This window comes from Plectropomus leopardus, chromosome 21 (assembly GCF_026936395.1).
Source record: "Plectropomus leopardus strain MGB_pleo_1.0 chromosome 21, ASM2693639v1, whole genome shotgun sequence".
NCBI classification, from domain to species: Eukaryota; Metazoa; Chordata; class Actinopteri; order Perciformes; family Serranidae; genus Plectropomus; species Plectropomus leopardus.
Window position 1 is genome coordinate 23,222,693 of NC_142196.1, and position 63,494 is coordinate 23,286,186.

General features: G+C 37.8%; 1 protein-coding gene across 2 annotated transcripts; it reads left to right on the forward strand.

Annotated features, from left to right (window-relative positions):
* Positions 1–6,783: 6,783 nt before the first annotated feature.
* On the forward strand, positions 6,784–30,382 carry adgrg2a (adhesion G protein-coupled receptor G2a). Of its 2 annotated transcripts, none has more exons than XM_088072185.1 (37): positions 6,784–7,103; positions 9,634–9,731; positions 10,369–10,694; positions 12,171–12,429; positions 13,553–13,603; positions 13,981–14,022; positions 14,134–14,217; positions 14,654–14,983; positions 15,082–15,129; positions 15,212–15,285; positions 17,387–17,482; positions 17,578–17,615; positions 17,706–17,845; positions 18,656–18,767; positions 18,844–18,902; positions 18,991–19,038; positions 19,882–19,949; positions 20,032–20,075; positions 20,214–20,247; positions 20,356–20,390; positions 20,563–20,690; positions 20,790–20,907; positions 21,145–24,122; positions 24,348–24,457; positions 24,553–24,689; positions 24,772–24,928; positions 25,286–25,441; positions 25,567–25,689; positions 26,075–26,114; positions 26,205–26,308; positions 26,574–26,698; positions 26,858–27,126; positions 27,206–27,305; positions 27,679–27,965; positions 28,093–28,194; positions 29,031–29,150; positions 29,413–30,382. In XM_088072185.1, coding segments are annotated over exons 1-37 (7,143 nt in total). In that variant the 5' UTR covers positions 6,784–7,101; the 3' UTR covers positions 29,514–30,382. The 2 variants fall into 2 exon arrangements, with proteins under 2 accessions (XP_087928311.1, XP_087928310.1); XM_088072184.1 differs by having other exon boundaries at positions 6,784–7,094.
* The last annotated feature ends 33,112 nt before the right edge of the window (positions 30,383–63,494 follow it).

Genomic DNA, 63,494 nt, shown 5'->3' on the forward strand with positions numbered 1-63,494 from the left:
GCCATATCAAGTTGCACAAATACAGCTACAATGACATGAGGCAATCATCTGTATGACTTGAGTATTTCTACTTTAATGCTGGAAAAATAAAGTCAAATCAAGAAAATATGCATTGTAAGTGGTTTTGGCTTTAATGCAGGTTATAATCATTTTAGTGTAGTAATGGAGGAATATACAAACGTGCACTGATGTATTTAGATTGAACAGTTAACAGCAACACTTGAGTATGTTACTTATATATCCTGAGTCATAAATTGAATTTTAACTGTTTAAAGGTCTCTCATGTAGGATTTAGTGGAATGTAGTGGTGAGATTGCCGAACTAAAACACCTCCTATGTGTTAAGCGTGAAGGAGAGAAACCATGAAAAATGTCCCACTGGAACAGAAGCATCTGTCTCCAACAGTCCGTTATCTCAAAAACAAACTCCCTGCAGTTAGTTTCAGCATCCCAGGGGTGTTCATACCGACCCTTTGCAGAGTTTCCCAGTTCTGAGCCACCAAACCTTGTATTTCTATCAACTCTTTGTGTGGTTTTCTAGCAGTGTTTGAGCCACTGATCCCAGGTGCCATAACCGACCTTTGGTGGTGTTTTCCAGAAGAGTTTGAACCACTGATGTCTTGTGTTTTTTACAGACCCTTTGCCCCATTTGCCATCAGCGACTGAGTGACTGATCCTGGGTGTTTTTTTACCAACCCATCCCCACTCTTCCTGTGCCATAAACATGATCTTTTTTCAACCACAGGTCAGTAGTTTTTGTGCCATTTTTTTGGCAAATGAGTTGTCTAACTGCAAGGAGTTTGTATTTTTGGAGAAACTGGACTTTAGAGTAATGGACATTTGTTTTTGGAGATAACAGACTGTTGCAGAAATGTTCTTTCAGTCCAGTGGGACATTTTTTGGATATTGAAATTTTGGGCCAGTGGAACAATGGCAAGCTCCCTATGGATCAGTATGCTTGCATTTTCTTTCATTAATTTTGAAAATGTTAAAAAGTTAATCATAAGTCACAATTCTCGCTGTAAACATTAAAGGGTCAGTTCATTTAAATTTTAAAAAATAAATATTTCATAACTTGCCTCTGGTATCGAGCCATGCAGATAGTTGTGGTTGTTATCTGCTGAGGTTCTGAGGTTTATGAGGTTTTTTGTGAAAGTGAATGGGATTATGTTTGTGGTGGCTTTCCTGAAATCATGTCCCAGATGCTCATGGTAATCCACAGAACATGATGTCAGCAGTTTTAATTTCAGCTACTTTCTACAGAGAGGAGAGTCCCTGTGGAAGCTCCTGACAGTGAGTTCTGGTTCTTTAAGTACAGTAGGCCTTCCCATCATGATTAAACAGTAAACAATAAGACAAACTTTGTACAAAATGGTCAGCTTACCACCACGTATGCACAGAAAATAAAAATCCTTAAGCTTTTGCCCACACAACCTAAAAAAACTGCAGGAATCACAAAAGTGACTTAACGTGAGATAACAATAATATAAAGCACATTTCTTGAAAAAAAAAGAAAGCATACTTATGCACAGTTTGGATACAGACGCGAGTTTTATTCACTGTAAATGTCTGAATAGTCGGAGCTGATGAACAGTATGTCCCGGGAGCTCATTTGTCTATCGGGAAATGTTGTCAGCACCTGTTTGTTTCTTTTCCCTGTCCGTCTCCTGTCTGTAAATCAGTTTGAATGAAAGTATTGTTCTCTTTCAACCTCCTGCGATTCCCCCCTGAAGGATAAGGAGCTTGTTTCCTTTTCTTCTTTTATTCCTGAATTCATCTCAGTGGTTGAAGGTCTGTGTGTGGGAGTGCTTCCTATTGTTAATCCATGCTCCTCTCTGACACTTGGCTCAATGAAAGTATTGTGCCAGCACCACGACCATCAGTAAGACAAGGGCATGATCCTCACCGACTTCCCGCCCATGCACATTGCCAATTGTTATTTTTCAAAGGGCACATGTTCTACCTCTAGGCTGGAGGTACCACCAGCCATGGGCTGTGTTATCTTTATTACTTGGTTGTTACACAATTACAGTTCTTTCTAAATATAATCTGCACACAAAGGGCACTGCTCTGCTGGATTCTCTGTAGAAATCCTACATTGTAGGTAGGAAAACGTCCTGGAAAACTGCTAGGGACGCTATGAAGTCCCTCTGTTATATCGACTCGGCGGCAACATCGTGAGTGATTTTAGAAAGCATGCCTTCATTGCAGAATCAAACAACATGTGATGGGTGCAACATTTAACACAACAGTGATGGCCTCTGGTGTGACATATAACTTACAAGTTGGCAGCACTTTGTAAACAATAGCAAAGGCATAACATTGCGATACAATCATTGACCATCTCTGTTAAATCACGGCTGATATTGTCCTTCGCTCAAAGGGTTGTCACCCCTGCATACATTTTTTTTCTAATTTGCAGACATTTTCAGCTGCTGTCCCTTTTCTTTTAGTTACCCGCTAACTACCAACAGATGTAATAGGGGCTTTTGAAAACTCATGCAAAAAACTCACTTAACACCAACTAACATCTGGCTTTTGTATGTAATTGAAAAGGTTACAATCAGCATTCACACCTGAGTCAAATGACACTTAAGTGGTTATCAGTATTTAATTATAGACTCAAATCCGATTGGCAATGATGGAAGTACAACACCCGGATAAACGTGAAATTTTAGCCCCACAAATTACTGTCTGTCTCCACCAAAGCTGCGCTTACATATCAGTCCTAATAAGTCAGCACCGAGTTTGAAAAAGTGACTAAATAAGTAAGAGATATAAAAAAGAAGTAACCACCTTAACATTTTCACTGGCCTCCATGCTGCTTTCTACTAATTACTTACCTGTTTGTCAGACTGTCTGTGACAGAAAGGTATGCTGAGCCAGGTACATAGCTCTAGTCTAGTGGCAATGGAAAAGGAGCCTATATTTTTGGTATAAAAAATGTAAATTAAAAAACGCATCAACAGTCCCATTTTACAAAATAAAACTGATTTTCTCTCCATAACAAACAGCCCATTGGTTCACACTTCACATTGATCCCTCACAGTGCAAACACACAGGACGTGGCGAGCCAGCCAAAAAACCTCCAACACACCTCCCACGCTTCATCTTGCTGTCAATCCAAATGCAGCTTCCTGCTGCTTCGTCTGTTGTTGCTGGTTCACAAGTATAGTAGAGCAATGTAGCTGTGGGGCTGCATGTCATGTAAAAAAAAAAGAGCTACAATTGACATTTACAACGTGTACATTATATCTACAAGGTTTACTATGTGGTGCCTCTGCAAATGTATTGGGTCTTGATGAGAAACTGTGGAGAAATGTGAGGGAGACGATTGCAGGCCTTATGTTAACTGAAAAATATTAATCTAATTTTATACAATGTGTTACTTCATTATGTTTGGCTTTGGGAATATTTTGGTTACGAGCATAGACTGTATAATATAATGTATGTAGCCACCCTGACGTCCCGTGTGGGCTCCCGTTTCGGGCGCCCGTTTTGAAAAAGCCCCAAAGAAAAGGATCGAGCTTTCAATCCTTTTTGACTTTGTGGCCAAACATGAAATTACAACTTCATGTGATGCCATGCAGCCCAAAATGACTCTTCCAAATTGACTTAGATTGTGAGGGAGATGTCTGTAAATCACTGGATACAATTTGTTGAACATCAAAACTCTTGTTAAATGCCTTGTTTCGCAAATCGGAATTTGATCTATTTAGTCTGATAACAGTTCGAGAGTTTAACATGGCCACATTATCCACATTGAAGTTAGCAGAGGATGAACTGGAAGTTAGCTGTTGAAACAGAAGTTGCTGAGCTGCTTTGCGTCTCCATAATGCATAACCTTCAGGTAATTTCATTTCCCTGATATCAAGCTTTTTTGGCTTCATGCGCCTCTTAGCAATTTTCATCGGAATAAATGGGGCGCTACCTCCAACGTTGTATCTAGTTCTCCTTATACATCCATAGTTTTGAAGCTACGAGTTTGGCATTTTGGCTGTCGCATTCTTGGTTTTTTGGCACCGCAAGTGACTATGTTTGGAATAGAGGAGGGAGCAGTGGAGGAGTAAGGGGTGGATCTGACTCATAGGCTGTAGTAACACCTCTGCAGACAGCCTGATACTCAAAGCAGCCACAACCAAAATTAGGCGTAACTTTAACCCAAATAACATTTATCCCTCATATAGTTGCCAAGGAAATTAGCTATAGTAACAAATTATTTTTTGTACCAGGCTGTAAACATGTTTATTTCTGCTGTAAAGTTGGGAATTTTAACATGGGGGTCTATGGTGGTTGACTGGCTTTGGAGCCAGCCCCTAGTGGCCATACGAGGAACTGCAGGAACAGTTTTTGGTATTTCCGCATTGGCTTCTTTTTTTAAGACCCAAGGATTGTGATCTGGTCACCACCATAGTTTAGCATGTTAGCTTGCTAATATTTGCTGAGTGTTTTCACCAATTTCATCAACTGACAATTTTCAGTTTTTTCGCATTAAATTTTATTATCATGTTTTGGCCTTTTTTTGTTTAGTTAAGTTTTTTAGATGAAACACACATTTATTTAATTGTATATCATCAGCAGTTAAGTTCTGTTATTCTTTCATTTAATTTTCTTTCTTTCAAGTTACTCTGAGTGCCGCTGGTCTTCTCTCAATCAGGTAAAAGATGTGACAAATGCTCCTTCTTTGGGGTTTTATGTTATTACTGTCTCCTTTTTTCAGCCCTCATAAATGCTTTGTATATGTTTTCCTTTTCCCCTTCCCTCTACCTCCTCACGCTAAATTACTTTGCATACTGAAGACTGATAATCCTAATCTCCTTAATCCCATAACAATTTTCAATCTCAAAGACTGATGCATTGAGGCTTGTTAGGTTAAATGCCTGCACCTGGGCCCTGGACTGTACCAAACACCTGCCACAGCACAGGGGAGATTTGGGGAGAGATCCTTTGTAGTAATTGTGTTTGTCCAGTTTCTTTTGTTTAATTGTTTGTGGCCAGCCAGTATGTGTGCTCCCCTTGTTTGTCTGTAGGGAGGTCATTTTATTTCTGTCGGTCTCTGAAAGGTCACCTTTGCTGTTGTACCTCAGTTTGCTATATTAAGAGTTCACTTTTTGTTGACCTGATTTAAGCAGCAGTTTAGTTAATAATCAGTTCAATCCTAAGAGCCACGCAGGTAAGAGTAGCCAAAAAACATTGCCAAATTCATGGTGAAAGCAGCATAGTACTACATTGTCAGTCAGTGAATTTACTTGTTGACCTTGTTTAAAGAAAGTTTAAATTTAACAAATTTCTTGAATAGCTCTAAATAGTTCCTGGATGATCTAAAAGTAGCAGAAACTTTTTGTTAAGAATAAGAACTGAATGTATTCACTGTTTTCTCTGGTTGAAATGCAGGTGGGAAAGGTGGGAAAATTCTTTCTTTTGGTATTTACTTTCTCATGACCTGCTGCTGCAGAGTGATTTACTGTAATTCATGTGAGCAGGTAAGCAGATCTCACTCAGGGAGATTTTGGCAGGACGCTCAGGTCATACTGAAACTCAGTACCCAAAAGGTGACCTTTATGCCCAGTCTTATTACTAATCCCCTGCTTATTCCTATAGACAGGTAAAAGAGATTATATTGTCTTTTGGACATATTCATATTATATTAAGAAAAGACAGTCCAGATGCTGTAAACTCCACTGAGGAGGAGAAAGCTCCATTTGTGCCAAGCTGTGAAGCCTTTTTTAGTTTGAATAATTTCAGAAAAGAGAGGGGAAAGCTTGCCATTGGGATTTTTTGATTCACTTAAGCTTGAGCTAAACACACACACACACACACACACACACACACACACACTGACAGCTAACTCACCTAAAAAGTGCTGTGTCACTGAAGAAGAGCAGTAACGTGCTGCAGTTCTGCTCTGCTCCACTGATCTGATACTGTATTGTTACCCCTCAGTAAAAATGAACAAAGGATGACACTTGATCTGTAGTGGCGGAAAAACATCGCTGTAGTCTTTATTGCCCCCTTGTGGCAGACGGTCGAATACTTAATTATCTGTATCACCATAAACACACACACACACACACACACAGACAGACAAGTAAAGACACACTGAGATTTGCAGAGCCGTGTCGCCCTGAGGCGGCTCCTGTCTTGTTTGGATTCATTTTACGTCTGACGTCAGATGCCATTCCTCAGATTCACAGCCCAGTCGTCAGTGTGTGTGTGTGTGTGTGTGTGTGTGTGTGTGTGTGTGTGTGTGTGTGTGTGTGTGTGTGTTTGAGAGAGCGAGGGAAGATGTCTGACTGGTTTGTCCACCTGAATCTAACATTTCATACTTAGCCTACTGTGTAATTTTTTTGCCTGTTTTTGCAATTTGCTGCAACACGCACACCTTTTTTGTGGACACACACACACACACACACACACACACACACACACACACACACACACACACACACACACACTCATGCATGCACACAGACAGACACACAAAATACACACACCACATAAAGGTTAATACCCTGTCCAGGAACTGTCTGGTCCTGCATCCTGTAATACCAGCTGCTGCCCTCCAGTCACACTGAGATAGAAAACAACACAGATAGATAGATAGATAGATAGATAGATAGATAGATAGATAGATAGACTGTTCAACACTTAATTATCTCCGTCTCTTCCTCTCTCCTCCTCCTCGGTGTGGGTGTGTCATCATTTCGTCTACTGTCTACTCACATTTCAAAAATACTGATTTGCTGAATGCACCTCGACACACACACTCTCTCTCTCTCTCTCTCTCTCTCTCTCTCTCTCTCTCTCTCTCTCACACACACACACACACACACACACACACACACACAAACACCTGATGCTTCAGATGATGCTCTTTTGTAAGAGACAGGTGGCTACTGGAGATACAGGGGAGAGCGGCTGAGGACAGAGACGGGAGGAGGGAGCAACAGACGAGAGAAGTTGTGAGAGATACTTTGGACTCATGATGGACAGATGAACCGTAACACGGGCAAGATGAAGAAACGTGTGCGTATGCACACACGTTCACACACATAAACCCACACAGACTCTGCAGATGCTTTTGAAAAGCATCAGGTAAGAAATGTAAGACTTTTTACACTTTTCAGATTGTTATTTCAGCTAAATTTAAACCAACAGAAAGAAAATAACTTGATAATATTCATACTTTGACTGTCAAATGTGATGTATGACAGTCTGTGGATGATGCATATTAAAAAGGTCAAGATTAGGATTAATAAAGAGTCCCAAACAATCTTGAAATGTCTTCACACTCATCTAAGTTTAAATATAGAAAGCCAGACTATGGGAACTTGAGATTGGCTATGAAAACAACAGTTCGGCTCCTGTGTAGCCTCCAGGCTTGAACAGTTACTGTTTCCTTTCCTGACATCACATCCATGCAGATACATGCAGTTTTACATGTATGATTCCCTTAAACAGCTTTATGCAATTTGAATTTTTGAATCACAATTAAACTTGTTTTTCCCAGAAAATAGCCAAAGAACATGTGTTATTATATTTGCTTGTGTGAAAGTAAACAAATGTCCACACTAAAAGCTTTAATCTCTTGATCCATCCTGTATTAAAGGTTTCAGATAAGTGTAGATACATCTGGAAACAAAAGAATGATATAGATCAACATTAATAGACAACTAAACTTACAAAAAGTAATGATTGTTTGTTTTATTTGTGCGTATTATTTGACGTAGTGGTGCTTGCGCCTCACAAGGCAAACCTTGTAGATCAACATTTTTTAATAAGGTCCTGTGTAATTGCAGGCACTCCCTGTTATTACAGCACAATCAGTCACACTCTGCAACACTTACGTGTATAGATGTATGTGTACAGATGTGATAACTTCCATTAATTGGTGTGCGGGTTAAAAATAGGACTTGACAAAAAAGGAGCAGTATGTTAGGAAAAAGGAAGCATCTAATCATCATCATCAGCTGAGCCAAATAGCCTAGTTTTACTTCTGAAAGGCTATTAAAGGATAATTGATACTGTGAGTGCACAAGAGTCACAGATGCTTGGTTTTCACCACTATTGCTTATGAAAAAAACAGAAGAGAAAGTAGAAAATTTAAAAGGAAAGAATAAAGGACTGGAATATGTGCATTAATGTAATTTGAAAAAAATGTATACAAATTTTTAAATTGTTAAAAAGTCTAAATTATTAATCACTATTCAACATGTTCTTATAGGAAAGGGAATTCTATTTAGATAGCGCATTTAATTGCAGGTAAACTCAATGTCCTAAATGTTAAAATACATACAGCAACGAGTGACAAATACAAAATAAATAGATAGATAAAATAGGCCTACAGGAGTGCAACACAACTTTAAAAATAACTTTACCAAAGTGTTTTACACAATAAAAAGAAGATAAATGACTTGAAAACAATGTGGTAAACAATATGGTAAATTATGAAGTGAAATCTCATCATCTGGGCTTTGTTTTTGTCTTCCCCAGAAAACTGCCTATCCCAGCTTTAATATATCAGAATCAGAAATACTTTATTGATCCCTGGGGGGAAATTGTGGTTTGTTACAGTCGCTCTGCTGCCAAGCATAGAGAATCATAGTAAGTAAAAGGATAAGTACCTGTACTAAGTGTCGACAGTATAAAATAATTTAAAAAAAAATACAGTGACAGTAAAAAACCTACCACTAGTATGCAAATATTTAAAAATGTATGTGCTTGTATAATATGCTGAGTATGTAAAGTTTAAAAAAGGAAACGAAATAAATTAATAAACAATTAGCACAATATGAACATTTTAATATTATAAATATGTACAATGCTCGAGTATGTCAAGTGCATTAAATTATTATTATTATTATATTATAAATATGTTTAATGTTCTGAGTATTTAAAGTGTTTATAAATATAAAATAAAAAAGAAATACAGTAATAAACAATCATTACTTGAAGGTGAATATTTAAAATTATAAATATGTATAATGTGCTTAGTATGTAAAGTGTGTGAAATATAATGTACCTTGTACAACAATGCAATGTATAAAACTTGCATTTACATTAAAAATACAAAATTTATGTGTGATGTTACAATGTGCAACAGATATATATGCATAATTAGTGTTGTATCAATTTTGTATTTTTAGTTTGCCAGTGGCTAAAAAAATTAAATAATGCTGCTTTATTAAGGAGGACGGGGGATTAACCAACATAAATGTCTTCCTTCTTCTTTATAACACTTGATACTGCATATTTATTTCACAAAATGGATCATCCAGTGTGGGATACGTTATTATCAACATTTTACAAGCATAGACTGAGCTGTATCAACAACAGACAGGCGCCACAGGCAACAATAACCTGTAGCTTAATTTATGAAGGTGTGAATGCAGTGACGCGTAACCCCATCTGCTGTGTCCACCCCTGCCCTGCAGTCAATCTGTGAATGGAGACAAAGACACGAATAATATCACAGCGTTTTAGTTTACTGGCTGTAAAGGAGAATTTCTGTGTAATCCTACAGCTGAACAATGATACACTGTGATCATATCTACATCCAGAAACACAGGTTGCATGCGAGGAAGGATGAGAAATGTTCTCAATTACAAAGCTTGTAATGAAATTGTGTTTCCAGGAGGATGCATGGCTTTTACTTTGGAGGACGGTGGAGATGGACACATTGTTTCCTCCTTGTTGTCTGGCTCACATTGACGACAGCCTCTCCACCTGAAGGTAACTCACAGGACTGCAAGCTTGTTTATCACTGAATCAGTCAAAAAATAAATGGTGTCAATGTACCATATACAGTAGCCCATTCTAGTTTTCTTTAACGATTAGTAATCCCTGTTTTTATGCTACTTAAAAAGAATTGTATTTTTGCAAATCGGTCTTATTAAAATGAGTCTGTTAAAATGGACTGCTTGTGCTTATTATTGGCTTCTCATTGTGCGTTTGCTGTATAGACCTTTTTTGATATATTTTAGGTGAACAGATTTGGCACCTTTTTATTTTGTGATACTGCATTAGCAAACATTGCAACATTTTGTTTTGTCAAATTCGATAAGCACAGATTCCCTAGTGTTCAGTAAGGAGATATTTTTTACATGTCGAGCACACCAGTTATTTCATGGTGTGCAAAAAATAATTTTCTTTGTTCCCACAACTTCCCATAACTTGTGTCTACAAAAAAATAATAAAAAATAGTTTTACACATTTTTTTTAAACAAATCAAACCAATTTGCTCCAGTTTCAGAAGGTTAAATAGCTTGTGAAAGGCCTCTATTCAAATGAGCACAAGAAAACTGAGATCATCAGCTTCCAGTTCAGCTCTGTGATGCATTAAAACTCTCAATCTGCATTTCTTTTCCAGAACTTGGCCATTTCATGGGAGACACTAAGGCAGTGTTGAATGGCTGTGAAGACCACTGGACCCTGCAGGACACGGCCACCATGCCCCCGCTCACTCAGATGACTTTGTGTGTTGACATCCGTGTGGTGGTCCCTGGAGCCTGGGTGGCCTTCTCTTACAAGTTGGGCCACGCACCCAGACCTGTCCTGGCTCTGGAGGGGGATGAGGAGGTGCTGTATGTGTGGCTGCTAAAGGTCCGTCACAGATTTCCTGTACGGCTGTCCCCAACACACTGGCACAGGGTGTGTCTGAGGAGAGACATGTGGCAAAACTCTTTCAGCCTGGAGGTAAGACTTTGTGTGCTTATATACCCAGTGATAGCAGAAGTGTTTACATTAGTTACATCGGTAAAACACTCCATTACAAGTAAAAGTACTGCATCTGCCCTTTGAAACCTGGATTTACATCAGTTTCTTGCATTCGGATGCCTTTCAGAAAAAAGAAACAAGCAACTTGATCCCGCAAATTGCAAGAAATTATTATTATTTTTTTTAAAAGGGGAAAAATATTAGAAAATAATTAGTAAAATAAATTTGTATTTATTATATATTCAATTACATTTATATTTTAGGCCATTTCATTTTTTCTTTTTTTAAAAACCATTTTCAGTGAATTTTCTTGTATTATTTGTTAATTTAGGAATACCATTGGATTACTATGTAAATCAAGCAAAACATACAATATTTACTCTCTGAGATGTTGAGGAGTAAAAGTATAAAGTAGCATCAGATTTGAATACTCAATTAAAGTACCTCAAATTTGTACATAAGTTAAGCACTTGAGTCAATGTGCTTTGACCTCTGAGTGTGCCGTGAGGTCCACACACAAAAAAACAGATTATTTACACGCCTCAATAAGTTGCTCAAATGCCAAATATTGTGGGTGAGGTTTGGAATGAAAGACAAAACAATGCATTGTAATAGAAACTGTTTAGACAGGCAGGCACGCAGAAGTATGTGCAGTGAAGCTGTGTAGACTTTCACAGTGGAGTACCATAAATAAAAAAAGATACTGCACTGCTCAGATAAAATGAATTCCTATTCAAATTTTAGCAAGTCAGATGCTAATGCTGGAGTTGACAGCTTCCCCTGGCTTTGTCCAGTAGTTTGCAAATGGTTTGCTTTCTGGCGTTATGCTGGCAAAGCTAATCACAACAATTTAATAGAAACACCATTTTTATTTAAACTTTAAACCTTAAACCTGCAAATGAGGTATCATTTTAGCATCCTGGTTCCCTCGTCTTGAAGTCAATATTTTTTTAAATGTTTTTGTTAAGATGCCTGAAATTAGGTCTTTGGTCAACACAAGCTTCAGAGACTTTCACAGTTTGTTCTATGACATAAAATACATCAGTAAATATCCCACTTGCAAACTTTAAAGCTCTACTGCTGCTAACAAGTGGCTAAATGAGAATACAGAAAGTCATTTCACTGAGCCACGCTGAATATGGCTGTAAAGCCTCATTGTGGTCCAGTAAAGTCATGCGACTGTAGTGTTGTTTGTTTAGAGCCTAGCATTACTTCAAAAATCCTGAAAGTGGTGTTAATTTGTAAGATAATCATGCCGAGAAAAACGTTTCACAAACCTTTTTTTCCAATAATCCAAAATCCAGTGGAAAAACCCCATAGGCTTTTTGCCGAGGGAACCACCGTCAAGCTAACTTCTTCATCGGCCTACAGAGAAGCGCCATCCCTGGAGCATGCTATTCATATTCTGCCAATTCAGAAAATGCTACTGCTAATATTGACAGCTTCCACTCTCAGGTTGATGGGGAAATGGTGGCAGAGAGGATCGTCATCGCTAACGCCATCCCCAACAAGGGTTCCCTCTGGCTGGGCTGCCGTCCCAGACACCAGCCGGCAGGTGCCGTGACCGCGGAGGTGGAGCTGTACCTGTTCCGCATGTGGGCAGATGTGCGCGACCATGGGCCCTGTGAGGATGGCACTGTGATTGGCTGGAACTCTCAGTATTGGGGCGTGACCAGTCCCAGGGCCAGTCAGAGAGACCCCAGCCTTCTGTGTGGTGAGACATGCATGAGCTCGTTTTTACATGACTGATCTCGGTTGTAGATGTTCAAACTGAGATCTTTTGCATGAACTACTTTCCTGACTTGTTGCATTCAAGCTAAAATGTAGCATGGCATGTTTGCAGTTTGTGTGTTTTATTAGATCAGTGATACTCAACTGGCTTTGATTTGGGGCCACTTTTGCAAAATAGCAGAAGGCCAGGGGCCAATGGCAGCAACCACATACATAATTCTAAGATTTTGGTAGAATTAGTTTCAAGGATTTTGGGACATTTCTAGAGCTTTGGGATGATTCTAGGATTTTAGCAAATACTGGGGATTTTAGGAAATTTCTAGAATTTTTTCAAGTTCCTAGGATTTTAGGATTTTTCTAGGATTTCAGAACATCAACATTTGAGATTTTAAGACTTTTCTTGGATTTTAGGAAATTTCTTGTACTTTAGGATGATTCTAGAACTTAAGGACATTTCTAGGACTTAGGGCATTTCTAGGATTTTAGGATACTTTCTTGAATTTTAGAACAATTCTAGGATTTCAGGACATTTTGGGGATTTTAGGACATTTCTAGGATTTTAGGACATTTCTGGATTTTAAAATGTTTCTATGATTTTGGACATTTCTAAAATTTTAGGACATTTCTGGGATTTCAAGACATTTCTGGGATTTCAGGACAATTCAAGGATTTAGTACATTTCTAGGATTTTAGGACATTAGGGGCCTAGGTAGGACCTCTGTCAGGGGGTGTGAGTGATCCCACCGGCACTTTTTTGAATAAGCAAGCTCTATCTTAATGCTGTTTTATGCACTATGACACCTAATTTATACTGAAAGTACATAACAAAAGAACAAAACAATTTCCAGTGATGGGGGGCCTAGCACTGTATTGGGGGCCAGATTTGGCCCGCTGGCCATAAATTGAGTATCACTGTACTAGAATAATCTCTCCAGCTTGTTTTTAAACATAAAATGTCCCTTTTGCAATAACAATTTAAAGCAAAAATAGTGCATGCAGAACGCATAACATAATAGTGGCACTTCAGTGGTGTCTTCTTCTCTTAGTTGTGCATGTTTCAGAGCATGTTGGATGTTGAATGTTGCATGTTTTTATGTTACTTGTAGACCACAGACGGTTGAGACGTGGAGCACGTACTCACAGAAGCATAACTGATGGTGTGTATTCACGTGACTTACACAGTCACATGCATGTTATGTGTATCTTTCTGAATGTGAAGTTAAATTTGTATGTGCCTGTATGTCGAGAGGACAAAGAAGGAGATAGGAGACATTCTGTTAAATTGAATATTAAAATTGGGTTTTTTTTGGTTTTTTTTAGCTTCTTGACACCTAAATTTGCTTTTTAAGAAATCCAAAGTTAAAGAGAGTTAGGAAGAAAAAAATTTGAAAACTTGACATGATTTTAAGCTACTACTGTTAAGATATTTTTTTGATAGAAATAACAAGAAAGACAGATTGAATTTAAAATAGAAGTAAACACTGCTGAACAGCAGAGAAAAATAGTAAAACTTAATTTACATTCACTGTTTCAGTGTTCAGACCTGGATTTGGACGGTCATTCACGCCTCCGCCTGGTAAGCAGCTGTTTGACACAGTCATAATTCATGATGTACCGCCTCTAATTATCTCAATTACAGCGCTTCCTTCCAATTCTAACTTAACATCCTTCTTCTTTCTCTTCCAAGAAATGCCTTCAAACACAACTACCTCAAGTCCTGTCATGGTAACGCCTGTCACTTACATGAGCAACCAGACGCCAACAGTCAGAGGTGAGTCATGAGGGCTGAATCACATCATGTCAGTAAATGGTCTAAAGTATTCCTTTTGCAGTTTTGGCCATCGTTTCTGACAAAAATGATCAAAATGTAATGTAATTTAATGTATAAAGTAACAGCAATTTAAGGTTATTTTCATTTTAGCCCTGCTTCTTGTAGTACTGGCAATCATTTGGCCCTGCTTTTGTAGTTTTGTTGTTGTATCAGTTATAATAAACAAGGTATCTGCAATCTAAGGATAATTTCAGAGATTTTGAGACTATTTTTACGGTCCATACTTACAGTTAATTATAATAACGTTATGATGCCAGTGATGACATAAAGCAACAGAAATTCAGTTTAAAACCCGATTTATCCTTAAAATGTCTTGTAAACTATTTTACCCGAATACAAGTTAATATGTGGCTAATGTGTGTATTTTATTTTTTAGTTTCAACAACCACTGGTGGCACCACAGTCAACAGCTACCAAACAGAGCCTCCATCAGCGACACCGTCAGTTAATCACATCACAGAAAAAATTCCATCCGCCATCGAGAAATCATCCTCAACAAATGTGAACCCACTGACGACACTAATCCCAGTCAACCCAACCACAGCTTCCAGTACAAATTTGCCAACAAATGACTGGACGCACACCACAGTCCTGCCCTTCACTGCTGCGTCTGATCCCAGCTCGGCCTATCAGGTGTCAGCCAGTACCCACACTTCTCCAATTATAACTCTGCTCGCTGACCAAACCAAGCCTAGAAAAACATCAGGTTAGTCTGATATTTTTGTGTATTTTTGTGTGGGTGGATAATTAGAGACTTTATATGACTGATGTTTAAAAAGAAACACGTTGCCTCTTTTCTTTTAGGGTCACCATTAGTAAATTGTGACATCAGCCAACTCTGTTCCAATAACAGTAAGAAACACCCATCTTTTGTCAACTCAGTGTTTTATTTTGGCATATTTGCAGCCTTATACAACTTCATTTCTTTCTGCAGATGCTTACTTCTGGATGCTGATAAGTGTGGAGACCCAAGGCGTCAGTAAGACTGAACAAGATGTTCACAACTTGGTGAGAGTGACAATATTTTTTCATCCACTTTGTCGGGATTCTCATGTACCTTTCAGTCTCCACTCCTTCCGCGTGTCATGCACCTAATAGCTTTAAATGCCACCTTGTCACAAACAAGTCTTGCCAGCACAAGATTAGCTGTAGGAACGGTGCATTCCAACCCTGTGAGGCACCTGAAATTAATTTTGATTTGGACTGTCAAGTATCTGTTGCTGTGTGATCCTGGATGATGTGTCAACATGTCAACTCACTGACCTTTTACAGTCAGTCCCTCCCTCTCACTTTCCAGTATTTTAATGTGCATTATGTCTTTTCCATATTATGTGTTATGTTTATATTTCAAGCTACAAATGACTGTCTGTATATCAGTTGCTCACCTCGTGTTACATACAAGTCAAGTCAATTTTATTTATAAAGCCCATCATCACAAATTACAATTTGCCTCTGAGTGCTTTACAGCATACGACATCCCTCAGAATGACTGAGGAAAAACTCCCCCAAAAAATCCCTATAACGGGGAAAATAAATTGTAGAAACTTCAGGAAAAGCAACTGAGGAGGGATCCCTATTCCAGCACGGACAGACGGGTTAGGGAGAGTTTGGCCCAACCTAACAAGATAATGGTACCATAATTTTAACTTCCCAAGTCATATACCTTAACTTGGACATTTTGAATTTTTATCATGACTTTATCTGTTGTTTTATTTTTCTAGTCTAGGCCTACAAAATTACTTTTTAAGGTTAATACAGGTTGTACCTTTTTAGCAACCACCTTACAGTTTATGATTTATTATTTATTTATTTCTGTGTTTTCAGCTGTCTCTGTTCTCAAAGAAGTAGCATACTTTGTACCACAACTGAGCTGACAGTGACTTTCATTCATGCAGTTCTGTTTGTTTAAGAACCGCATCACAACAATGACATAAGTGCATGCATGCACAGTTAAGTTGAGGCTTGTCTCAAAGGTTATGTAACAATGTTTCCTGCAATGACAAGCTGTAAATCTATTTCCTTTATGCTGAACTACACCTACCAACCATGTCACAGTGCAAAAAGAAGTGTTTATCTACTAGTGGATGATATGGTCGTGCTCATGTGTGAGATGTAAAAATTAAGTGCGTCCTCCTTGGCTGGGCCAACACATTCTCATACCAAGTCATCACATATTGCCACTTTGCAATGGATTCTGCGTTGACATATCACGCTCCAGGTGTGTTCAGTACTAATGCTTCCAGGATCCGTTACCATGATGACAACACAAGCACATGGTGGGATTACGCTGCACGTGGTTATGTTTACACAACACAAGCACATGGCAATAGCTGTCGAGACGTCAACAAAAACACATGCTGGCACAGATGATTATGATTTGAGGAAGGAGGCACATGGTTAGATGTAGAAAAAAACTATCACATTCAGGTGGGAAGCAAACACCGGTTTCCCACAGTGACCGCAGAGCTGTCATGTTAGCTGTCATGTTAGCTAGCTCAGTGGTGCTAGATGTGACTGGTGGAGTTCAGTAAAAAGAAAATCGTTCCTACACTAAACTGCTTACAATGAGGTCTGTAGGTTATCTTGAGTAACTGGGTCATGATTTTTGTAAAGAGGCATTGCTGTTTAGTTTTTAAAATTTATTCTTTTGGCTCTTTGAGCACTACAAGCTGAGTGCCATCTAATTCCATTATATTGGAGAGAAGGCAGACATCTCTACCGCCAATATCTGCAACAGTTGGCACCCCACACTAAATCAAGATAGACTGATGAATAGTACTTCAAGTAAGAGGAAAAATAAATATTTTTAATATTTTGAGGTGAACTACTCCTTTAAGCCATCAGTAAGATACTATAATTGCATCAAAACTCAGCACATAGTAGCTTTAACTTATTTTCATTTCTCCTGTACGTCCTGGTCTCCTAAAATTTGGGAACTGTGTATAAAAAGGGCGACACTTTCTGCAAAGTTCATCTGATGTGGATGTACTCTAGTGCACAACAAAATATTTGTCACTGTCCTCATATTTGAACTGTATATGTTCAGCTCTCATCACCTCCCACGCAGTATCAGCATGTGTCTGCCTCTGTCTCTCCATCTTTCACTCAGGTGTCAAGTGCGTTTGGTTGTCACAGTGACGGAGGTGATGCTGCGCAAAGTGTAACAGGCTTTATAGATTTCTGTCAGGATGACAGACGACTTCAGGTCAGTCTGTCCCAAAAACACCCTTTCACTTTTCAGAATGAAATTTCTCCTACAAGGCAAGCAAACAACTAGAACTTTTCTCTCTCTCTTTATAGGCAGTCCAGGTGAACTGCAGTGCGAAAAGTAATATAAGGTAACAGCATGTCAGTGAGTATTTTGTGTTCACTCCTACATATATATTAGATTGCACCTCCTCACAGTGGTGTGAATACTTTGTTTCCAGACAAACAACCTGCGCTGTGCTGTTGCAGCTCAGCCACGCTGTCTCAGCGTGTGAACTGCAGCGGGCTGGAGTCTCTGCACTGCAGCAAGCTGGAGACGAACAAATACAAGCCAGAATCACAGGAGAGGTGGAGAGAGTCGGTGAGCATTTTTCAATCACACAGTTGACCTTCATACGTGCACAAAAACACACACATACCACTGCTTAATTGACTAATCATTGCAGCACTAGTTAAAATTGCACCAACAGTTTCACTCAGTAAATGTTTGTGTGTCTATGTACAATATGTGAGTGCATATTTTTGTTGGTGTTTTAGACATTTGCACAAGCACTTCTGTATTTGTGTGTGTGTTCAAGATCCAAGATACAAGATCCAGACGTCAGCTCATGAATGAACTTAAAATGTGGCATCACTTCAAACTGACAGCTTTCAACATAATTTTATATTGTAGTTGTTTTTTTTGTTGTTTTTTTTACATCACAAATATTTATAAACAAAGGCATACCTTTGTAATTATGAACAGTTAAGAAACACACAAAATGTTAGATGATATATCAAATTATCAATGACATTTGCTGATTTCATCTTTTTTAAATATGAAAATTTGATTATTTTCTTTGACATAAATGACAGTAAATTTAATAGCTTTAGATTTTTGGACTGTTGTTTGTATAAAATCTACCATCTGAAGATGTCACCTTGGGCTTTTGCAGCCTTAATCTTAACTTAAATCTAAATAATATCCCCACTTTCAAGGCCTAAATAAACTGTACCTTACAAAGAAAGAAGTACAATCACATAAAAACACACACCCACACACACACACACACACACACACGTTTGTATTTCTTTACATGTGAGGAACCTTGCTGTCATAACTCATGACTCACACCAACATGCCTAACCTTAACACAAATTAGCTTACTCATGTTGATTTTGTTCCCCACAGGTCGGGATGTTTGTGAAGATGTGGAGTCCTCCAGTGGCGGCTTTGTGAGGTGCACGTCCACATCCTCCCTGGATGAAATCTGTCGGGCAAACAAACACTCAGAGCTTACATGGTGAGTCAGTTTTTCTATGAGAATATATCTGTACATGTGTTCACGCTCTGTATCTTATCAGTGTTTATTTACTCAGCTCCCTCATAGAGCCCGACTCCAACCCAGCTCCACAGGCTAAGACAGACTCCTGCAGCAGTGAGTATCAAAAACACAGACACCCTTTATCTTTAACCTGAATTCACTGCTGCCTCTGCTGCTGTAACCGTGTTTGTCTTTGCCTCAGGTGAAGCGCCTCGCTTTTGTGACTGCACCGCTTTCTGTAACTCTGCAAGTAAGAAAACACCCAGATCACTGTCTTTCTGCCCATCTGCATATGTTTGTATTGCACAGTCAATTATTTACGTATATACTGTAAATATCGGGCTCATATCCTCTACTGTATGAGATACAGTACAAACTGTGAAGAAATTGTTCAATCTATCTATCTATCTATCTATCTATCTATCTATTCCCCATTCCACCAAGCAGTGGGTTGTCATGCAATGTCTATGGAAAGCTGCACCAGCCACTTTGAGCGATTCTGATTTTGCGGCAAAGTAAGGCCAAACTGAAAGTTGGGGCTAATATGACCTTGAGTGGCAAATTTCTTTAGTGGCAATTTGTGAAATGGTCCGGGTGGTCACAGTTGCACTAAAACTATGTGGTTAGCTTTATGCAACAAAAAACAATTGTGGTTTGGTTTAGAACAAGTATGCTTGATTCTAACTTAACATGATGTAATGTAGCTCACGTGACATGCACCAATTACATCATGACATACTGCATTATGTTCTTAAAGTCACCCAGTGAAGACTTTTGCTTTTACACTAGACAAGAACACCACTCTCATGTGTGAAAGTCCAGTGTTTGTTTGACCAATCCACCTAGCCTTAGCAGAGTTTTGTATACTTTTGCCTGACTTCCCTCTTTGCTCCTATTGTAAATACTACGGCCACTAGAGGTCGCTTCATAGCAATAAACCTAAAGACTTATAATTGTTGCTTGAACAAAAGACCTATGTGGTCGAATTTGGAGGAGTATCAATTGAGAGCCATCGGAGAACTATTCCTTTAAATGAAATGTACACATCTCAGAAGGTGACTTCTCCAGTCAGCTTGTCCTTTTTTCTCTTCAGGCCAGTTTTTTGCCCTTAGAATCAACATTAACAGTGCCTCTGTTAATGTTAACCTTCTACAAGAATTGGTATGTAGCACGCAATATAATTTAACAATACTTCCTATTGTATATACGTGCTATACACTGACTTTCTAACCTCATGTGACAGTTGTCTGGACTCAGTATAGCTCACACATGTGCCACAATGTCAGGGTAAGTGTCTTTCCACCTCTAATCACTTACATTTCATGCATGTAAGCTTTGTGAAGTTATTAAGCTGTTAACTTAAAAAATGAACGTGAAAAAGTTTGGTGTTGATGATTAATTTCTGTGGACATTCTTTGTTGACAGGTCAGTGTGTCAGGGTATTTTAAGGCGATACCAGGTAAATATTACTGCTGATAACATTTTGGCACCAACCCCCAAACCTTCTTTTTTCTCACACTGATGTAAAGCTATAAATCATGCTTCATCAATTATTTTCTTTATCCAGCGTGTGCATCTGGAATGCCATGGGACACAACAGAGGTAAGCACATGTCTCCTTGTTGTCCATTATTAAAAGAGACAATTACTTTTCTTGTAATCCTGTGTCCATCAATAATACATATTATATATTATATAATATACAAATAATCATTTTGGAATTAAAGTATTCCTTTTAGGTACATTGTTTTAACCCCTTTGCTGCTGCTCTCTAGGTTATACAGCTGCATGGTGATACTGGAAATGTCTGGACCTGTTGATGGTTGCTCCCTGAATAAACTTTTGCAACAAATTATTGACAGTAACAGTGACATAACCAACGAAAGGCCACTTACACGCATGGGTGAGTCTGTGGGTTTATGTCTTTTTTCTTTTATGTCCTATTTTATATAAACGTTTATTATGTACATGTACTATTGATGGTACTGGTATTTGTCCTCAGTGGTTTGTGGTGCGCCCGGTTTGGCTCTCCGTACTCTGTTGGCGTCCAACCTAACCTGGGTTGCCAGTGACCTGCTTACTTCTGATGTGTGCCAGCCTGATCCCACTCTGCTAAAATGGTGAATGAATGAAACATTCCAGTGTTTTTTGGGGTTTGCAGACATGCATGTTTGGCACAAGAAAAACAAAGGATGTCTCTGATGATGTTTATAGTCACAGGCAGGAAAAATGATACTTCGTAGTTTTTACTAGTTGAAGAATAAAACTATTTTATCCTAAAAATACTTGAGAAAAATTGATTTTCAGTTAAAAGTATTGAACTGTGTTCAATATTTTGCTATGTGTTCGCTTTTTAGTGAGGTAAATGAGAGCCTGGCTGTACTTCTGACTGACAGCTGCCCTCCGGAGCCTTCCACAACCACGAAAAGCATTACGCAGCCTTCCACTCCGACCACTAGCAAAGTCACTACAACACCTGAATCCTTATCACCATCTTCGACCAACACAATTGAGCAACCTTCCACAACATCTGAAAATACTGCAACAGTTCATCTGACAAATGCATTACAGGATACAGCTCAGCCCAACATGACAACTTCGCTCTCAACAGTTGACAGTACACAGTCTTCAACAGCACCGTCTGTCCTCCAAACCATCTCACAAAACACAACTGTGACTGTCTCTGACGGGACAACAGTACACAAAACAACTTCCTCTGATAACACAACGCTCTTGACAACCAGTGAAAACTCAAAACTGCAAAACACAACCGCACACCAAAGCACAACAGAATTCACAACATTATCCCCTTTTAACTCAACATTTCAAACGAGTACAGCTGCTCACACAACCATACTGTTTCCCAACCACACAACAGTGCACAATGTAACTACAGTTACATTGTCAAACAATCATACAACAAAGTACAATGTAACTACAGTTACATCGTCAAACAATCACACAACAGTACACAATGTAGCTACAGTTACAACATCAAACTATTATACAACAGAGGACAATGTCACTACAGTCACAGCTTCTAACAATCATACAACAGAGTACAATGTAACTACAGTTACACCATCAAACAATCATACAACAGAGTACAATGTAACTACAGTTACACCGTCGAACAATCATACAACAGAGTACAATGTCACTACAGTTACAGCTTCCAACAGTCATACAACAGAGTACAATGTAACTACAGTTACAGCTTCCAACAATCATACAACAGAGTACAATGTAACTACAGTTACAACTTCCAACAATCATACAACAGAGTATAATACAACTACAGTTACACCATCAAACAGTCATACAACAGAGTACAATGTAACTACAGTTACACCGTCAAACAATCATACAACAGAGTACAATGTTACAACAGTTACAGCTTCCAACAAACATACAACAGAGTACAATGTAACTACAGTTACACCGTCAAACAATCATACAACAGAGTACAATATAACTACAGTTACACCTTCAAACAATCTTACAACAGAGTACAATGTTACAACAGTTACAGCTTCCAACAATCATACAACAGAGTACAATGTAACTACAGTAACACCGTCAAACAATCATACAACAGAGTACAATATAACTACAGTTACAGCTTCCAACAATCATACAACAGAGTACAATGTAACTACAGTTACAGCTTCCAACAATCATACAACAGAGTATAATACAACTACAGTTACACCATCAAACAGTCATACAACAGAGTACAATGTAACTACAGTTACACCGTCAAACAATCATACAACAGAGTACAATGTTACAACAGTTACAGCTTCCAACAATCATACAACAGAGTACAATGTAACTACAGTTACAGCTTCAAACAATCATACAACAGAGTACAATATAACTACAGTTACACCGTCAAATAATCATACAACAGAGTACAATATAACTACAGTTACACCGTCAAACAATCATACAACAGAGTACAATGTTACAACAGTTACAGCTTCCAACAATCATACAACAGAGTACAATGTAACTACAGTTACACCATCAAACAATCATACAACAGAGTACAATATAACTACAGTTACACCGTCAAACAATCTTACAACAGAGTACAATGTAACTACAGTTACAGCTTCAAACAATCATACAACAGAGTACAATGTAACTACAGTTACAGCTTCAAACAATCATACAACAGAGTACAATATAACTACACTTACAGCTTCCAACAATCATACAACAGAGTACAATGTAACTACAGTTACACCGTCAAACAATCATACAACAGAGTACAACATAACTACAGTTACACCGTCAAACAATCTTACAACAGAGTACAATGTAACTACAGTTGCAGCTTCCAACAATCATACAACAGAGTACAATGTAACTACAGTTACAGCTTCAAACAATCTTACAACAGAGTACAATGTAACTACAGTTGCAGCTTCCAACAATCATACAACAGAGTACAATGTAACTACAGTTACAGCTTCAAACAATCATACAAAGGAGTACAATTTAATTACAGTTACACCATCAAACAATCACACAACAGCAAACAATATAACTACAATAAGAGCTGATGTAACTTCTCCCAATCACACCATGGTGAACAATGTAACTGCAGCCAACAATTTCACAACAGAGTACAACGTAACTACAGCTGACACCAACATGAACTTACGCAATGGTACAATTACAACAAGCAACGCAACAGTAAGCCCATTTCTCACTTCTCCCAATCACACAACTGTGAACAATATAACTACTGTCTCTACCAATTACACCACTTTTACTGTATCCCAAAATGAAACAACTGCAGATAACATTACCACTGCACCAATCAGGGAAACACGACAAAACACAACTGGTCCTTACAAAAACATAACAGTGTCTACTGCTGCTAGACAAGTTAACGTAACCCTTAACAACGCAACTATATCAACAAAAAATTCAACTGTGGACAATGTAACGCCTGGTGTCGACAACACCACTGAACCCACAGTAGCTCCACTTAACAACCAGACTGTAAATTACACCACTGTGGGAGTGACTCACAACATTACAACAACCAACAAAAATGAAAACTCCACCACAGCTACCACTGTCATCAGAGCCATCATCAGCTCAACTGAAAGCAGTTCAACCACAAACTTCAACCTGGCAACCAAGGGACCTGAAGTTAATTTAACAACCAAAGCTGCAACTACTTCCCTTGGAACTACAACTTCAACAACTAGAACTATGCAGAGTACATCCCTGGCCCAGACTGATACTACTACTGCAAAGCCCTCCTCGGCTTCTTCTACAACAACTCTCCAAACCACCACAACCACAAAAAAACCTGGTATGTATAGTTACTTTATAGTTATTTATAGTCCATGGCAGCTACTGCCCACCCTATAGGCACCCTCGCACTTCTTATACAATGTCATTAATGGCACCATTTCAACCTGATGCTGTCTGGCTGACAACTTTATCCTTTGCTATACTAATCTATTTGTCAGTATATTGACCACCATGAACAAATAATTGATTAATCACTTGACAACTTTCCATTCTGCTTGCCAAGGTACTGAAACTACCCCCACAACCATCGCAGAGACAGCTCAAAGCCTGGAGGACCAAGCAGATGAGCTGGTGGACCAAACACAGGATGCGTCTCAGCTCAACACCTCTCAGGTGAAGCTCGTGATCTACTCAAGTTTGTACTATCAGAAAAAAAATGAATTTTTGGAAAAATTCTTTTAAACTTGATGTTTTGATGGATGTTGCAGATTGCACAGGTGGTGGAGAACTTAGAGAAGTTTCTGGAGGGCCCCACTGTCTCTCAGTCAGTTGGACAAAAGACCCTCAATGTCATTAGCAACCTGATGGAGGGTGACTCAGAGGCGCTCTCTGCATCTGCAAACAGGTACAACTCACCCAAGCTTTACCAATAGACACGCATATTTACCTACAATTGATTTTTCTGAAGATATTTTTCTTGTTGACAGGCTGATTCAGCTGGTAGATGTCCTGGGCCTGAAGCTTGTTGTCACTGGTGACAGTGAGATCCTCTCTGCAGGTTCGCTGGTTCTGGCAGTGAGGACAGTCGATGGGACCAACTTCCCAACAACATCAGTTGACATTTTCAACACTGAAAATATCCAGGTATCTCCGATTTGAATTTAACCTCCTGGTCTCACTGCATTTCAAGAGATATGACAATTCCAAGTCATTTAAGAGCATTTGTGTCATTGTACTTTATCTTGATTTTCTCTTAGGTATGAACAAGATTCATGCAGTATGCATGTTGTACATATCATACACACTGATTTCTTCATAAGGCAAAAAAAAAAAAAAGAATAATAATAGTTGAGTCAGAATGAATTTTGATACAATACAAACTAAAATAAAATGTAAAATCAGTAAATCAGTTTAAGTAAAAATCTGTCTGGGAACACTTGTACAAGCAAACCTTGAAATGAAAAAACAAAATGAAAATTTTTTAATTTTCTATGTGTGCAGCTCCGGGGCCTCGGCAGATCCCGCTCAAAGAGGTCAGGCTCTGCTCTGGGGTCTGTATTTTTACCCTCCTCCCTCACCACGGGGCTCAGTCCCAACCAGCAGAGGCAGGCCAACAGGGTCCAGTTCACCTTCTACACTAAGTCTGCCTTCTTCCAGGTGATAAATTATAAATAAGCAGCATTTTCAACTTTTTGGAGCAGCTACTGGATAAATTAAACACAACCTTTCAAAAAAAACAAAAAAAAAACAACTATCTCTTTTTTTTTTTGTTTTTTGTTCAGGATGCAGCATTAGATAACCAAACTGCTGTCAGTCCAATCCTGGCTGCCAGTGTGGCCAATCTGTCTATAAGCAACCTGAGGGAGAACATTCAGTTTACCATCCGAAATATCAACCCTACACAGGTGAGATCTTTCGTACACACTAAAATAGTTATTTCATTTTATTTTATTAACAAACCTACTTATCCTTGTTAAATGGTTGCTTTTATTATTTATTATAAAAACATATATTAAATATGTATATTAAAACATAATGGTCTACAGTATGAAAATCATGAATTCATATCCATGTCAAGTCAAAATTAGACCTTATTAACAATAACACCTTTTGTCATTTATAAAATAAATAGATAAGTAAAATAAAATAAAAGGCCACTTGTAAGTTACATTAAATATACATAATAGTTAACTACAAGTTGACTTAAATAAATGGTTAAAACATCAGTGTCAAAAGATTGCTCAAAGTTTTCTATGTGATGCTTCTTAAAAAAATGTTCTTGCTTCACAGGCAAACTCCTCCTGTGTATTTTGGGACTTCACTCAGAATGGTAAGGGCATGCATGCCAGATCAAGTTTGTTTCGCAGGTTAAATTGTCGCAGGTATAAATATCCCTGTTTGTTATTTTTCCGTCGTTCAGGTGGCGGAGGAGGCTGGAGTTCTGACGGCTGCTTTGTTGTCAATGCCACAAAGGAAGAAACAACCTGCAGCTGCAACCACCTCACATCATTTGCCATTCTGCTGGTTTGTGTGCATTTTTGTTTGTATATGTGTAGTAAATTTACAATATAACTTAAGCGCTTCAAATCACTATTAAACCATGTATAAAGTGAGTACAATAAACAACTGAAATTACCGTAAGTAATGGGTAACTTCAATATTATTCAACCTTAACCAGTATTTTCCCATGTTTTTTTGTCTAAGTGACTAATAGAAACAACAATTTTTGACACTAAAAAAAGAAATGTGTATTCACTGTAAATATGTGTGTGCCCTGTCCTAAACACAGGATTTATCCAGAGAGGGAATAATTGACCGTCAGCATGCGCAGATTCTCACGTTCATCACCTACATCGGCTGTGGAATCTCTGCCATTTTCCTCGCCGTCACCTTACTGACATACCTTTCATTTCCGTAAGAATCCAAGTCTTTAACAAGTCAAGACTACTTAAATCTGAGCCTTTTTTAACAAACCACAAAAATCTTACTTATGTGTGGTGGTTTAAAGCTAAAATAAAAGTACAATGTAAAATGCTTTTCCTAATGGTATTCTAACAAACTTTTTTTATACAGAAAACTGCTGCGAGATATTCCTGCTAAGATCCTGGTTCAGCTCTGCCTGTCCCTCCTCTTCCTCAACTTGGTCTTCTTATTGGACGGCTGGCTGGCGCTCTACCCGGCAATCGGGCTGTGCATTAGCACGGCCTTCTTCCTGCACTACTTCCTGCTGACATCATTCACCTGGGCAGCGCTTGAGGCTCTGCACATGTACCTGAGCATCGTGCGGGTGTTTACGCCTTACCTCAGCAGATACATGCTCAAGTTCTCACTGATAGGCTGGGGTCGGTAACACTGATGTTTCTGAATATTTACTTTTTTTTCAGAGACTGCTCTTCTAATTAAAACTCCGGTCTCTTGCAGGTATTCCTCTTCTTATTGTGATCATTGTAATAGCTGTGGACAAAGACAACTATGGTCTGGTCACATATGGAAGATACACAGACGGCACTTCAGATGACTTGTAAGTTACGCCTCAATCTTTAAGCTGGAGTGCGGGACTTCTACATAAATAAACGTCCATTACATTCAAGCTGTTACCAAATTAGTTCACACAATGCTGATTAGTCCTATCGCTGCCAGATTCAAATCAATTTTATTTATAAAGCTCAATATTACAAATCTCAATTTGCCTCAGAGGACTTTACAAAATATGTTAAAACTGAGAAATATGGGAGCGGCCTATTTCAAAAAGGTGTATTAGTAACAATTGGATTCACAGACTTGTGGAAAGATTTTGTGGAAAGAATGGTCATGGGCCAAAGGACAGCGGATTAGCTGCTTTAAGTTGTTAACACAGTCTAAACTTTTCTGTGTCTTCATCTGTCCCCCTGTAGCTGCTGGCTGCGTAACGACATCGCCTTCTATGTGGGCGTGGTGGCCTACTTCCTCCTGATCTTCGCTCTGTGCCTGGTGGTCTTCATCGTTGTCATGGTCCAGCTGTCCCGCATCAAGAAGCAGAACCCTCAGAACCAGCCTCCCAACAGGAGTGTGATGACGGATCTGCGTAGCATCGCCGGCCTCATCATCCTGCTCGGCCTCACCTGGGGGTTCGCCCTCTTCGCCTGGGGACCGCTCTACTTACCCTTTGTTTACCTTTTCTCTATATTCAACTCTCTGCAAGGTGAGACTCCAGACGGTAGAAATGTTACATGAAAACAAGTGATATGAGTTCATGCTTCTTTGCCAAAAATTCATATGTAAATGTAACCCAAAAAGTAATTTTTTACTATGTAATTTGTCCTGTACAGGTTTCCTTATTTTTATCTTCCACTGTGCTGTGAAGGAGAACGTCCGCAGGCAGTGGAGAACTTATCTTTGCTGTGGGAAACTGCGACTGGCTGAGAACTCAGGTGGGCCTCGACATATGTTCCTAATACCTCTGATAATTTCATTGGTTGGATTATCGCAAACTTTGAGAAGATACATAATGAGGTGAAAAGTACAAGTTCATGCTGACAAATTTGCATTAAAACTTGCACTCCTTATCTGAACACACATGCACTATACACGTTTGTTTTTTACTTTTATCTTCAGTTTCCATTGTAAATAAATGTCCATGACTAAATATTTGAAATCAGAAAAAAATGCTACTTTTAGGTACAAAACGTGCCCAAGATTTGTAAAATTTTTAGTTTTCTTCATTATTGAAATAATCCAGTTAAAGGTATTTGTGCATCCATGGCTACACTGCTCAACTCAACTGAATCCACAGCAACATCCCCATTATAGCAAATATGCTAAGCAAATTGGCTTGATTTCTTTCAAAAACATGGGAGGAAAGCAATGAGCCATTTAAGAAGAAATGGCCCAAAACATGTGCTATAAATTAGGGAAAAAAAGTACAAAAATACCTGAGGACATTACATGAAAAAATGCTCAAAAAACCCTAAACGTGCTCAAAAACCTGCAACATCATTTTAAATATATAAACATGATGATTATAAATAAAAAAAAAAAAAGATTTGCAGAGCATTTCTTGCCAAATTGGTTTTTGAAAAAATGAAATGAAATAAAACCATTTTGTTCAATGTTTACAAGTTTAAATACCTGTGAAAGGTGTCTGAACACAGCACAAAAAAGTGATGTCGTTCCAGGTTTCAGAGGGTTAATAGATTTTAATATGAAAAAGGAAAATTTAAGCAAATTATGAAAAGATATATTTAAAATTAACAAACTTTTTTTTCAGATTGGAGTCGCACAGCCACCCAGAACAACAGGAATATGTCGGTTACGACGGCAACCACCTCAGCTCCGCACCTCACCTCCCGAAGCTCCTCTGTTATCAGTGATGGCACCAATAGTAGTGGTATGTTTAGTTTGCAACATATGACCTGCTAACAGTTATATGACAGGAATGCTTCACCCCCAACATTACCATTTGTATATCAATTAATCACTTATGTTGAATTCTTAAAAAAAACTTTGTTTTTCTCACATGCCTCCATGGTAAACAAAGAATCCAAAAACGAAACGAAATGGAGTAAAAAAGATCAGCATCTTCTAGTTAGTTGGTTATTTTGGGGCTAATGTATTCCTTTAAAATATATTATTGTGTCGATCCCTCACAGGTTCTGTGTTTGCGGACAGCGGAATATCTGACGGCACCAACAGTGACACTCTGCTCAACGAGATCCACAGACGAAATCTGTCACTGCAAGGCGAGGCCTGACAAGTGTGTCAAGCATCCATTTATGATTACAACAATTATCTACTCTGAGAGAGGCGAGGAGACACAGCTAGAGATTAGTGATCTCCTGCATCTCGAGTAAACAATGCAAAAAACTAATCACAGGAGTGGATGCTCACATAAACCCTCAGTGTTACACAAGATGAAGGTTTTACAGGTGTAATGAAGGACGGAAGACTGAAGTACCTTTAGCGAGGATGATTATTGCTTGAATGCAACAAGTGTGACTTGATGCCTTTTCTACATTAACAGTAGAATAAATGAACACAGAAATAATGTAACAGACTTGTAAGCAGCGAGAGGTGTAAAGGTGTGTTTCTGACTGAAAAACTGAATTATTTCATGGTTACAGTTGTGACTCAGTGTTTGTGTAGCTTGTTTCAAAGCTTTTAGTTATTTCTATAAACATTAAATATGGTAGGAATATTGTTTTGAGCCTGCAAGAAAGATTGCATGTTAAAGATACAAAATTGCATTTAATTAGTAGCCTAAAAAAACATTGTTAACATTGTAGAGATTATTGTGAAGCTATTTTGTTTTTTTTTCACACAAACAGAAATGGAAAATGAGGATAATCTAGTGTTTTTTCACAATGCTATACTAATTGTTACCTCTAAATGTTCACTAGAGAGTGCAGTTTTTTGAAGGGCTTCTCTATGTTTAGTAGAGATGAGGTGGATTGAAAGAAAAAAGTGCACACACCAAAAACAAACTGCTCGATCTTAAAGGGATTATTCTGCCTTTTTGAAGTAGGGAAGTTGGGTTGTATTGACTAATTATCCATAGACAGTATATTACAAACAGTAGCTGAGAAAATTGATGCAATTAATGAAAATAAAAAAAAATGAAAACATGGGAAAAATGCAATGAGCAACCTGGTAATAAATGTTTCACAAACTGCAAAAAAATAGTATATGTAGAAAATTATTTTTAAAAAGTTATGGAGAAAATTTATAAGGAATAAAAGAAAACAAAGCTAAGGAAAAACTATATTTAAAGTGATCATAATTACTAATCTTTAATTATGTAAGAAAATTATTTTAGTTTTTTTAAGCCCCCTTTCTTGGTCATTGCTGTGTTTTTCTTATAACTTTAGTTTTTCCTTTTATTTCTTTATCTTTCTTTTTTTGCTTTTTACAAATTTTCAACTAGAGGCATGCCAACTGACATATACTAATGATGTATAAGTACCCCATAAAAACCCACTTTAAAAATTCTGAACTATCCCTTTTACACAAAAATGTGTTACTAATTTACTATAAATTGATTATGAATATCTCTTAAAGAGTATTTGAGAGTGTATGCCTCCATTAACGGGAAACATTGCTTTATTTTGCTACAGTACAGTGTTGATGCTAGACTAGGGATTGTTTATATTTTAGTGAATTTTTAATTAAGCATAAACAATATGAAGATATGGTCATGCCCTTGTGCAAGAATGTGCATGCCATGAAAGAGGAAATATTAAAACTACTCATTACCCGTACACTTCATCTTTTTTGAGTTTCACATCTACATAACATCTCCACATCTTTTACCCTGAATATCATCACTTTTTTGGTGCTGCATTTGGTTGCCTTTCACGTGCATTTAAACCTAAAGCAAATTGGTTTGATTTATTTTAAAATCATGGCTACAAAGTCATTGACCAATAGGGAAAAATATGTCCCAAAAATTTCAAGAAATTAGGAGAAGGTGACCTGAAAATAAATCTCTTAAAAAAGAGAATAATTGAGAAATTATAAAAAGTTTATAATAATAATTAATAATAAATAAGTAATAATTTTAAAAAAATAGGGAAAATGTCCAGAACATTATATATATATATATATATATATATATATATATATATATATATATATATATATATATATATATATATAATAATTATTATGAATTAGGATTAACTAATTTATCTATGTTTTGTTACTTCTTTTTCTTTCTTTTTTCTCCTTTTTTTTTTTTTAAAAAAAACAAAACATTTTTATTTATTTAATTGTTGCTAAATTTCAGGAAGTTTTTTGTAACTCCTAACTTGCAACTTTACCCCGTGTTTTTGAAAGAAATCAAGCATATTAGCAGAGGTTTCAAAGGGTTAATCAAATTTTCCAACAGAAACCCACCAATTACAGTATGATCCCTGCAGACTCCCCTCTCATCACCGCACTGTGTAACCTTCAGCAGAGCGTCTCACGCCCACCAAGCGCCGGTTCAATTGCAGCCCGTGAAGGCCAGCCCCCGGAGGCCGGCGGCAGTCAGCTATTAAAAGTTTTACATGAGTTCAAATCTCGGAGCAGCGTGACCTCTAACGTGAACCAAATAAGAGAGCGTGCTGTGTGAATAATGGAGAGGCAGAGAGGTCACGCAGATGGAGAATTCTGCAACTATGTGAATTATTCTTGAAATAATAACTAATCAGTGTGACTGTTGTTGTTCACACTAATGTTAGGCTCTCTTTAACTGAGAGAATATACTCAGCAGTGTTTCATCAGCTTGATACTTTTCCTGATTTAATGGGAACATCCTCACAGCCTGTACTTCTTTGTCAGATGTTTTCATGCATAGCCAATATCGCACATAAAACCTAAAATATTTCCTTACTAAAACAGAGCTTTATGGATATTTATTTATTTATTTATTTTTGTCATTGGCATCCAATGTTCAAGTTGTCTTGTCTTTGCTGTAAACTGTATATTTTTTGTGTATTTTTACTTTTCAGAGTACACTTAAAAATCTTTAATTTTATCAGGGTTTTCTTTCAAACTATTTTTATTTGCGAAAGCAAAACAAATATACACCATTTACATAAGTTAACCTATCAACATTCTTTAACTGTAACAAAAGCATCACAATTCAAGAAGTAGTAAAAGAGAAAAACAATCATAAAGGAAAAACCAACAAACAAACAAACTAATACAAAAAACAGCATAAAAGAAAAACAAATATAATATATAAATAAAAGACCACTGGTTCAATGCTCCCCCCAGCCTGCGGGGATGGTAAGTGACCCAAATAAAACGCACCTAAGATGTCACATGACCAACAGGTGCGCGCTCGGTGTGGCTAATAGGCTAGCATGCTAGCATGCTAAAGCTGGATCCGTCAGTGTTTCCTGAGGAAATTTTACCTTCAGAGCGTTGTGTGAGGACTTCCTGCTGTCTGTGAAACTTTGAGGAGCACAGTGGAACTGAGTGGACTGGTTATACTGGGGCAGAGAGGCTGAGTGGACTGGTTATATCATGTTTTGAGGATAAACAAGCAGAGAAACTGAACCTGGATCAGCTTGTGAAAGACTTCATGGTGCACGAGGCTCCCAGGTGACGTTCAGACAGGTGAGTAAACTCTCCTCTGCTGTGATGGCTGTGGGATTTCTGTGGCCTGTGTGTGCTACAACTGTGCTTTAAAGGTTCAGTGTGTAGGATTTAGGAAGATTTAGTGGCATCTTGTGGTTATAAACAAAGAATGAAACAAGCTGAAGTTTTTGCTGATTAGAAATTGTTTAGTGTGTACAAATAAATCCTGTGATTTAACCCTTAGAGCCGCATTAATATTACACACACTTCAGGCCCTCTGCACACAAAATGCACTTTTCAAAATCACGTTTTCAATAATATTATACATTTATGTTATTTTCTGCTTTAGTTGAGTTAGTAGCTTAATTAACACCATACCTAATCATAAATATCGAATATTCATTAATTTCTAGAAATTTAACCCTTTACACGCCAGGTTTTTGCCATGATGCCACTATCACAAAAAATGAACTATTTTCATTATACTGCGTGCAAAGTAGATTTTTTTTTCTTAATCACAGTCTGGGATATATAAATGATTGCAGACTCATCGACTGTGGCAGTGCATCTAATGGAAATTTTAATGTGTTCTTCTTTTGCCAAATCTAATAAAAACAACGTCATCAGGTAGAAAAAAGCAAACAATCTTTAAAAAAGTGATGCATAAACACAGCCAAAATGATCAAAAAATGAAATCTGAAAAAAAAAAATCTGTGTTTAGTTTTGTTGCATGGTGTGAAGGGGCTTCTGAGTGAGAAAGCCATATGCAAAAAAATCCCTAAGTAGACCCATTAAAACCCATGGTTTGGTTAGGTAATTATACACTAAAGAAAATAAACTTTAAATTATATCCCCCTAAATCCTACACGCAGGACCTTTTGTGTTTGTGGCGGCTCCATCGTGGAGTTATTGTTTAAACTTTCTAGCTAACATATGACAGCTGGTTTGTTAGGACAGTCCTGTAAATGTTGTACATGTAGCTGTGAGCACCATCAGGGCCATGATGTCTAGGGAAAAAGTCCAGGGCCACCACTGATTGTTTCTACATCTCTGTTGTCTGCTTTGGTGATGTTTCATTCTGCTGTCGATTCTGTAAGCAGCGTTTATGGCTCTTTTTATTAATATTGGTCATTTTTGTTCATTCCTGTGAGGCTGCACGGAGGAATGTGGTTGTATAATTGATAGTCACTTGTATGCAGAGGCTGCAAATTTCTGCGGGATACATTAATGCTTTTGACAAAAGGGCTGTGTGCTGCAATGTGTTTATACATTACCATGTTAATGCACTTTATTTTGTAACCTGTATGTGTTCTTCTTTACTTTAATAGGTTTGTCATATAAAATCATGATCATCATATATATTTTTCTTTACCCGTCATATGTTCATTTCCTCATTTCCTTTTAAGATAATCTAACCAGTAGCTTGACTGACCTACATTAGTTAGTAGATCCAGCCATTGTGAGGTGCTGATTTTCCCCCACTATTCCACTTCAGTGGTGTTTCTTTTTTTAATCTGAAAATTGTGAACAATTACATTGGCAGAGGGATCGTTTGTCTTTAGTATCACAAACTCTGCAAGCTCAACTGCTGTCCACCAGATGTCAGTGTAAGCCCACATCTTGTTAATGCCATCACAGCACTTTATTCAATGCAAGTCAAGTTTATTTGTTCAGAACCTTATCATACACAAATGTTATTCAACGTAAAACAAAAACCATCATCAGAATCAGAAGTACTTCATCTCTTTATTAAAATAAAATATAAATACAGTAATAAGAAACTAGTATGTGAAGTTGGAAAATATAAAATATATGTGTATGATGCTACAATGTGCACAAGACATAAGAATATATACAATATGAGTAACATGTCAAAATAGCCTACATTCACATGCACAGAGGATTGCTATAGTTAAATTATTGCACCAATTATTGCAGTTAAGACAGAGTATAAAGAATATAATAATAACAGGACAGGCAGATTTAATAACAGTACAGACTAATTGAAAAAATAAAAAGTACCACAAAAAAGATTACTAAAAAGCTGTGGAAAGGAGGACAGTCCTAAGCTTGGTTTTCAGAATGGCTACATTTGGAGCATAGACAGGAAAAGAAGACTGAGCAGACTTTAACAACAAAAACGTCTCGCTGTCACACACTGTTTGTCAAACTTTGTGCTCACTGTCATATTAAAACAATACCTTTTCTAGTACTCTAAATTAAAATATGCAATCTTTACAAGCAGAAAACTACCAAAACAACATTTCTTTGTTAACTTTTCATAAATTATAAATCATGTTGCTTTGCTGTTGAGTTCCTGCAGATTCATGTTGTCTTAAGATGCAGCTCAAATGTGCCTTTGTGTGGTTCACTTGACTAATTTGCTTGCAGACTTTATGAACTAATCACACATCATTCATGAGGGAAGTTTTTTTTCCTGAGTTTTAATTAGATTTGAAGGTTAACTTTTAGTGCAGCTGTGCAAGTGCGGCCTACATGCTTTTATCACCTCACTAAAACGACGGCGGTGTGGAAAGGAAGAAATACACAGATGCATCAAATTGATTAACGTTTCATTTCTAAATGGACACTTTACGGCTTGTCTCAGGGCGTAGGAAAAACATAAATAAATAACCTCATTCGCCAAGGTTCATCAACAAAGGACTGACCCGCCTCACCGTGCTGTGACATGGATATTTGTGCTGTATCCTCTAATATCGTGGGTCATCAATATTTAATCCAGGCCAGAGGAAAGGTCTGCCTCTCCCTGGGGGTTGTTTCTGCAGTTTAATGCTGCGTTTGTGTGATGTCGGCAGGTCGTAGTTTCAGAGTTTTGAAGTCGTTCCTCTGACTTTGTTGTGCTTTGAGGTTGTAAAGTGGGAACAACATGGAGGCTACAAACAAAAATGGTTGCATTTGATGCAAAGAGCATTTAAATAAGATTGATAGCTGTTTCCATTTTATTTATATTTTTTCAATATTATTTTGTTTTTTATATATTTTACATATTATATGTAATATTTCTATATATACATATGTTATATTTTTATATATTTAATATTTAATCTATATCTCTGTAAACAGCAGTTTAGATTTATACCTTATTACACTTCACATGTGATGAAAAATTGATATTTAATACGTGAATAAAAAAAAGGAACATCGACCAAACATTGACGTTTGCCCGCCATGTTTATGCATTTATGACCTCAAGTTGGCAACAACGAAATTACAGTTTTTATCAATATTAGTATACTTGCCTGGCATGCTTTATAGTTAAAAGTTGCTTGCTTGCTACAGATAATAGATGCATTTAGTAAAATATGCAACTACTAAAAGTAAATGATAGGTACCAGGAACAAAATAACGAAAAATATAATTTTTTGCTGTCAATTGTTGACACTGTTTCATGCTTTCTGCCATATCTGCTGCCCTGAAACGTCACACAAACATCACAGCTCAGGTTTCATCCAGATTTCCCAATTTCTCCTCATAATTGTGACTTTGGAGGACCATTCATGTGCTCGTAACTCCAAAATAGGGTAAATATAATATTTCTGAGGAGCACATGAAGGCACCGCAACACCTGACCAGCATTTTCATGCACGTCACATCAGCAGTGTTGCATTTTGTTTGAGGAAACGTGTATAAAAGCCACCAGAGTTAACGAATTTGCAGCATCTGATATGTTTTTAATTTAACAACCTGCTTGTATAAAGTTGAAGCGTATTGATCATTGGCACTTCAGCAGCTGTTTGTTGTTGAGCTCTGGCTTCTTCAATCACCCCCCCCCCCTCTCTGATTTCCCAGCTGGTCTGAAGATTCACTCCTCACAAAATAATACAACCTCGTCGCAGCTGTTCATGTCACGCTGGATGTCAAATATCCCAAATGCAAAGGTACAATCTGGTCCTGTGATACAGGAGGGAATGCAGACATCAGTTTTTAAGTGACTAATGTGAACATTTTTTAAAAATCAGTCCAGTATTGAGCAAGATGGTGGCAGTGGCGAAGCTGGTTGCAATGTAACCACTCTGAAAAAAAATAAAACTTATAAAAACTTTTTTGGTTTTTCTTTTTCACTGATCAACAAGTCTGGTTTGGTTGAGATAAACCCTTAATTCACCCAGATAGATGTGAAAATATGCTGGCTTTATGCATTATCGTTTATTTAAATGGAGTCTGGTGGGTTTGGTGTTTGTGATTTTGTGGCTGTTTCTGGTTAAAAAAAAGAATCTTACTACTTACAAAAATTTCTACTTCTGTAGGAATTCCTTACACAAGTTGTCAGACACCTAAAATAACAATAACAAACAGAGAGCAATTTTAATGGACATAAATTGATGGTGCAAAAATACTTAGAGTGGTTGCGTTGCAGCCTGTTTAGTCATCATGGTCAAAAATTACTGTTCCCAACATGGACACAAAAACATGGTAAAGTAAGGCCTAGGTTTAAAAACGCCAGACTTACTCTTTAAAGAAGTGCACTCTGTCGTAGATTGTAACTTTGCATCTGTGAACTTGCTATAAGTTTTGTTTTTCAGCTCTTCTCCTATAACATATACAACTTTTAGCTGAACTCGCATCACTAATTCTGAGATATTGCAGCCTGCAGCGCTCAGATTGCAAAATATCTCCGCTTACATCACACAGCTCACTTGACACACAAAGATATGGAAATATTGCATCTATTTATCCCAAACAAAAAAAGGAAATGTTTTTAGTATTCTGCCCTCATAGATATTTTGATATATGGCTTTCTAGCATGAAAAGTTCTGGCAGTCATAGCAGATGTCGATCTTACTAAATTCATGTCTTTGTTAGTGACAACTCTTCAGAAGACAGTGGTGGTATTGACGTGATGAAGGTCAAAAGTGCTTCCGGTAAGGAGTCGTTTTAATGTGCATCTCCCGAGCATGGCTGATTGTCATAGACATGGAGACGGGATAATAAAGGGATTGTGTCTGACTGACTTTACTGACTGTGTAAACTTATGTGACAATGGAGGGCAGTAAAACACAAGGAATCTGAGCTCAGCCACAGCAGAGCTCATTTCAGCTTGTGTCCATAAATATCTTTTATTTGATATCAATTTTCTAAATATGTCCATGTGTGAACCCTCTGTTCCCTTTCTGCCTTTATAAAGTTTGAAGTTCACACTGACACCGTAATCAGCGCCGTTCTGTCTGCACCAGTTTTTTAGTATAAACTGCACCCTGCATAAACAGCGTCCTTTTATTAGAAAGCAAACAGAATGGCTAATAACACGTGCACTCCTCGGCATCAGCACAAATGAAAGTCTCCTCTGGGAGCCATCAGATCAATGAGGCGAACCTCTCAATCAAACGTTGATTGAAGGGAGTCACTGAATCAGCAGGATCTTTAATGTTCCACAAATTGGTGAATTTAAAGTCGTGCTTGCGTGAGCTTATTGTCCTCCAGCCATTCGAGGCCTCTGAAATTCATGTGTGTTCACGTGTGTTGGGTTTCATTTAAGGGTTGTGTAGTGTCATGCTTTTGGCTCATATATTTTTTGGGAATGTGTCTCTTTATGTGTGGCCCACAAGGGGTTAATAGGCTGACTGCACAGTGCATTTTTGATTAAAAAAAAATCATTGTACTTCCCAGTTTCAAAGTTAAGAGATTTTTTTGTAGTTTTACTGAATTCTTTGTGCGAGTGACGGCATCAGCGACTGTCATGTTTGTGTACTGGACTGTCAGGGTGACATAATGCACAATATTCTCTTGTAAATGTAATAAACATTTGTTTAGGATGCAAATGCTGCTCTGACTTGGAGTTCAAACGCCAGGCTGGGATTTTTGTATGTGCTGAAAGGGATAGCGATTCATTTTTTTAGACTATCATTAGTGCTTCAAGACTCATTGTTGAATGAGAGATCTGCGGATGAATGCAGAGTCTCTAGGCAATAGTACAAGATTTTGGTAGTGGAAGCACTTTGGTTCCATTTTTTAGTCCGCTTATTGTTGACCAATCCCATTAAGAGGCGGAATACTCTGGCTGAAATGCAATCTTGAGCCCAGTCGCTTATATTTGTTTATTTATCTGCATTCATATGCAGATATCTGTTAATAGAGATATGAAAATATGAGTGGTGCATGGAATAGGAGGTCTTGGCTTTGATATCTATGGATCACCCAAAAATATTGACTGTTTCCTCTCTGTTTTAAAAAAGAGGTGGGGATTATTAGAAAATATTCAAAAAAGAAAATAGGGAAAATGAACAGAAAATCATTTTTTTAAAAAAAGTTCTAATAATTTAAATTTTAAAATAATATGATAACATATATAATTCAATACATACATATTTTTATTTACATCACTTAGGTCATTTTCTTGTTTGTTTTGGGCTTTTTTTTAAAGTCATTAATTGGTCATTTTCTTGTACTTTTATAACTCATTTTTTGCTAGTTTTTGGGCCATGTTTTATTAAGTAGCCTCTTGCCTCCCCCTTATGTTTTTGAGAGGAATCAAAGCAATTTGCTTAGGTTTCAAAGGGTTAAAGTTAGTTCATGAGAGTGTAATAGTGCTCACTGTTGCTCCTTGTAGTCAGAATGTTGTGAGGCATTACATTATTCTACCTTTTACTGTGACTTATAAACAGACTTTTGTGTATTTTTGACTGAAAAAGTAAAGAATATTGGTAGTAGACAGGAGCATTTTTTGAAGAAAAGTAATTTATGTTACGAAATATGTTTATTGCATACATTTAAAGTTTTTTTTATACTTTTGCAGAGAGTGTCATTGAGTTTGGGTGCTGTATACACATGTAAAGGTTTTGTACTCAGTAAGCATCAGTCACTCGTCTTACATCAGGTTTTTTTGTGGATTTTAAACATTTTTATCATGAGTAACAGCAGACTCACAGGGCCGATTGTTCCCTCAACCTTTCATGGCGTTCACATCCCAGACAATGTGATGATGTACAAAGACGGATCACAAAGAGGTAGACAGGAGAGGGGAAAAATACAGTTACACAATACAGTGGAGACAGAAGAAGAAGAGTGTTGCCTAGACACGGCGGAAGTCTTATTCAGTACTTTGTCCAGCTTGCATCTGGTGAAGGACAGATGCTCATCAACAAGAAGCACAGCTTACAGATAAGTATTCTCAGTGAAGAGGAATAGATAACAAATCATGAAATATGGATTTGTTGTAATAATTTTATGTGACCAGTGCAAGAGGGAGTGTGTTTCTAATTTATCTTGAGTACAGTAAAACAAATGAGGAATGAATGTGAATGGTGATATATGTGCAGTCAAAGGGGAGGCCTCTGTCAGTGCAAGGTCATCATAAAGAAGAGGCGGCATTTATTCACAGAATCAAATTATAATAATTTGTTTTCGATTGTGCATAAAGCTACAATTTCACAAAATATATCAGATAAATGCTTTACATTTTAAGATACACGCGAAAGTCTGAGTCTGATGGATGCCTGTCAGTTAAGTTAATAACAGAATGAAACATTTTCGTAGGATTAAACTGTCTGATTGTGCATCATTATCCGGGCCATGTTGCAGGGGCAGCAGGATGAGCAAAGTACTCCAGAAGTCACCCTCTTCAGTGATGCTGTGCAGCTCCTCCTGGTGGATCCTGATGTGTTCCCAGGCCAGATGGGATATATAATCCCAGGCATGTTCTGGGTCTGCCCCAAGGTTTCTTACAAGTTGAATGTGCCCAAAAAATCCTTTAACTCGAGGCGCAACACAATGACATAATAATATCAAGTTGCACCAGGAAAAGAAGAGAAAATAAACAACACTCACAGTAGCACATAATTCAAAGACATAAGACAGACACTGCAAAACAACACAAAAAGCACATCACGCACAAAACACACAGTAAAAAAGTACACACAGTAGCGCATCACAAGTGAATTCTTGTCAAATTAAAAACAAGTAATCAAGTCCAGATTTCAAGGTCAGTGAGTACAGAGCTGATCGACTTTTATCCGTCTTTTCAAGGTGTTTTTGAAAGTCCTGATAGAGCTGCAGCTCTTCACATTGTCAGGCAGAGTTTCGATGATTTGTAGCTTTCACAGAAAGAGATGACTACGCGAATGCAGAGCGACAAAATAGTATGTTACAGTCCCGTACAGAGGTTAATCTAGAGTTTTTAAGAAAAAAGTAAACACAAAGTCACATAGTAGAGGAAGGTCCAAACCATTCAGAATTTTATGAACTGTAAAACTATACTATATAACATTTTATGGTTTGTTTGTATAAGGACTTCAGGGGTCTCAAGGCTGTTTCACCAAATGTATTAAAAGTTTAAAGTCATTAATTTAACTGTGTTGCAGGTTTTTGTAAAACCTAATCTCCAGTTAAAACTGCTGACATGTTTTTTTAGCATTTACTTAATTATTATTCTTTAATAAAATAAACAATATCAATAAATCTGAAGTTGCAACAAACAGCTTCTATGAACATTTAAAAGCATCTAAGACAAATAACCTCAAAGTCCAAAACTAAAGCCTCAGCAGGAGGGCCGCAGCTGTCCTCGTGTACCTCATGTTGTAAATAGACAGGTTTTTGTTTTTCACACCAGCTGATAAAAGGAATTCAGAGCAACAGCGGCTCCACGTTTCCAAGACAAGCTGCTCCTGTTTAGTCAGGCAAGATCAGGTAAAAGATCAAACTCTGTTTTCCTCAGTGACAGTGAAACTTCCAGTGACTCAAGCCAAAGCCACAAACAATCCTTCCAGTAGCAGCGAAGAAGCTGGCACTCTGTCCTTGTGAGAACACAACACTTGTAATCAGAGGATGACATTTAAATCAAGCAAAACACACCCGGCAGGGGGTCTGATGAATGAACTTACCCGAAACTTTGGCACTTAGTATCGGAAATAAAACTTGGACAAGCGGGAACTCATTTGGAAGTGAACTCCCTCTTCCAGAATCGCCTCCGTTATCTTTAATCTGTACTTTTAATGAGCTGAATCTGAGCGGAGAGTCAGTAGATGTCACGCAGCAGTGTGGTCACAAGCTGCTTCTGCGAACAAACCGGGCTGCTCCAAATGGTCAAGCCATTTATTATCAGTAAAAACAAACCACTACAGTTAAAATAAACTTCAAACCATTTATTTTCTCAGCCATAGAAACTTTGTGTCTTTTGTGCTACTTCTTAAAGCATAAGGTCAAAAAAATACAAAACTGCCAAACTCAAATTACAGTCTATGAAAACACTGTTTATTAATTTAAACTTTTAAGATTCGTAATGTACCTAATATATATGTAAAAACCTAAGCAGTTAGAGCCATATGATCAGAGAAAATGTAGAGAGAACGCCTCAATCTTGGAGCATAATTTGCACAAGAGCACAGGATTTTTCCATTTAACCCTTTGAAACCTGAGCAAATTGATCCTTGTTCTTTCAAAAACATTAAAGAAGGCAATGAGCAACCAAAGAAGATCCAAACAATTGCAAAAAGTACAAGAAAATAACCTACATATTAGTCAAAAATGAATACATAATAATAATAATAATAATAATAATAATAATAATAATAATAATAATAATAATAATAATAACAATAATAATGATAATTACTATTATTATTATCATTATAATTATAATTATAATTATAATATAATGAGCAATAAAGACAATTAAAAAAACAAAAACCAAGGAAATGACATGGGAAAAGTTCACAAAAAATATAAAATTATAAAAAAAAAAATAAATAGAAGAATTCTGTAACCTGATTTCAAATATGTAACTATGAAAAATATATATATTGTTTTTCCCTACCTTTTTTTCCCCTTGACATTTTTCAAGTCAATTTGCTTATTGCCCTTTTTCACATATTTTGGAAAACATTTCTTGGGGTTAAAAGGTTTAAGTACTTATGAAAGGAATCTATAAATAACACTAAAAATAGTAATGCCACTCCAGGTTCAAAGGGTTAACCTTCAGGGAACTGAGGAGATATCAGGGTACTGTGATCATTTTGGCACTCTCAGATGTTGTTGTGAAATTAAAATAAATCAGTATTTTCAGTTCTTAAGTTCTGCTACAATAATATGTAAGTAGTATGCATTTCATAATTATATATTTTAAAAATGACAGGTGACTTATTTGTTTGCAGGTGTTGTTTACATTGTTTCGATACAAAGCTGGTTGAACGTTGGCAAAGTTTCCCTTTAAAGAGCTTTATTCACATTTTGCTTTCTAGATCTATTTATTATTAATAAAACATATTTAAGTCAAGCTCCTCTGAAAGGTTGCAATCGAGTCATCTCGCCTGTTTCAGAAGCGAAAAACTTGTACTACACTCAGTTTTTTGTTTTTTTTTGTATGTGTTCTGATGTGCTTTATTTTTGCAGTTATTTAAGGCTGTCCATACAACACACTCTATACACTACTTACATTTCTATATAACTCACATCTAGGACCAAGATTAGTTTTGCTTGTAACCTTGTCAGCCCTTTGAACGGTTTATGCTTAAATTTGTTTTACTAATTACTGTTTTTGCAACAAAATGTTATTTGAAATAATCATAATCGTTTTGACATTTCAGAGAAGTCAAAACAGTTTATTGTTTAATGGACATGTTTTGAGAAGGTCTGGCTTCCTGACAAGCAGCTCATTTAAAGTTGGAGATCGGGGGAAATTACACCCTTCTTCATGCTGCCTGTCAGCCGTCCTGCGGAGGGGATGTGCTGTATACTGTTGGCAGGATGATAAAGAGACATTTGAAATGCAGATATTAAAACGACATCAATTGTGCGTGCAAAATGCAATCTGACCGCATGTTCGTGCATTGATGAGGCGCACAGATCTGTGGGGTGGTCGTGCCCACCGATGGTGCCACTTTACCACAGTGGGGATATACTTTGCCGGCACAATGCAGTCTGAATGCTGCTCTGTAAACAGACCCAGCGGGGTTCCATGAAGACAAATTAAGTTATTTGGCTGAAAAGCTGCAGAGAAAAGTGGATTAATTTATCAATTTAAATGTCCGGTAGCTGTGACTTTCCTGAATTTCTTAGAACAGTTAATTGTGGCATTGATTTGGTTTTGAATGAATGTTAATGAAACATTAAAAACAGCTTCAGGGGAGGAAAAAAAAAAACATATTTACTCAAGTGGTGTGTTTGTGTGCAAATTGAAGGTACTTGTTCTTTTTAATACTGCTTTACTTCTGTTCAGCTGCTTTTCAGAAAGCAATATTTCAAATAAAATTGATAATCATAAAATCCTATGATTAGAAATAGTTTAAACTACGTAAGAGTTTCATGACTCTAACCGCTCAGATGTGAAGATCTACTTTTACTTTGTAATTATTTTAAGAATGTTATTAAGCAAGGCATGTAAAGAAGTCAATATGGGCTGTGCATAACTCCGATGGATGTTTCTCAGATTTTCAGATGTTTTACAAACTAAATAATCCGTCGATTAATAGAGACAATAATCAGCAGGTTGATCCGTGACGAAAACAGTCATTATGTGAAGCCTTTGGGTCTGTTTACCGGGGCTGTCCTGGTAAGTCAGAGACTTGAATTACAGTCGGAGACCCCTCAGTTGACTGAGAAAGGTCAGGCAGTTGTTTTTTGCTTTTTTATTGCTTGTCAGTGTGCTTTGAAGTGTGCCTCTGTGGATGGAGGAGGAGAGAGGAGACAAAACATCTCTCTTCTACTATGAAGTAGTAAATTTACAGCTCACAGCAACTTATTATGGGACAGTCTCTGGTTTTCGTTTGATATTTAGTGTTTGTCAAAAAATGTTGTTGCACATTCAACTGCAAATTTAATTATTTACCCTGTTGTCATTTTACACACAAGCCCAAAATACACAAACGGGAGCTATACTTGCCCTAAATGCAGAGATGTCAGAGAGATGGGAATGCCCACGGACAGACGCCTCAAGCAGTTGGGGGTTCAGTGTCTTGATCAGGGGCACTGCCCAGTAGGTGAACTGGGACCTTTCCATATAACAGTCCATGCTCCATACTTGGTCTGGATGGGGACTTGAACCGGGGACCCTATGGACTGAGCAACTGTGCATTTTTTTTTATTATTCTTGGAAACTTTTGTTTAAGCAGAAATTTAATTCAGGACTTTGGCTTGGGAGTATTGGACCATGGAGTATTTTTATGATGTGGTAATAGTATAAGCGATGGCAAATATGTCAGTGGTCCTTTCTGCAGCATTATTTACATTCCCACTAACATGAAAGAGAGCCTCCTGCTGTCACTGCACTGACATATGAAACCTTTCTTTGAAGGCTTATGAATATTTGACCTGCTCTTGTGGACACCCAGTACGCTCTCTTAGGAAGGCAAATGGTCGTATGAGGGACGACGCGGACGCATAGTTGAGAATTTCACTTTGAAACAAGACATTGTGACAAAAAAGTGCTCTGGAATGTATTAAAACTCAGTTGTCCCACAAGCAAATGTCTCAAGGTGACTCCAAACTTTAGTGATAACACATAATGTGCTTAAGTTTCACGGCAGCAGTAAATCTGGGTGTGTGCATGGGTAATTTTTTTCTCTCCATATTTCATGTTAGTGAGGAAATATATTTCATCTGAGAGCTCGTAAAATTAGCTCATTTATATAATCAAATAATTGTAAGATTACATGAATAAAATATTTTCCAGTAATTGTCCAATAATTTGAAATGAGTTGCGTGTGAGTGTCCTGGGAAGCTGAAAATAAAAATGCAAACGTTTGTAGTACAACTCCTATCTGAAAAATGAGAAATTGACATGGTTGCTTATTTGGAGACTGTTGTTGTTTTGTTGTTTTGTTGGTTTTTTTTTAAATTCAAATATATGTACCAAAGACGAAGTGAATGTGTTGAAATGAAAAGTCAAAAGATGAGTTTGAAAGCACGAGTGAACTGATGTCTTGGAAAACCAGCTGTATTGACTTTGCAGTGAAGAAGTGAAAGCAGCTTTGCAGTTCAGTGTCGACTTCTAAGCCAACCTTGAGTCCAAGTTCAGCCCTTGACACAAGAAAGCTGAAATAAAAAAATAAATAAAAAGCGGCTTAAATCTCTCTTATAGGAAACAGTCCCATTATCTGTCCCTTGAAAGCCTTACCTTCAGGCGAGGCTTTTATAAATGGACTCTGTCCCCTCCTTTGCGCTTTTGCTTTTGGGATAAAAATAGCCCGTCAATTTGACATGCTTACCATGTCAGTTAGCAGCAGACGTCTTATTTTAAATGCAGAGAGACAAGCGACAGACGGAGAGGAGAGGAGAGGGGAGGAGTTCATGTTTTTCATTGAAACCGCTTCTCTACAAAGATTTTTTTTAGATCCATATGTTCATTATTTTCCAATAGACGGAAGTTACAGACAAAACTCTTTTCTCTTGATCAGGGTTACTCAATTTGCTTTCTTTGCTTAGGTGCCACTTGACAGGAGGCCTTGGGCCAATCACAGCAGCCCAAAAGGATTTTAGGACATTTTAGGATTTTGGATCTTTCTAGGATTGTATTAAGTGTCAAAGATTTTGGACATTTCTGGGATATTTTTAATGTTTTTTACCCAAAAGGATTTTAGGACTTTTCTAGGAACTTAGGGTATTTCCTGGATTTTAGACCCTTTCTAGTATTTGAGGACATTTCTAGGATTTTAGGATGTTTCTGGGAATTTATGGCACTTTCTGGATTTTAGAATGTTTCTAGGATTTCAGGATGTTTCCAGGATTTTAGGACATTAGGGGCTCAGCTCGGAGGGGTGTGGATCCTCCACAAGCTCTATTTTGATGCTTTTTATGCACTCTGGAACCATATTTATACTAAAAGTACAAAAACAATTCCCACTGTGAATAACTTAATTTTTATTGTGAGTTAGGAAATGATTGGGGGTCCACCCAACAACCTATTGGGGGCCAGATTTATCCCACAGGCCATCGGTTGAGTATCACTGCTGTAGATGATGCAAGTGTTTCATTCCCCCTCCACTGCCTCTTGTGACCCATTGTGATCACTTGGTTGCCCCTGACAACGGCATTGGCGTCATCATGAAAATCACTCACAGACCCATTGATTTATTCTGTTCAATCAGCCATATCTATGCCAAAAGTAATGGGGCTCTGGGTCTGTATGGGGGTTTATAACATGTCTAATTAAGGAGGGAATCAATATGTCAACAGCCGGATTCATAATTATCGCTGATGGCATTTTCAGAACACAGAAAAGGGCACCGTTACAGGCAAGTGTCGCCCCGATAAAATCCACACCTGACAAGCCTGTGAGAAACTTTTAATCATTGCTGAGTAAAGTAATGAATATATGATTAGCTGGAGCTCTATTGATTAAGAGCAATTTCTCCTCAGCCTTGAGCTGATTAAAACATTTAATTTCATTAAATTTTGTGCTACATTACTGTAGACTCCAAAGTGTTAAAGTGAAGCTGCCATTATACATTATAAAAAGCGATAGACAGTGGTGATCTTTTATCCCCTGGAGCAGCTCAGTGCAACATTAGCAGGATGTTGTAACGTGCAGAGAGGTCAGAGCTCTGTCTTCAGAAAACATCGCCACCATCTCAGATAGATAAGCAAATTAACATTTAAAATGACCTTTATGCAGATGACAGTGTTGTTTACTTTTACATTAAAAGGAAGACATTGCTTACATTACACTATGCCATGCTAATGCCTTTAATAGCCTGACATGCTTTAAATCTGAGACAATACCTGAAACTGTGCTGCAAAATAAAAACTGCATACTTGCTCCAACTAAATTAAGATTTGAGGCTTATATTTAGTTTTTCTCTCACACAGCTCAGCCGCAACGCAAATTAACCGTCACCATGAACCATCCTCATGGAGATCGGTTAGTTCAATGTCTGCCTGGTTAGCAACGGTTAGCATGAGCTAACACAGGGGCAGCTGCTAACATCCAGCACTGAGCTATTAAATGATCACAACAAATTCATGCAGACACTACAACAGTTACTCTGTTTAACACGGTAATAACGGTTGGGTAACATTAGCCAAGTGTTGGTACAGTTAGCCTTGACACTCCGTGTGGGTATGATAACAAGGATGTAAACAGATGTTTTATTTATATTGAAAGTTGTATTACTTTATGAACTTTCTAAAACTTTTGCTGTTCTGCTTTTCCGTTCTGGTTTCATCTTTCTCACCACCTTGTTCGAGTTATCTGGTACCACACTCTGTACACTCAGAGGTTGTTCTTTGTACTCCATATAGAGAGGGGTCTAGTGCCCCAGAGGCCCCTCAGGCCCTTGACTTACAACCCTCAGGGGCCTCATTAAAGCTAAGACATGGACTTTCCCTCTGTGTTAGGTGTTGTTATGTCTTTTTTAGCTGAGACCGGGAAAAGGAGAGTAAGTGCGAGTGAAGTCGAGAGAGTGGAGTGTTTCTATGGTGAGGCTATCCATTATTATCTATTCGTGTTTCAGCTCGTCTTTACTGGAAAACCAAGGTCAGCAGGTTGCCAAGTTCAGCGCCGGCCCGTCCTTTAGTCTTTCCTCTCACTCCGTCTTGGAAGCTTTTAGTGTTGGGCTGTCACGCTTGTTATGCAATCATCTCAGATTTGATTTCCCAGGGCCAGCAGATAAGAGATGGTGAAGATTGGGGCACATGTACTTTGCGATAAGAGGCTCATCAATATGAAACATATCACAACTCCTGATCTAATACGAAACCAGTGCTGGATGTGTGTGATTGTTTTCCCAGGATGGTAAAATTAGGTCAAGGAAGTGTTCATTAAGAGGAAGTAATTATCTCATCACTGGTTGATTATGGCACATCGTATTTGTTGTTTTGCTGTCATAGGGTTAATTAGCAACTCATTATCTGTCTTTAAGTATGTCTTCAAATACTGAAAACAATTATATACACGTATATAAACTGTACACACCTGCCAACCCTCGTACTGATGGCATTGCGAGATGGATGCATTAATGGGGTCCTCCTTGGCTGAGCTGTAAGGTTCACTGATGCTATGCTCTTCCTTCTGTGTGGTAATATAGTTGGCGGGTGTAGTTTGGTAGAAAGAAAATAGTTCCAGCATGAAACTGCTCACAACAGAGTCTGTGGCTTATTTTGAGTAATCGGGTCATGATTCTTGGAAAAAGACATTGCTGTTGAGTTTTTCAAATGTATTTTTTTGGCACTCTGAGCACCACAAGCCGGGTGCCATCTGGTTCCGTAATATTGTAGAGAAAGCAGACATCTCTATGGCCAACATCTCCAACACTCTGCAGCTCACGCCAAAATAATCACGATTAATAAATAGCACTACAGGTAAAAAGAAATATATGTATTTTTGAGTTAGGGGAGAACTGTCTCTTTAAAGTAGACAAACATACTACTTTTACTTTTCATTACTTCTACTTTATCAAAGAGATGTTTCAAAACTATTTTTCCCTCATCTATACTCTTTTTCATGAACTTATTGGCCAGTACAAGGTACCGATGGGATACATTGTGTTAAATAAAACACAGTTTATCAGGTTTAAACATATTATTTCCTTCTCCTTCTCTTTAGTTGTCAACCAAAGACTAATAGAGTTCCTCTGGCTATTGATGTTGGCAGGCTTATAAATATTAAAGAGAAAAATAGATTTTATGAGCCTCATTTCTATGTTCTTCATTTGCATTGTTACATTTACATCTGTTGTTCATGTGTTAAAGGCAGAATATCTCCACAAACAGCTGCTGCAGATATAGTCAATGTTTAATTCCAAACTGGTTCCTATTCAGCTCCCAGCTCTGCAAAGTACACATTGACCTTCTCTTTCCTCACAACACATCACACATCTTTTATTTGCACCATCAAATCCCTTTAGAGATTTGCCAAAACATCGCTGTCTCCTCTACCTTTTTTGTAATCTGCGGTAATGAAACATCGTGTGCTGTGTCAAAGGAAGGAGAAACCGGTAAAGGGCTGCCATTGATTACACTACAAGCAGTCGTTGGCTGTGCTATCTCTGTCGCATGTTCAATAACAATGGAGCGTTTCAAATGTGATCCCAAGGTCATCGGGATGGGTCCGTGTGAGGTTCAAAGTCTGTCTCATGTTACTTTGATTTGGTGTGAGGTTACAACTCGAGATCTATATGACCTAGATTGGCTCTCAATTCTAATCTGATCAGTGTTATCTGAAATATTTAAAAGCATGTTCAAAGCATCTGTCCAACTTTGTTCTCCGAATCCTCGGCTGCAGCCGCCCTTTCATTGGAGGGCATAGACACAAGTCCTCAACCGAACATTTTACCTTCAGTGTCGGCACAGCGACAGTAATATATGGATGAGTGGTTTATATTTTAAACATTACATTTTAATATAACATTAATACTGAAATAGAATTGTTGGAGAGAATTTAAATTATGGTTAAGTCTGGTTTCTTCTATATGGAGATTCTTTATGTTAGCATTTCTACAATGTTTAACCCTTCAACACTCTTTATGCATTAACCCTTTAAAACCTGCATTCACATACAAGTATTTAAGCCATTGAAATCTGAGCAAAAAGGTTTACTTCTCCTCAAAATCATGGGAAAAAGCATAAAAGCGGAAAAGCTTACAATTATGTCAGGTGAGGAAACATATCCATATAGCCTCCAGCAGGGATTTCCACTACTTTCACAAACTCACAGGACACCAGGGGTCAGTTAACAAGCATTGATAATATTCAACATCATAAATAATAAATAAATTTGCCTTTTTTCAACCTTTTGACATTTGCTGTCCTCACTTGTTGTTGCCAAGAGACAATCGACCCTGCAAAGGTCAGGTGTACACAAGGGTGTGTCTAGGATTTAAGTATCCAGGGGCTGAGTCCAAAACTCTGTTTTGGGGGTTCTCCCCTGGGACTTTTTTTTATTTGTCAACAAGCTCTATTTTGATTATTTTTCTGTGCTCTCTGGCTCCTTTTTATCATTAAAAGTACTAAAAAATTCCTGTCGGCCTACAGTACATTTACATATTTCTCCTCCATTGTTGCTGTTCTGCACTTGTGCATGTAAGATGTGACGGTTGGTCTTTATGGCAGCCTATTTGACGTCTCTAGGCTGAGCTGTTGCTGCAGCTGTACTTGCTGCATTCTTCCATGTGTTGTTGTTCTTCTTCCGTATTGGTAGGCGTTCTTCTTCTTCCTTTGGCATTTTACAGCAGACTAGAACACTTGTAGGCATATATACTGCACCGTTAGGTACGGAAGAACTGTCGCGTTTTAAGAAGTTTTGCATCAACTTTTGACCAAAGTTATCGGTTCTCATGATATCCCTAACCTGCTGTACTTGAAATATAACTCCCACTGAAAGCATTACAGTCCAATTTAAGTTGTTACACCATAATATCGTTCTTTCCCCCATCTGCATTTTACAATGTAAGAGAGGTATTTTGCTAAAAGTGGTTTTACTTCCTCTCTGATGATTTAACACCTCCTGTAGCTGTTCTCTAAAAATTACTTAGTCACTTCTGGGAGTTTCTCAGGAAGGTTCTTCTTTTCATTTTCCTTCTCAGCGCCAAAAAAGGAAATCTGTCCTTCATTTATATGTCTCACTTTGGGAGGGAAGACCCTCTATCCTCCCATCAAAATGTCAATGACAAGTTTTGCATCATTACTGCATAAAACCAAGAGGTAATTTGAAATGAAGGGCAGTAATCATGTATCTCCAAAGGCACATTTCAGGTTAATTACACTTTAATGAAGCCAAACTGTACCAATCATATAGACCTTGCCACTGGCTATAATTTCACTTGCTCGCACAAACAGCCATATAATTTATTGTTTCCTGTGCGCTTTCATCCAATATGTCCTGCAGGTTAGATATCAAGACTTTTCCCCCCAAAAAAACTGCTGTGTTGCCTGCGTTTGGGAGTGCCTCTTGTATAATACATTACTATTAATGGATTCAGCTCCTGGAGGAGTACTTGACCTGCAATTTGAAGAGGAAGTGTCTTTGAGTCACGAAAATTTGTTCTTGATGGTTGAATCTTGCTTCTATTCAGACGTATATTGCTCAGTAAACAGCTTTCTCTTAATGAATTAGACAATATGTTTTATATTATAACACAGTTGAAGATATATTTTGGTATTTTCAAAGCCAAAACACACCAACATTGAATGGTTCATGTCAAAAACAGGATTCCTGGCAGCTAGATGTGCATCTGGTGTTTGTGGATGTGCTGCCCCACACCATTTTACACCACTGTCCTATTTTCAGCGTAAAGAAGCAAAGCAACAGAATAAGTCTTTTTTTCAAAGAAAATAGTATATATTTGAATTTAATTCAAATAGACTTAACTTAAGTTTTTTTTTTCTAACCCTAACCCTAACCCTTATAACATTTAACCAAAATGTTAAAATCATGATTCCCAAGCTTTAAACCAAAGTGCTTTTATTGTCTAACAATAAACTGGATGCAAACCTTCTGGCATGACAGATTCAACAGCCTCCCTGCAAATCCAATGCTGCACATAGATTTAGCTTTTCATTAGCTCAAAGTCATGTTGTCTCTGAACACAATCCAGGTAGCAATTATGTTTTCACCGCAACCTAATTATGAATGCAATTAAGTTAAAAAATGAATGTCATTTCTGGGGGACAGGGTTTATGAGGCAGTGTTTCCTCAAAGAGACATTATTTTAAATCCCCTCAGGTTTTTTGTTCTCTGGTTTCCTGAGTTTTGTCTGTCAGTGAAACACCCTCTCTAGACGACAGAGTTAAGACAATACCTTTCCATTGAATAGAATAAGTTTGGCCAGTGTGTCCCCAAAATGTATGTCAGGGTTTAATGATCAAGGGCTCATAACTAGCAGCTCACCCAGAGAGCTGATTTCATATTCGTAGCCATGCACCCACCTGTTCTCATCTGTTTTCCAGCTTTTATAACCCAGCTTCATGGGATTTTTCCACTCTTTGAAATGTCTGCTTTTATAAGCTTCTAGATATTGAATGGACATTTTTTTTTTTATCTCTTTCCAGCCTTTTCTCCATCTGACTGTTTTTATCCTTCCCTCTTTGCATGTCTGTTCATTTCCCTCTCTCTTTGTGGTCTATAAACCGTTGATGATGGAGGACGAGTGTCTGAACGGGTGTTATTGAGTAAGCTCGATGAACTGTGTACCCTGCACGCACCTTGGATGAGATCTGTTGGAGAGCATCTGAAGGTGACGCTCCGTCTCATCAGGTATCAGCGGTCCCTGAGAGAGGCTGCAGGCGAAGGCCTGGGGCCTGAGAGGACAGGTGTGAGCAAGGTCACCGCCAGATAAAAGCAGAATTCAGTTTCAAATGCCAGACGTGTCTGTCCGTTCGATACCTTTACGACAAACAGTGGCTGAATTATGAGCGGCCAAAGAACAAAAACAAAGAGAAAATAGAGGTTGTATTAATGGAATTAAAATCTAGATAGCATTTTCTTATTTTCTTTCCTCCTAAACTCACAGCCAACGTATAGTAGCTTGTTTGCCAACCTCGGCTCTCACTGCCAACCTTTTGCAATCTGTTATTTTGTTGTATTACAGTCTCTCTCTTTACTCAAGCCACTTAAACTTAAATACCACATGTTCAAAACAGAGTAGGAAGAAGTACACACTTTTTTATTCCTACCCCTAAGTATTGATCTTCTGATCTAAATTTAAGCAAAAAAAGCAAACAAGTGTGTTTACCAAGATGTCTAACTATTGCTCTAAGAATACTTTGTGAAAATAAGGACAAACACAGTATCTGTTTTGTGGTGTTTTTTATTTGAAAAGGAAACAGTCCTGAAAATAGTCACAGTACCACACAAGTACTCACACAAACACACATTTTCTTGATTCACGTTTTCCACATGAACCCACCATCATGCTTGACTAGACCCATTTTGTCGACTCAGCAAGCCTGAAATCCAATGACTGACAACAAGACTCCCGGAGTCGGCTCACCACTGGCATCTTTTAACGCAACAGAGGATCCAAAGTGTGTTGCTCATGAATAAAGAAATGTGTAAGTCCGCCTAAAATGGCATCAACTAAGATGAATTGGTGACTGTTTGTGTGTAGCCCTCCTGCAGGGAAAGGTCTTCTTTGAGGAATCTCTTTGACTGGCAGTTTAACCTCTGCAATTTGCAGTGCTGCGAAATGGCATGCAAATGAAAAAAAAAAAAAGGTTTGTAATTTGGCGCTGGGGAAAACGCTGTCAGGCCAAATAGTGGGATGATTGATGACGACTTGCGTGACTGCAGCGAGCCATTAACATCCATTTCCCCTCAGCTGTACATGGAGTCACGAGGCTACAGTAGTTCAGTTTCATACCAAAGCAGCTAGAATCTAAATAACTTTGAGTAGTTATGACTACCAAGCATTTCCAGACTTGTTTAAAATCATGGCAACTTTTAATAAGCTCTCAGATTCACCCAAGGTTACAGTAATTCACACTGGAAAAAATCATGTTCTAAGCAGCAGGATACTAGTGCAGGACACTGTTTGAGGTTGTTAAAAATGGATTGATCTTGCATCCACGGTATCATGTTCAGAGAGACGCTTGTTTTAAAAGAAAGCCGGCATAAACATATAAATCCATAGGAGCTATAGGCCATCTATTATTCATGATCTCTCCATAGGTCCCAGACCAAAGGCCAAACCATACATATTTTAGCATCCTCTTCCTGATCTGTCAGGTTCTACATACCTCAGCAAGGACAAAATTCCTCTCTCGCCAATGTATGTGCACTCTCAATATTACCCTTCCACTTTTACAGCAAGCTTGTCAGGTGAAGCTGCTTCCTGAGGTCTGTAAATCTGTCCTCGGAGAGCTGGAGTAGGTTTTAATGGCCAGTGTTTGGTTGTTTGGTCACTGACCCAGAGATTTCAGACCATCCCTGGTGTATCTAAGCCAACAAAGGAAACAAAAACGACACAGGTCTGCATTTGTTCCATTTTGTGAGATGTTACAGCAAATTGTCCTGGAAGTAAGGATTTAAAACTTGAAACCTTTAAGGGCATTTCTTTCATGCTTTCATTTCGGTTTAAAATCTAGACTTTTGGAAATAAAAGTCCAAAGCTGGGAGTCTGGAACACACTACCTGACAATACAGGATTTATTGACAGGCTGACAATAACCCCCAAATCACCAAATTGATTTTTAAGTTTGAGCAGTCTGTCCTGGTCAGCACAAAGTGGATCAGGTCACTGTGGACAGTAAATACCAGGATGTCACAATTTTGATTCTAAACTGAAAATCGATTGAAATGAACTTTTAATTTGGGCCTTCATGATCAAAAGCAGGATCTGAAACAAACTTGCTGCCCACACATACTTGCTTGTGTCCAAAAAATACCCCAAAAATTTTACATAGCTGGACTTTGGACATCAAGACACCATAGCCATTGCTAGAGTGATTATGGAGAAACAATAAAACTCGAAAATGCGCCTGCTTCCCTAAAGTTATCAGTTTGGTTACTGTGAGTTATGTAAACATCAAATACCTGGTTTACAAAAAATAAAAACTGCAGTTTGTTGGCTACTCTACAAACAGGTACCATTTTGGCTTGGTTGGTATCACAGTATTACAGTATAGCAGGGTATTTAGAAATCCCTAAAGTATGTTATTTTGTCATAAATACAGGCGCTCATCTTTTTATCAAACTCACTGTAAGTAGTACACAGCATGCACCACCAGAGCTCAGTCTGCAGTCTCTACTGGAGAAACACTCACTTTAGCAAACACAGAGCGCAGTACCAAACGATAAAAGTGAGTGAGAAAAGATAAGTTTTGCAAGTATTCAGGTATTTGCAGGTCCACTTGCTACATACCAGAAACTATGGACAAAGAGTCATTTGAAAGGATTTGGTTGTACATTCTAGCCATCACTAATTCAAATTTATTCATATTGTCTTACTGTGGTACATAACAAAAACAATTGCCAATTATATCACATTTCATACCTTATCTTTTTAAAGAATACTGTGAAAATGACAGTTGTCAGGGTATAAAACCAGTTATCTGTTTAGAATCAAGACTTGATAGTCTAATGTTTGCATAGTCATCAGTGCTGAAAAAAATGTCTTAGTCTAATAAAATTGTGGATTCGGAGAATCGTGACACCTCTAGTGAAGTAATACACATTGTTCTGTAGTGTGCATGAGAAGAGCACTATGATATAAAGTCGATAAACCGCGCCATCAAATCATCATACAGACATCATTTTAGACTGGACAGTCAGTGAAAAATGAATATTGGAAGAATGAACAGCTAAAGAAAGCACACGGAATTGATTTCGATGATAGTTGTCTCCAGGCAACACCGCCAATCCGAAGACATGAAAGACAAAATGACATGACATGAGACAATGAAAAAAAGTCGAAAACAAAAGACAAAAACAGCAGGGAAAAGGTAAGACAGCAGAAAACTGAAAGCTCGGAGTAAGAAAAAGATTACTGTAAACATGGGTTAATAAACATGCAGTCATGAAACCACAAATTTTCTGCAGTCCTCTGTACAACTCTGCTTTGAATGCAGTAGCTCAACTCTAAAGGAAATTATTTCTGCTGTGCACTGTACTACCTTAATTTGGGAAAGTGCCCAGTCCACATAATTATCACACAAATCAGAACTTCTTTCTTTGAAGTCCGTTTTAATTTCACTCCGGGAGAGTTTTTTTTTCCTCAGAGCTGTCAGTTGAAAAGGTTGACCCACCAGTAGCCTAATTATCAGCTCGCTGTGTTTCTGAGCATCCAATCAACAATTTTTCGGTTCTGCAAGAGGCTCTGCAGTTATTTAATGAAGCACTTATGTATCTATTTATCTATCTTGTTGACTTTGCTGACAGACAATGTCACTGTGGTTCAATAATTGCTAAGTGATTGTAACATAATTTCCATTTTGGTCATTAGAAGCAGTCATAATGGTTTCTGAAATACAGTGTTTTAGATTATAAGCTATCAGCATCGGGTCACTTCTGGGTTCACAACTCTTCTCTGTAACAGTTAATTAGCAAATGCAAGATTCAATAGAGCCCCAAAACAGAAGATACAATGACTTTAAAGACATTTTACTACAAGTGTATTATTTTTTTGGAAAGATTTGTTTCTTCAAATACTCTGTTGGGTATTTTGCTGGTCCAATTAAGCAAAAACCCACCACAATATAAAAATATTTGTTCTTTTGTTCTTTTGTAGCTACATTGACAACGATTTTCAGATTTAAAATCCTTTGACTGAATAAGAACAAAGTAAAACCTATGAGGGACCGTGCTGATCACACTGTCTAATGCTGGAATGAGATCCGTCAGATCTGTTTTTAAAAATTGGAGCTCATTTTTATTAGGTCAGATAATCCAAATTCATGTCAGACATAATAAAGCCAAAGGCTTGTTATTTGATAAGGTGATGTGATGTGATATTTAGTCAACATCTTTTCCTTTTTTAGCTACATAAACACTGTGACTCTCAGCTCACAGTGTTTCTCGGTTAGTCTACCACTTTGATTCAGATGAAAATATCTCAAGAACGAATGGATAAATTGCAATTAGATAGACATTTGAGTTGCCCAGAGGATAAACCGCAATGATTTTGGTGCTCTATTGACTTTTCCTCCAACACCACAATGCGGTAGACCTTTTTGTGCGTTTTTTGGTGAAATATGTTGAAAACTGTTGGATGGATTGCCATCGAATTTGCATCATACATTCAAGGTCTTAAGAGGTTGAATCTTGATGATTTGGTCATGGTTCTGAGATGATATACAAAATTACTTGAGATTTTATCAGGCACCATCGGCAGATCAGAGGTTTCAGGAAAATATCTTGACTACTGCTAGACAAATTGGCAAAGCATTTGTACAGTTATTCATGGCCCCCAGAGGATTACTTTGACTGACTTTGGTGATTCCCTGCTTTTTCATCTAGTTACACATCTAGTTTTATATTTGGTGAGAGCAAAACATCTTGACAACTTTTGGAGAGATTTATATTTTGTACATGCATTCGAGTTCCCAAAAGGATAAATCCTATTGATTTTGTTGATGTATTGACCGTTCCTCCATGGCTTTGGTGATGCTGTCAGTTTTACCTAGCGTCACTAGCAGACTTTACCACCTCTAAATGGATAGGCACACAACTTTGAACAGACATTCATGGTCCCCAGAGGCTGACTCAGACTGAATTTATCTTCCGATGTTTGATCTTGCAAAACCAGAAAGACATTTTTAGTTAAAAGTGAAATGCCTGGACATTTATTTGATGAATTGTCATTAAAGTTTGTACATGCATTCATGTTCCCCAGAGTATAAATCCTTATGATTTTGGTGAATTCTTGACTTATCCACCAGCACCTCAAGACAGCTTAAATTTCTAAATCTTTTTTTGGTGAAATATGCTCAAAATGCCATAGCATTTAACATCTTTAACAGCTTAAACATCTCTGAATATTTTCATAATCTCAAGACCTTCACTTTGACACCACCACACATCTCCAGTCAGTTCTACATTTTCTTCACTACCATTGCAAGGCCTTAAAACCATTTTTTAACCATTATAGCCCTATCCATCTTTTCATTTGGGTTTCTTAACCAACACCATTACAAAAAAGCCTCACAGAGCTGCTACCATGGCCGTGGACTGTTTTATTTCCTAGTTTTCGATTTTTTTTTTTTCAATAAAGTTGAATTGAAGCAGTGCTCCAAAGTGCGTCATCTGAGTCTGATCTCTGAACTTTTGTAAATGTTGAAAAATTAGATTTGTGTCACTGTGAATAATCAATAGCTGATGAATCTTTCAGAGAATTCATTAACAAGTCTTCGTGGCAGTTCAAGAGACTAATTTGTGAGACACATTGTCTGATCACGTCTGAAATCAACACACAGTCACATAAATTTCTTGTATAATAAGATAATATACCTAATATATGCCACAATATTGCATCCCACAAATAACAACCACTTTCCTCCTCATCCTAAAGATGGCATCTCTTGCATATAGCAGGAATACTCCACTTGCTTTGCTTTGGGGCCACTTTTGCAAAATGACAGGAGGTCACAGATCTTGTTCCAGAAGACCTTTACATTTTTCTGGGTTTTTAGGACGTTTCTGGGATTTTTGGAAATGTCGAGGATTTATTGACATTTCTAGGATTTTTGAACATTTCTGGGTTTTTAGGATGTATTCAGGGTTTTAGTACATTAGGGGCTTAGTTAAGACCTCTATTGGGGGTGCAGGGAATCCTTCACTGGTACATTTGTGATAAACAAACTCTATTTTGATGCTGTTTTACAGACTCTAACACTTTGACTCCTTACTAAAATTCCCTGTTCCCCTTATCTTTACTTTGAATTTTAAAATGGTTGACGGAGCAAACTGGCATCCTATTGGTGGCCAGATCACTGGCACACAGTTTGTGTGTTAACAGTAATTATGGGACTTCTTTGATTAATTATGAGAAGTTAATAATGACAGCCTTGTAACATTTTAAGGAAAAATTGCGGGAAACGGCATCTCTTAACTGCTACAGGACTTTGTGTTGTGTTTCATGTAGAAAATATGAGGGGCAATGCAATTGTGAAAGTGTATTCGTGAATGTCGGAGAGGCAACTGCTATCTGATTTCATGATATGCTCTTGTTTTCCACCCTATCATGCTAATTTTATTTCTTGTGCATAATCCATTTCTAAAGTGGGCTAATTGAATTTTCATGAGATTATAGCTCCCTTCCCAAGTGTGCTTAATTCCTTGATACTCCATTGTCTGTGTACTGTTTGTAAATGTGCCTTGTGCCATCACTCATTTCTTATTAATGCCTATTAAGATGGTAATCACAGGCCTCATTATCTGCGGAAAAAAAGAAAAAAGAAACAGTGCTGGGCTCCAAGTGGCTCAGCGGAGTCTGACCGTAAACAACGCATCACAGTTTAGAACCAATATTTGACCAATCAAAGCGGTTTCACTTACACTGAAATGATAAATGTGTCAGAATTGTTGGAAATAAATTTACATAATATCTCCCTATAAAGAAAGACAAGGTCTTTTGAATGGTGGTTACAGCATTTAATGTGTAATTCATGAGAAAAGTTTGCGGTTGGTGAATAGCTGGAAGCTCAGTAGCTCATTTCACTGGAGGACAAAAATACAGCTATAACTACTGTGTGTTAAATGTGGTGCTTTTACAGTGTTAGTGACACAAATAATGAGCCTGTCTCTGAACTTTTCGGCGCTGCTCTCTGTGGCATTTTCTGAATTAATGAGGCAAAATGTGAAGTGTGTTGAAATTACCGCACCTGCAGTGACTGTGGTCCATTCAGATTGTGATCATTTAGGAGAGCATGTGGGTTATATACTGCATACACTGTTGTCGTAGTTTGGTACAAGACATTGCAATAGAATTGGAGCTTCAAAATAAGTATTTGTTCATAGAAAAATGTGAATCTTTCCTGTCATGTCGTGGATTGGAGTTGAGCTAGTTTGCACAAGAGTGTACTTTTGGATTACCTGCCTTTATCATTTTAAAACCAACTGCTTATGAGTTGTTTTTCAAACCAGCATGCACACACTTTCAGTGTGCATCTGGCAGGAGTTGAGCTCAGCAGGAGGCTAATTAATAGAGTTCACACAGCATCTTTGAGTCTTGTAGATACTAGCAACATTTCTTATTTTTAACTGGGAGAAATTTCAGTTGCTATGAAAGTGATGCACTGGTTAGAGGTTTTAAAAAATAATATTGTAGCATTTCAGACCTTTTGTTAATTTGCTACCTAAAGGGGTTGGTCAGGTTTACACTGATAATGATTATAATGATTGACCCAGGAAATTTGTTTAGATTTCCAATGGGACCCAATCATTTTAAAAAAGAAATTTATCTGCCCTACTTGTTTTGCCATAATTAATACAGACCGGACCTGGTGCATGTTTGAGAGGAAAGGAACCAACAGGTCTTTGGTCTATTTTAAGGACCTCGGCGGTAACCCCGGAAAATGCCATTCTGCTAGAAATATTTAATATGATGTTTGATAATGTTTCAGGGTCTATTCTATTTTTTTTCATCCAGTGTCAGCTGTTTTGATGTTGTGATGTGAGCTGCTATAACAGCTAAACTTCCCTGTTCGAAGATTAATAAAGTACTTGAGTATACTGTATTCTCTTCTGTTAGGTTTAACCTCTTTAAATTCATTTTCTTTTAGCCTCTTTTTCCAACTAAGTAAAAGAAATCCATCTTTCCTTGGGTCAACACCTGCCTTGTTGGCATTGCTTAATCATTGTGCAAGTCAAACATGCTGCACCTATGCATTCCTCTTTTAATCAGCACTAATCAGTTTTCTGTGATCTCAGGTATCACATATAATGATAAACAGACTCGGACCTGACCAAATATAATAATATGTGGACCCTATTTTTTTTTGTTTACAATTGCAACGACTACTACTACTTTTTTAAAACAAACCTTCTTGTCATCTTTTTTTAATTTCTTGCAATTTGTGGGACAATTCTTGGCATAGTCATCGCTTTATTTCCCAGTGTTTTTGAAACAGGCCAGGTTTCAAAGGGTTAAATAGATTGTGAAAGGCATCTGTATGCAGCACAAGTAAACTGATGCCCATCCAGGTTACTAAGGGTTAATTACAATTGTGACTTGTTGTGGTTTTATAGGAAGTTATGTGAGAAGTGACTGCAGTCTATATTTACTACGACAAAACTTTATGTTAAGCTAACCTTGAACCAGCCAGCCTCCCTCCATAAAAGCATTTTTGTTGTTATTTGTTTCTTGCAGTTTATTTATGTCTGTGCGTCTTAGAACATCATGATACTTCAGTCTTTGTCTATGATAAAGACACAAGGTTGCACACACTCGTGATATTATTTTAACAGATGCTGGTTTACTTATACAGACAGTCTAAAAGTTAAATCAGTAGTGCAAAATACACTTAAAAACTAGACATAAATTGACCAGACAGTAGCATATTGACAAGTAAAACACTGGCAGGCATTACTTTTTAATGATTGTTGAGATTTGAGGATTACTGAAGCTATAGTGTGAATCACAGTGAGGTGCTGTGAAGAGCCGAAACCTCTGTGCTCAAGTTGCAAGTGTCCTATAGAAAAGCATTATAAATAGCGGGGGAGTTTCCATAAAGTGGTGGTATAAGTAAGAGCTTCCCAATGAAGCCATCTCAGGTCTCATAAAGAAGTCAGGCCTGCCCTCATAGCAAAGCAGCTGAAATGGATCCAGCAGCCAGAGCTTCTTTTCAGAGAGGAGAAAATGAAACACATCAAATTGAACTCTGAAACTCCGGTCTGCTCCCCTGCTGAACTCCCCTCCTACATGATTTTTTTTCCACACATGATCAGTTTACAGTAATGTGAGTAATGTAATTGCTGCTTTGCTGGCTCGGGTTTCCACCGCAGCGTTCAATTCTCTGCTGCAGCGGTGAGACAGGAAACAGCATTTGCATTTCCTGTGGTATGGATTAGTTAACGAGCAGCGCCCGGTGGTATAAAAGCCCAGCATTTTCCGATACATCAAGCTAAAGCCGTTTAATTAGTGAGACCACAATTATCTTTGGCTTCTATGGGTTTCCTCTTTTGTTTTAAATAAAGTATGCTGCCTCGGGCTCAGAGCTGCGGGTACAGCAGCAGCATTAACACAAGGTTAGTTACGGATACAGTTCATCTGGAGATTTCTGATGCAAACACTCTCATCCCTTTATACATGTACTGCAGTATATTTGTACTACGTATTGGCAGATGTAGTTTTTGGTAAAATTTCAACTACACGCCCAGGCAATTGTTTGCTTAAATCACTGAACTCAACAGGCTTATATTTGGGACAGGCGTCTATATGCGACGGGCTTTTAATTCCTTTTACACAAAACTGGTTCAGCAAAGATGGAAATACAATCAAATTATTTATTTAACCTTTTGAGACCTCAGCAAATTGGCTCTATTTTATTCAAAAACATGCAAGGAGGGTTGTGAGCAACAAAAGAAGAAATGACTCAGAGCTTAGTGCGTAAACTATGTCAAGTAAAAGAAAATGACCTGTGCCTAAATCCACACGTTAATCACAGCAATGTTTTAGTGTACAAGTGTAACAATCTGTGGTTTGCAGAAATGTACAATGCCAACATTTTTTTCCAGACATCCTCTTATTCTACAGAAACATTGTAAGGCAATATAGTCACTGTCTGCATTTATTATGAGAAATATTTCATTTTTTGGCTTACAGACTTCAGTACAACACCAGTATATGCATCCTCCACTATCACTAGCCCCAGAAAATGTGTAGTGGCTGTGAGGAAACATTCAATTTGTCTGAGTAAACTAAACCTCGGAGAGCTGTGAATTTTCGCTGTCCTAAAGTGTATTGAAAAAGGCATCTGCTTTGCTGGAAACACTAAACAGGATGATGCCACCAGCTGTCACACATCTGTGTGAGGTTTTACAACCCATTGTGCAATATGATGGGAGACAGTGTCTTCACAGCCCCAGGTGATGGATGAAATATTAATCTGAGGGATGTCTAACAAAAAAAATATGTCCAAAACTAAAATGCAGGGTTTGAAAAGCTGGTTTTGATTCATCACAGTAAATATTTGTTGATGACTTTGCCACACATTTTCAGATTTCATATCTTGTAGCTCAGTGGAACAACTTGTTTATTGGTAACAGATTAAGATATGTTAATGTCTACTGTGATATGTTTCTAAAATTTAAATCATGCCTGCCATGTGTTTGGATAAATATAAACTGCTG

What these genes read in the sequence shown, in the direction of transcription:
- adgrg2a (XM_088072184.1), top strand. Translation starts at nt 7,075, where the DNA reads ATGCTTTTGAAAAGCATCAG. An exon ending in GTATTTTAAGGCGATACCAG is followed by an intron (nt 20,248 to 20,355) that starts GTAAATATTACT and finishes TTCTTTATCCAG; the next exon opens with CGTGTGCATCTGGAATGCCA. An exon ending in GCGACTGGCTGAGAACTCAG is followed by an intron (nt 28,195 to 29,030) that starts GTGGGCCTCGAC and finishes CTTTTTTTTCAG; the next exon opens with ATTGGAGTCGCACAGCCACC.